Source organism: Neltuma alba, unplaced genomic scaffold, assembly GCF_004799145.2.
Source record: "Neltuma alba isolate B1F8T4 unplaced genomic scaffold, ASM479914v2 tig00006019_pilon, whole genome shotgun sequence".
Classification (NCBI taxonomy): domain Eukaryota; kingdom Viridiplantae; phylum Streptophyta; class Magnoliopsida; order Fabales; family Fabaceae; genus Neltuma; species Neltuma alba.
The window spans coordinates 120,267-180,748 of NW_021634320.1; the positions used below are offsets into that span (position 1 = coordinate 120,267).

Below are 60,482 nucleotides of genomic sequence, written 5' to 3' on the forward strand. Positions count from 1 at the left end.
TTCAAATTAATTTTTATATTAAGGATGAAAATATATATAAGAAAGAATATATATAGAAAGAATGAGAGGGTGGGGGCCCCGCCCCTGCTCCCATTTTTACGATAAGTAATGTTGTTGCTACAGCTACGGGGATGTTCTGGCAGAACAAATGCGGAAAATGATTAAATATTTTTAACGTAAGAAACGTATTAAATTATTAATAATAAAGAGTGGATTCACTCTCGTTATTGCGTTGGATAATATTTTCAAAATCTGTGTCAGCTCCAGTGATTCCTGCTTCATTTAGGCGGCTAAAGGTTAATACTTTTCCATTAAATAAACCAATTTGTTTTTTCCACAATAAAAAAACTATTTTGTGTTTATATAAATATAAATAAAAAAAGGTAAGCGCGGGAGCATGATATCACCGAAAACAGAAGCCAATAAACACACACAAATGAGAGGCGTAAAAAAGATGTGAGTGATTATCTCGTCCCATCAAATAAACGGGGCACTCGCTCGCTCACCACTCACCACTCACCACTCACCACTCACCACTCACTCACAACCCACCACTCACACACGCAAACTCACATACGAAGTGGGAGGACAATCCAAACAGTTGGCGGCAATCGGCGGCGATGGCGGGGCAATCTCGGAAGTGGATGATTCTGGTGGCCACAATATGGATTCAGGCGTTCACCGGTACGAATTTCGATTTCTCGGAGTACTCTTCGTTGCTGAAGTCCGTTCTCGGCATCTCTCAGGTTCAATTGAATTACCTCGCCACCGCGAACGACATGGGGAAATTGTTCGGATGGTCGTCGGGATTGGCTCTCGCCCATCTGCCGCTGTGGATTGTGATGTTCATTGCGGCGTTCATGGGCTTAGTCGGTTACGGCCTCCAATGGCTTCTCATCAAGAACATCATCGCTCTGCCTTATTTTGTGGTACCGCTCTCTTTCTCCCCATCCTTTTCTGGTCCGCTATCTGATTTGCTTTTGCTTCAATTCGCTTTCGTTGCTTGAGTTATCGCTAAGTAATTTTAAGGGGTTTAAATTCCATAAATTGTTTAAAATCACTTAGTTAAAAATATTTGCGTTTGCCGACTTGCAGCTCTTAATTGCATCTCTTAATATTTCATCCATCACAATAGTAGGCATTTGGACTTCAGTTCACTCTCACTTTCAATTCAACGGTAGCCGCTGATTTGCTAAATGATATTCCTTCCGGTTTTAAGTATAAGATACATTTTGTAACGTAAATTGCATATAAAATGGGTAGAGTACTTCCTATATTCAATAAGAAAAATTAGTTGAATTAATTATTTATAATAAAAGAATATCATATTCTAAACTGTTTTTATTAATCATATATATTTGAATTACAAATTAAATATAATTTTATAACATATACAGCTGTTATAAAAAATAATTTTAAAAAAATAAATAAATATTAAAGGTAAATTAGATTAAAGTCTTAATTGCAAGTCAAAGTAACTCAAGTACAGAAAGTAGAAGCTGCAAAGTTTTTCTTTCATCGTTCCCTCTCCTTTTATTTTATTTTATGTTTTTTAAGGTTTGGGTGGGCGGTCTGGACAAAACTGATTTTTTTTTTTTGGGTCAAAATGCACAAAACTGATTTGCTCTTTCATTTATCAAATGAAAATTATTATATGTGTTTTTTGGCATGTTCATAATGTTAGTATTTATAACAAATTTGATAAAATAGCAAATACTTCCTCCATTTAAAAATGGTGGGATTTTGTCGTTGAAGTGAGCAGAAAAGCTTCTTAAACATTCTAAAAGAATTTGTGCTATTCTTTAAAGTCTTAAAGCTGAATAATGAATTTTTATGTATTTAAAAGCTTTTAAAATTATTAAATTTTAAATCAGAATTTGTTACCATATTTTAACAAGTCTTGACAATGATTTATAAATATTAACATATTTTTGCAAGAACACCAATTTAAGCTTTTATAATTTTTATGGTCTTTTTTGTTATTTTCTCAACTTTTTTTTATTTTGTCAACAAATTTGATAAATAAAAAAATTTATTTGTATATGAACAAACTAATACTATCTTCAATCCTAATTATAGAATCTTATTCTATAAATAAGATCTTATAATTAAAACAGAGGAAGTATTAACTTATTTGTTTTTGTTATTTTATGGCATTCCTTCGTGGCGAAGATACCCATGAGGTGCCAAGGATACCTATTGCTGTTAGGAATGACTAGACAACAATTCAACATCGGGGGTTCGATCGTATCGAAAGTGGGAACTATTTTCTTTTGATCTTGACATATCAGTGGACCGCGCATCAGGCTAAGAAAGGAAGAATTATAATTAAGTTTCAATAATAAAAAAATAATTATCAATAAGCTCAGAAACTGAGTGACTTGTCATTTTACAGTGTTTAAGTTGTTATTAAAACTTTTAAATAATTATATTTCTATTTTAGGACTTAATTGCAATTTTTTTCTAAAAACTTTAAATTTATTATTCATTTTTAAATTAGTATAATTAAATATAAGTCATATGAATTGGTGAGTTAAATTATAATTAAATGTCATTTTCTGTTCCTTTTTCTTTGTGCTGAGTATAAGTAATAATAGAAAAATGGTTATGGTTGCTAAATAAGCACTAACTTTTTCCCTCTCTTCTAAATTTCAACCTAACAATGAGCTTTATTTGCGTTTTCTGGCTGTCTAGAACTCTACTTAATTTTAAGTGATATTTATTTTAGCTTTCTTTATTAGTTAATTTCATTAGTGGTCCAGTATATTCTCCGGACGTCCGTTCTCCGCGTTTCTATTTCTTTTAATTTGAGATTCTTTAAAAATTAAAAAAAAATGCACAACAGTACCAAGAAAAGAGTTGGGGAGGATGACAGAAAAATGTCTATTAAATTTTAAAATGATAAATAGGTGTTTTTAACAGATTTTGATTTATTAAAATAAATCGTTACAAGAGTAGTCAATATTACTTATTTGTCTTTTTAAAATTCAATAGGTATTTTTCTATCATTATGTCAAAGAGTTGTTTTTTCATGACAAGTAATTTATAAATAATAGGGAAAATTAATGTTTTGGTCGTTATAGTTTTGACATGTTTGTAATTCAATCGTTATATTTTGACTTGATACAATTCAACCCTTCTAACTTTGACACGGTTGTAACTTAGTGCCTGAAATTTGACTCATTTTCACTCAATCTTTATGCTTTTAACTCTTTTATAATTTAGTTTTTTTATTAAATATATAATTTTATTTTTCAAAAACACAATAACTAAATTATCTATATAATAAAAAAGATTAAATTATACTCCTCTTGTTCTAAATATAAGATATTTTTTGACAGTATAATTTATACTATAAAAGGAATTTTATATTTGAGACCTGGAGAGTAAAATAGTCAAAAATATAGGAAACAATTTGTAGTGAGTCAAATTTCAAAAACTAAATTATAACCAAATCAAAACTATAGAAATTAAGTTTTACCAAATAAAAATATAAAATATAACAACCGAGTTATAAACGAGTAAGAATTACGGGGACTAAAAGATCATATTGATTTTCTGGATACTGACGGTTGAAAGACTGTAAAACTGATACGACGACGCGTAGGATACTAGCATATCACGTGATGCGTACAAACTGAAAAGTTGATTGACGCGGAAGAGGAATCTGCAGTTATTCTTGAATTTCAAAACTCTTCAACACTTGAGCGAGAGTAAAATGCCTTTTGTAATGTTTGAACGCCAAAGAGAAGCAGGGAGAAACTGTTCAAAGAGAGCTCAAAGTAGCTTTGCCTCCGATGCTCTCCGCACTTCCAAAATTCCATTTACACTTTCGGCTGATGTAATCTTCCTTTTGCAAAGTTTGAACACCAACTAAGTGGAAGCTATTCGAAGACCGTTGAAAATAGCTTTCCCCATAGCGCTCTCTCCTAAAGGTGGCATGCTATCTCAACCTGCAACTCTGAAAATGAAAGCCCACGAAAAACGGAATTCCATATGATGGATAAAAAAACTACCTTAATTGTTCACTTCTCTAAGGTGGGACTATCTGAATGTATTGCTACTGTAATCCGTATCTTTGAGAACACTTTCTATACCAGAATTATATACTTCTTGTACAGATGAGTGTTAGAGTCATTGTTACAGATTTGTTATGTTTCTTGTAAGTTCATATAGTACAAGAAACTAATAATCATTCGTTATAATGGATGTGTCAATAGATTTTATCACATGCAGTACTCATTTCCCTGCTTTCAACTGCCCGTTGCACCATCTGGTTGGATAAGAAGTATGCCTAAATTTGATAATTTTTGTCTATCACTAGAACATTAGATGTACTTCAGAAAGTTTTGGCTGTAACTCTCACTTTGATGCCTCTTACTGTCTGTTCTATTGAATCATATTGAATAATGACCCTCAACCATTTATGGATGGAGAGGCTTTACTTGGAAAATCATATAGCCACTTTAATTTCTGGCAACTATAATTTCTGATGCTGTCTTCAAATTATGGGACTAATAATCCCTTGTTCAGATATGAAACAATTTATTTTTCTGGAACTGCAAGGTTACGTTTTGTACATGGCCTTTCATTACAGTGATAGAAGCTTTCAATTTGTTTTGTGGGATCAGGTCTTTCTTCTCTGCTTGTTGGCTGGCTGTAGCATCTGTTGGTTCAACACAGTATGCTTTGTTCTGTGCATCAGGAATTTCCCAGTCAATAGAACCCTTGCATTGTCACTAACAGTGAGCTTCAATGGCGTAAGTGCAGCACTATACACCCTTGCTGCCAATTCAGTAAACCCGTCTTCAGATTCAGTATATCTCCTTCTGAATGCTCTCGTTCCCCTTCTCACTTCCATAGCAGCACTTGTCCCAATCCTTCGCCAGCCTGCTTTAAACCCTCTTCCTCCTGATGCAGTTCATAAGGATTCGTTGATATTCCTAATACTAAATGTCTTGGCCATATTCACTGGCCTTTACCTCCTTATCTTCGGTTCATCTACCTCTGATGAAGCAAAAGCTCGCTACTTCTTTGGTTTTGCAATTTTCCTCCTTGTCTTTCCATTATGCATTCCTGGTATTATATATGCTCGAGAGTGGTTTCATCGTACCGTTCATTCTAGCCTTCGGATGGAAGGCTCACACTTCATTCTAGTGCATGTAGACGATCTTGAGCTTCACAAGGAACTCCTTTCCCGCCAGAATAGTGCTATTAACAATGGAGATTCTCTCAGCTTGCTGAGTGACAACAATAATGGGTCTATGTATTCACATCGGAAGGCAAAAAATAGTGATCCCTGTTGTCAGCATTTGATTGAGAAAGATCAGTTGGTAATGCTAGGAGAAGAGCACCCAGCTTCAATGTTGGTTCGTAGGTTGGATTTTTGGCTCTACTATGTTGCTTACTTCTGTGGAGGCACAATCGGCCTGGTCTACAGCAATAATCTAGGACAAATTGCCCAATCCCTAGGCCTGAGTTCAAGTATTTCTTCCCTTGTCACGCTCTATTCTGCCTTCTCCTTCTTTGGCCGCTTGCTTTCAGCTGGACCAGACTACATTCGCAAGTATGTATTCATGTTCTCAACGCTCTCTAATTTCAGTGTGAGTGTGTATTAATTTCTGGGGGAGATGCAGATTCATCTTTCGTCCTTTATTGGCAAACACCTCTTCACGCCCATTTTATTGTCATGTGGCACGCCGCGTAGTTTAAAAGTAAAGATGCAGATTCATCTTTCGTCCTTTATTGGCAAACACCTCTTCACGCCCATTTTATTGTCATGTGGCACGCCGCGTAGTTTAAAAGTAAATAAGAGTCGTTAAGGTATTACGATTTCTTTTGCACAGGAATGAAATGCTCCGACCCTGAATTCCAAAATTCTCAAATGCTAAAGGATGAAAGTTCAGGGGGCATAATTTTCGGCTTTTTATATTGAACAGAGTGATGGCAAATGACCATAAATAGAAGCGATGTGTGCTTTTGGCTAACTACTGTAAAGGGTGATCATGATCTGCTGTATATTGCAGGAAATTCTACTTTGCAAGGACAGGATGGTTAGCCGTTGCTCTTATACCAACCCCAGTTGCTTTCTTCTTGCTAGCTTCGTCAGGAAGTTCTCTGGCGCTTCATGTAGGCACTGCTCTAATTGGGTGGAGCTCTGGGTTTATATTTGCTGCTGCTGTATCTATCACATCCGAGCTTTTTGGGCCTAACAGTGTCGGAGTTAATCACAACATTCTCATTACAAATATCCCGATCGGGTCCCTTCTCTATGGCTTGCTAGCCGCAGAATTTTATGATGCCAATGCCCAGACTTCAACGGTTGGATTAGGAAACTTAGCAGTGTCTGATTCAGCAGTGTGCATGGGAAGGCAGTGCTACTTTTGGACATTTATTACTTGGGCATGCTTATCAGTCCTAGGTGTAGCTTCTAGTATCCTGTTATTCCTAAGGACTAAACCTGCTTATGAAAATTTTGAGAGGCACCGGGTCTCAACCCAAACGGTAATATCCTGATCTCTGGCGGGCCCTGTAGAAAAATGAAAGATCATGGAGGTGACTTGTATACCCATGATTTTTGAAGCATAGACTCAAGCAAGCAGGGATGAGCCTTGATCAATGATCAATATGCAATTTAGCATTATATTGTAGACAAGGAATCTAGTTAGGGTATTCCAAAAAGGATGATGGTTGAGTTAAACCTCCTCACCGCGTCTTCAAAAAGTGGGAAAAAGATACATTAGAAAGCGTAACTGAGATAGGAATTGAAGTTTTGAACGTGTGAAGCTTGAGGAAAGCATCAACGAAGTAGGTTTAAATCTGGAGGTTCAATCAATCTCCACCTATGATTCATGGGGTTGGATCTTGATCAAAAGGTGTAAACTTTGCATTGTTAATTTCCGACGAGTAATATTATTTAGTTTATATTCGGCGATAAAATCAAAAGGTTCATAAAAGACGGGTATTGTCTTCTTTGAGCGGGGTTTAATGCTTTAGCCGGGTTTGCAGAAAGTTCAATCCAATTTGTAAGGTGCTTCGAGATATGCTTTGAGTAACTCTCAAAAACAAAGCCTGTAAGTTCCAAACTTCCTATGTCTAACTGTTGCTGACTTTGCTTGTTGAATGGGGTCGAGTAAAAAATATATACTCCCATATCTCATCTAATGATAGTTTTAAGTAAAATTTTATGTAAATTAGGAACAATTGTAAGCATATATTCACTGCCTTCCCGGATCCCACTCACTGTGTTAGAAACCATGCATGTAAAGTGCACAACACGCTCTCTTTTTACGGTGGGGATTGGAGAACACGTAGCACTCTCTAGCCTCACTGGCCATAGGATCAGTCAAAGGTACACGGCATCATTCCAAGCGGTGTCAATTATGCTCCACGTCATTCTCCAACTCTGGCTGCCACATCGTTTCTCCTTTTCCTTTTTCATATGTACTACTGAAGTAATACTTTTCTGGTCCCAGACATAATATTTCTTGTGTAGTGTAAACTACATTATAAAAAGAATTTTATATTTAGGATTGGAGGAGTAGTTTTTTTTATTCGTTTTTGAAATAATAGTTTGAACACTTTGTTTTTTTAACTTTGATTACCCTCCACTTTTTTCTGGGAAAAGACGGAGGGTGATGAGAGTTTGTCCCGTTTCACTTGTTTTATTTGTTGTTTTTGTAATGAGTATAGTTTTAATTTTAAAAAAGTGTTAAATAACAAACATTTAATTTTACTAGAATTAGTTTACATATTAAACTGATAAAATGGATTCGGAAATTCTTAAATCACAGGGATTTATTAAAAATTTATATAAAATATATTAATTAATATATTAGTGTGTTTTTCAAAATATAAAATATAATGTCATGTGATCGCAGATATGCATGTTGGGCACTGCGCATAGGCCAACCCAAAGCCGATGAGGATTAGGTTTTTTTTTTTTTAAACCTCTTGGGCATTCGAGGCACTGCTTGGATAGATAGTTACTTAACTTTGATCTCTTGTTCACAAGGGGCCCAAAAAAGGCCTTAAATATGAGCTTTGTGTGCATTTTTGAGTTTTTGACTTGCGAGCCTAGAATGGATAGCTCCCAATTTTATTACTGAATCATCGTTTGAAAGAGCGTGTGTGTTTTGCCAGAATCGCCGTTTATGCTTTGAATTAGAGGATTAAGAGACAAATTCAACGTAGCTTCCCTATAAATAAATATACAGGTCAGTTGGCGGCAAAAAAATAATAAAGATACAAGTCAATGAAAAAATACCCATCCTTTCACACTGCAATCCAATAACACGAATAAAATGTAACCATTTACAAGTTGAAACTCGTGAAGAAAATTCAGAAGCTTCACATTCTAATTTTGAAAACAAAACGCGCACAATGGATTGAACTGAGAGGTATGAGAAGCAGGATATTACTTGGATGCTGCTTTTTCATTCTCATGATCATTATCATCAGTAAGAACAGTTTTGACAAGAGAATCATCAATCCTTGCGGATTCTTGCTTCACCCATGAAATTATCTTCTCTGCTTCTTTGCTCGCCCTATCTTCGTCCTTCTTCGCCTTCTTCAGCCTCTTTTCTTGCTCTTCAACACTGAAAGTACTCATATCAGACAGCATCTCTTCCTTCTTCCCCCAGTCTCTCTGCTGATTTGAGGAACTCTGAATTCCGCTCATGCTTTTGCTCCTTTGGTCACTGCTCTTCTTCACGCTGAAGCAAAAGCAACATCCTCCTTTGAACTCTGTCTCCATCACTTTATCGGTTTACTGCTGCAATTTTGGGTTCGGGATGATCCTGTTAATCAGTTTGGTCTTATCTTCAGGCAAAGTTATGAAGAATTTGTTTGACTTATGGTTGCTGAGGTGGTGGGTGGGACCCCTTTACAGCCAACGAATTTGCTGGTTTTTTGAGTTGTTGGGAGAATTGCGTCAAGGCTTATGTGGAGATGCCATGGCTATTTGTTGGAGCGGCGGCTTTGAATTTTGAAGTTTCACCCATTGCTCTCGGAGACTTTAGCTGATCATCACAGCAATATGTCGGCAAAAAAAAAATAATAATAATAAATAAATAAAGTGATTTCTTTTTTAATAATAATTAATAAATAAAGCGATTTCTTTTTTTTCCCCAGAATAAATAAAGCGATTTCGCTAATAATGATGATTTTTATCATTAATAAAAATCAATTACACTCTCGTGCGTGCTAACGGCTTGTAATAATGCCTATTTTTACTAGAATTTCAATATTATTGCGAATATCATTCTCCACAAGACTCATATAACTTTTTTAAAAAAATTAATATATTCTGTTAGATAAATGGCAGGGCTGATTGCCTAATTAGCTATTTTTAAATGTCTAAATGAAAATCGTCACATTATAAGTTGGGGTTTGGCCAGTAAATAGCCAAGCCAAGCAAAGCATTTAAGATTTTCTTTCTTTCTTTTGGGGGAAAAAAAGCATTCCAGAATCTTGAAAAACCAGCTGGAACTGGAAGGTTTCCTGTCACCATCGTGGATGGATCCCACAAGTCGAAAAAGGTGCTCAAAGCATGAGCTAGCCGTTAAGCGTTTCGTCCCACGCATTCCAACACGCCCCTATTCCCATTAGCTTTAAAAAGACTGATACTCCCACAGTTCGCGACTCACAGTCTCACACTCACACGCCGACTCATTCCTTTCCTCTCGCAGTTCGCAGAAATGGTTGGATTTCCAGACGTCTACGATACGGACGACGAGTCGGCCATCGATGAAATCATCTCTCAAGCCCAAGACGCCTGCGTTTTGGAGCAAGTTTCCGCCATCAACTGCGCTTCCCTCACCGATTCCGTCCTCCCCACCGACCTTGAATCCCGGTTCCGCAAACTCAAATCGTTTCCGGTGACTAAATCAAAGCAGCTTTCGAAGACCTCTTCGGCGAAGGGAAAAGAAGGATCAAGTTCTTTATCTAATGAGCAAACTCCTCAGTTTTCACCCTCCAAGGAGGGTAAGATGGGTTTGGACAGCAAGCCACGGTCTGGGTGCATGTCGGATCATTCGGATATTTCGAAGGACGAGAAAGTGGAATTCTCCCCGTTTAAAGGGAATTCCAGCAGGAAAGAGGAGGTGTTAGCGAAATCTAAACACGGTTCTGTTTCTTCTCCTTCTAATTCTTCAAATTCTTCGGAGGAAAGTTCAATGTCTTCGCTGTTCAAACAAAAACTGGGTTCGAAACAAAAATCAAAAGGTGGGTCGCAGTCTGCTCCTCGGAGCTTTTCAAATTCGCTGATGGATCGTTCACCATCTCCTCCTCGAAAGGCTGGTTGTTTCTGGTGCTCTCCGAAGAAGGATTCTAAGAAGAAAAGCAAGGAAAATTGGGATTCGATGAATATTTTAGGATGGGACAAAGACAGTGATTTTTTGTCAGATATAGGCAGTTTCTCCAGTAAGAACCAGCAGAAAATGCTGAAGAAGGCTATTAAGGAAGAACAGAAGATAAACCGCGAGGCTGAGAAAATCGTCCGGTGGGCTAAGCAGGCATCTGCAAGGATGAGCGCTCCGGCCATCGAGGATGATCTAAGTGATGATTAGGGTACAGGTAAGTATACCTTGGGTCCTTCGTGTTCTTTCTTCCGATCAGTTTACTCTTCATGAAAAATAGAGTTGTTATACTGGCTAGTTATTCTACATTTGCATGCATATATTACCTATCAAATTTATACAATGGGGGCTGATGCTTGTCTTGTTGAGATTCTTCAGGCGTTTTGGGGATAGTATTTTGAAATGGTGATCATAATGTTTTCATTATACTTAAACAGGGGAGGGTGTATCATCGCAATGTTTTACTGTATATTGCAGATTCCCATAAGTATAAGCAGTTTTATATCCTAAACTGTAACTTTGATAATCTTTCCATTTTGTTTTGCTCGATTTGGTGGGTATTTTGGTGTTTCATCTAATGTAAATTGGGTTGAGCTAATCAACCTTCGCATAAGTTTTGCGGTGGAAATTGAAAATGCTGTCTAGAGAGTTCCATTGAACGTTGGCCCGTGGCATTATTATTTGGTGAAATTCTTGCATTCACTGTGTTCTGACCAATCAAGATAAGATAGCTCATGTACTTTTAATCCTTCAATTTATTTACATAATTGTAAGGGAAAATCGGAAAAAAAAAACCACCGAAATAGAAAAATTATATACAACAACAAATAGGTGAGATTGTTGTCAAAACTTATTGTTATGAGTTTTTATTTGTAATTTTTTTTATTTTGGTGGTTTTTATTAGGATTTGCCCTAATTATTATAAATTATTTCAATTAGTGATCTTTTGTCAAAAAGTGCATTTCCTCTTCTTTCTCTGTCTCTCCTCGCTTACCCCCCCCCCTTTTTTTCTCGAATGCACCTCTGTCAGGCTATACCAGGCCCAATCAAGCTAGGATATAGGCTCCTGAACCTATTTTTATCTCTAGGTAGACTGGTCTTCAACCCCAGAGATCAAATCTGATTTACTGAGCTGTTGGCAATTGCTTAAAGCATTTTTTAAAATTATTTTTCTGTAAATAGAAGTAAATTTTTCTGTATATTTACTTTATATATTATAAAATTATTTTTAAAACTATAATTTTATTTTCATTCAAACACTTTTTTGGTTTACCATGGAGTTTATCCTAGACCAGAGCAAGGGCAACACGGTGTAGCCTGGAATGATTTCAAATCATACCTGAGCTCAGGCTGAACTGGTCTTTGTGGAGCCCTATTCAAAATGACTTAGGATATGAGTTTCAGTGAAAAATGGATTTGGAGGATGGGATCATGGGGACGATTTGTAGCAAGGTTTGTTAGAGCACGCAAGAGAGTCTAACCTTTTTACTCCAAAACAGTGTTTAAAGCCAAACAATCCCGTAAAAAAAAAAAAAGGCGAAAAAAGTTGCACTCTGAAAGATGACGGCAAGGTTAGATCTTATAATCCAAAACTCCATTTGATGTCTCCTTCCTTGTTCAGATTTGTTAAATCTCTATTTTAACTCGTCAGGAGATGAGTTATTCAAGGGGTGAAAAAAGGACAGAGATATAAAGGAAAGAATAAAAAATTAATAAAAAGATTTTAAAGGATGATAAAAGATATTTGGTTATTAATTAGACAATATGCCAATATTTTGATTTATTGTTAGTTTGTTATTTGCATTTAATTTTAGAATTTTAAGATGTTCTCTCTTTAATTCTTTAGATTTGAGTTGAAGCTATAGCCCTCTATATTTTATTTTGTAAACGTCTTTTGAGTATTGAGCTTCTTCCTAAGCTTTCTCTTTTTCCTGTCTGTTTATATAGTCCCCCCCCCCCCCCCCGGTCTTCCTTTTCTTTAGTCTGTCTCTATTTCTCTTTTCCCTTTCTATTCTCCCTCCTCTCTCTTTCACCTTCTTGGTCTTGGTCTTACATTAGGAAGTCTCTTAACCAGTCACAAAGTGTAGTCATCACACAGAAATGGAAAGCACTCCAGGTAAGGGAGATCGGTCAGTCAAAGAAACGGGAAATTATCAACAAGATTCCATGCGTGCTGCATAATGTTTGAAGAATTGGCATGGCCAACCAAAGATTCCAGGTTTCCTCTTATTTTTTATGGTGAAAAAATGACATTAGCAACCAAAGAGCACAGTGGATTTAAACAAAAGAAAAAAAGAGCACGCACTGGATTTGAATTGATATGTAATATACTCTTTTGCTCCTTAATATAAGAAATAATTAAAGAGTTCTATAATTTATGTTTATTAAAATTGACGTTTTACATATCCTCCAATTGTCAATAAAATGAAATATTTAGTCCTTAATTTTTTTTCCAGTTATTGATTTAGTATGTATTTTCAAATTTGATTAATAACAGTTTTTACATACTTATGGACTCAAATTTAAAATCTAAGTTCAAAACTTTACGTTTAAATAATTATAACTCTCTTCGTTAGCACTAGCATCTATTGACTATTAACTTATGCCTTTTGCCCCAAAAAACAACTAAGGGGGTGTTTTTTTTTTAATCGAAATAAATTTTTTCATATATTTATTTTGTGTATCATAAAAGTATTTTTAAAACTATGATTTTAATTCCATCCAAACACTTACTAAAGTTTAGGGCATTAATTTCCATACTACTATCATTTAAACTTGGTTGGTAGTGTTTTTTCTTCTTTTTTTTTTTTACTTAAAATTTGCGCACTAGTACTTTAGTTAAATCCAAATAACTAAATAATTACGGATCGTCTTATGTATCTTTTCTTTTTCTTTTTGTTTTACCAACCCTTACCCATCCTTTCGCAGCAACTGAAACATGAAATCTCATCCAATGTATCATCTGGATTGATTTATTAGATATTAATAGTACTTTAATGCTCCAAAGTACATGACAAAAATTAATTGAATATGGTGATCGATCATTAAAAGAAAATGACCCATCAACCTCAATGTCATTAACAACAATTAATTTCATTTGTTTTTTTTTTAATTCTTTGACTCAGCATTTGTTATTTATCTTCAGTTATAGAAGAACACGAAATTCGTTTGGGACGATTGAGAGCATGAAATTCTTATTAAGATGGCACATGGATCAATTAGTAACTGTGAACTGGCACTTCTTTTTCTTATTGCCGTTTTTAATTTCCAGCGGTAAATTGGCACTATATATCTTCTAAATTTCAAATACTTGAAATATTACGGTTATATTATGCGAGCAACTTTTCAGATCCTGGTCGATCACTATTCATTCCACCAAATATTCCCTTTTAAAGACTTAACAATTGGTTCTCAGAAGCGAAGCAATCTATGCAATTATGGTATTAATTAAAATAGTAACGTAAAGATCGTGAATCTGCACTTCATAAAAATCGCAAAAGAAGCAAAGACTATGAGTCACCAAATTACCATCAACATCCGTAACGTTTCTTTTGAAACGAAAGATTAAGCAATTTCACGCTTGAGCTTCCAAATTTTTTAACTCACATTCACACCTTAATAAAAGCCAACAAAAACTTCATTTCCATAAGTTCACAGACACATCAACACTTTTTTTTTATTGTCTACCTCCTTCAACAATGGCCTTCACCACCAAAATCTCTTTCACCATCATCATCCTTCACCTCCTTATTCTCTATCCTTTGAATTCTACTGGTTTCACAATTAATCTCATACCTCGTGACTCTCCTTCATCTCCGTTCTATAATCCCTCAAAGACTCATTTCAATCGCTTGCACGATGCTTTTGAACGCTCGTTTAAGCGTATCCACCATTTCAAGTCCATACTTTCACCACCAGAAAGCAAAATCGAGACACAGATTTTGCCAGGTGGTGGAGAATTTGTCATGAACATATCCATTGGAACGCCACCTTTTGAGGTTCTTGGAATAGCAGACACGGGCAGTGACCTGACATGGACACAGTGTTTGCCATGCACCCAATGTTTCAAACAAGACATTCCTCTCTTTGATCCTCACAAGTCCTCCACTTTCAAAAGACTAACATGCCGATCCAGATCTTGTCAAGCCCTAGATAGGCCCCCTCAATGTGTTGGAGAACACAACACCTGTGTGTATAGTTATTCTTATGGAGATGGGTCCCACACTACCGGGGATCTATCCTCTGAAACATTCACGCTTGGCATCGACAAAAACAAAGTTTCACTTAAAAACATGGTCTTCGGGTGTGGACATGTTAATGCTGGCACATTTGATGCGTCTCAGTCTGGTCTTATAGGTCTAGGAGGTGGAACACTCTCGTTTGTTTCTCAGTTAGATGAGTCTGTGGGCAAGAAATTCTCGTACTGCTTAGTTCCTTCGACTTCGACGACCTCAACCACCGGAAACACTGTCTCCGGCAAAATAAGCTTCGGGGACGACGCTGTGGTTTCTGGTTCAGGTACAGCAACGACCCCAATGGTAACAAGAGATCCAAGCACTTTCTACTACCTGACATTGGAAGCCATTAGTGTAGGAAACGAGAGAATTCCATATAAGGGTTCGACAGCTCTGGTTCCTGAAAATACCATTATTATCGATTCAGGGACAACCTTAACCTTTCTTCCTACTGAGTTTTATGATGATATAGAGAAGGCTGTGGTGAGAGCTGTGAACGAGACAGTGACGAATGATCCAAACAATGTTTTCGGGCTTTGTTATAATGCACCTGCTGGGGAGAATCATCTTAGGTTTCCTGTTCTAACGGCGCATTTTAGTGGAGGCGATGTGAAGTTGCAGCCATTGAATACGTTTGTTCAGGTGGATGAAGATCTGATATGCTTTACGATAGTTGGAACCCCAGATGTTGCTATATATGGAAACTTGGCTCAGATTAATTTCTTGGTAGGCTATGACCTTGAGGCCCGGACGGTGTCGTTTTCTCCAACGGATTGCACACAACAGTAATTGCTTAGCTATAGTTTGTGTGGATGTTAGTTTGCTAAATAAAAGGTTTGGTCGTTTGTGTTTAATTTCTATCTTTTTGTTTCTTCTTGTTTTTTTTCCCCCTTTTGTGACAATTAATGCGTTCTCTGTGTTTATCTTTGTTTTCGACTTTGCCGTGCCTTTCCTTTTTCTGTCAGAATAAAATCGTTTTGTATTCTCTTACATCACAAAATTAAGCTATTCGATCATATTAAATGATTGTCACCAAGTGAACTTAATTTATCTTTAATTTACATTATGTAGTTTTCCTACTTTAAAATTAGGGGCTAAGTACATTAATTATCTCAACCTCCATTCTAATAACTTTCTTTCTATCCCAACACAAACGCACTACTCTGCCTTTAAAAATTATCCTCAATTACATGAGTCTAACCTATTTGTATACGTGTGTAATTCTATGTCCGTTGGCAAACCAAAAAAAAAATCGTGTATATATAAATATACACACACACACACAGTACTGGAAACGCCTTTGAAGGTATATGTGAATTCGATTCAGGAATTAGTTGAGTTATAAATTGTACGTTTTCCATCCGTGTTATACATCATAAGCAAGATTTGTTGATCACACGTTTTTTCCAAAGCAATGATTACGCACGGACCATCCTTTGGTGTGTGCTACGTGCTGTAGATTTGATTCTAATTAATGACTTATTTATAAAATTTATAAAAACTTCTTTATCCAATGTGATAAATCACATTGATGAATTTAATTTCAATTATTTGGATTTGAAATGTATTTGAATGAAATTGCTGGCATTTTTTATATTTATATTATTTAATTAAACACTTTTAATAACTATTCATTGATAAAAATAAATTATTACGAGTTTACAATTCAAGTTTGCCACATGAATTTATATCTCTATTATTAGTTTGTTTGGACTCGTAAGTTTGACAACATTTGTCATCAAAACATCCATTGATATTATAAATATATATAAATTAAATATCCATTATTTTTATCTTTTAAAAGATATATATTCGAACAAAATATAACATTTACCATGCATGCTTTTATTCAATACAAAAAAAAAATCAGAAAAAGATGTACGTCAACATCTAGTCAATGATTTATTGGATGCTTATACATGGTACTTACCATATTCAAACATGGTTATCAAAGTATAAATATTGATACAAAAGAAACATATCTGGACAAAATTATTGAATATGTAAGATCTCATGTAATCAGTAATCACCAAGGAAGAGATAAAGTCAAATTACTTTATAGAGAGATCCTAAATTCATTTATTAATATGGATTCATTGATTCGCACACGCCTGTAACTTTCATATACAATGAATCAAATTTAATAAAATTACAGAACAATCCGATTTTCTATATATTCTGCAACTGCGACACTCTTTCTTCACCTCCCTTCAACAATATGGCTTTCACAATCGTCCTTCATCTCCTTCTTGTTCTCTTTCCTTTGAAATATACTGCTAACGATAATGTTGGAATCACAGTTGATCTCATACCTCGTAATTCTCCTTTATCTCCTTTCTACAATGCCTCGGTGACACATTTCGATCGCTTGCACGATGCCTTCGAACGCTCATTAAAGCGTGTCAATAATTTCAAGCGAGTACTGGAAAATCGTGCAAGATCGAGCAAATTCCAAACCCAGATTATACCAAGTGAAGGTGAGGGAGAATTCCTAATGAACATATCAATAGGAACTCCACCGTTCCAGGTTCTCGGGATCGTTGACACTGGTAGTGATCTTACTTGGACACAGTGCTTGCCATGCAGAGAATGTTTCAAACAGAAACTACCTTTCTTTAATCCTAAACATTCCTCATCGTACCAGACAGTTTCGTGCGAATCTAGTGCCTGTAACCACTTGTACCTATCAACATGTAGTGGCGACCGGAAAACCTGCGAGTTTGGCTACTCATACGGAGATGGCTCTGAAACTTCTGGAGTTCTTTCCTCTGATACGTTCACGATGGGCATCAAAAACCCAGTTTCTCTTCGGAATATCTCCTTTGGGTGTGCACATGACACTACTGGGAAATTTGATGAGTCCATGTCTGGTCTTGTGGGGCTAGGAGGTGGGAAAATCTCGTTTATTTCTCAGATCGGGGAGTCTGTGGGCAGAAGATTCTCGTACTGTAATCCACGAGTTGAAGCATCCTCAACCTCCTCGAAAGTTGTCTCCGGCATTATGAGCTTTGGGAAAGATGCTGTCGTGTCTGGTTCTGGTGTAGTAACGACTCCTATTATATCAAAAGAACTCGACACTTTCTACTACCTTACACTGAAAGGTATCAGTGTAGGAAACAAGAGAGTCTCATATAAAGGTTCAAAAGTTACAGAAAATGAGAATGAAGGTAATATTATTATCGATTCAGGAACAACGTTGACTTTTCTGCCGGCTGGGTTTTTTGATGATTTGGTAAAGGCTTTGGAAGAAGCAATCGATGGTGAGAAGGTGGATGACCCAGGCAATGTTTTGAGACTTTGTTATAAATCTACAGTCGACAACCTTAATATCCCAATTCTGACAGCTCATTTTGAAGGTGGCGATGTTGAGTTACAGCCCTTTAATACGTTTGTTCAGGTGGCTGATGGTGTGGTTTGCTTGTCCATGCTAGAGGGAGATACTCCAGTATATGGGAACTTGGCTCAGAGAAACTTTTTGATTGGATATGACCTTGAGGCTAGTAAGGTTTCCCTTGTATCAAGAGATTGCTCTAAACATTAATTACATCATATATACGTTGTTGGGATTTATGTTAACATTAATTACATCATATATATGTTGTTGGGATTTATGTTAATATGAGTAAGTTGGTAAGAGATACCGGCTTCCTCCATTAATCTTGAAATGAATTACAGAGACCAAAATTATCAAACTCACGAATTTAAACAAACTTGTGATAATGATATAAACTCAGATCGTAAACTCGTGAGAGTTTATTTTTATTAATAAACTAACATTAAAAGTATATAATTAAATAATTAATATATATAAAAAATAAGAACAATTTCATTTAAATATATTTTAAATTTAAATAATTAAAATTATATCCATCGATGTTCATAATTTATCACATTCAACAAAAAAATTTCTATAAAATTCATATATAAAGTTATTAAATATAATCAAATCCAAAAATTTAGCATGAGTTTAAGAGTGAGTTGACATGATTTTGTAAAATAAAAATGTAAAAATAATAAACTCGGTAAATAAACTCGTAAGTTTAACCGAGTTTACAGTTATTATGAGTTTAAGAGTGAGTCAACACGATTTTATTAGCTGAAAATGTAAAAACGTTAAACTCGAAGAGTTAACTCACGAGTTTGACAACAATGATGGAGACCAAGGAATACGATTAAAATTATTCAAAATTTTTAAATACTCCCTCAGATCTTCTGTGTAAGAAAAAGTTTTTGGATAGTCATCATCCTATTTATAAAATATACTTAAAAAGTATCCGAAGTTTTAAACAATTTATTTTCAAAATTTTATCCTCATTTACTCTCTTGATACACACTCTCTCTCACTTCTTCCTAGTACTCATCTTCTCTCCTGCTCATTCACACTTTTCCCGGAGATAAGTGCATTTTTTAAATATATTTATTGCATTTGATCAATTTTAATCAGCTTTTTAATTTATGTAATTCAATTATATGTATCTAATCTTATATATAGAATCCGAGATAATATTACAAATTTAAAATTCTTTTCAGCAATGTCCATATTAAATGTTTGACACGGTCGCTAATTAATGACATTAACTTAACTATTTCATATATTTATTAGTAGGAATATAATGAAAATAATACAATAAATGCGCAAGACTTATTGACTTTATTTGTCATTGTGCGGACTGAATCATTAATTGTGTTTTATCGCTGAAGTTGGTCATTACAATTGGTTGGAAGAGCCAGCTCACGGGCTTTCTGATTTGTTATATTGGAACTGTTTGGGCTCCTCATGGGCTTTAGTGTAGTTTCTTTGTTCCCTGGATTTGGGCTTAGACCCAGTTTTATAAAATGAAATATTACCAACAACACTTAATAGAAGAGTTAGATAATTAATTTAACGATACTCCTCCGGTCCTTAATATAAGGCTCATTTAACTAATTTGATTAGATTAAGGAAGTTAGGTAAATTAGTTAATTATAAGAAAAGTGACACATTTTTCCTAAAACATCATAATCATCTTTTTTAATACCCCTCTCTCTCTTCTACTTGGTTATAGCTGAGAGAATATCCATAGGGGTAATTTAGAGAAAATTGATAAATATGAGAAATGAGTCTTATATTTAGGACCAAAATCAAATCAAGAATTAGGTCCTATATTAAGGACCGGAGGAGTATTAGTTATGTTAGTTATTTATTACAAATATATGTTGATCTCCCTAGTATCCTCTTCAATTGGATTATTATAATATCCCTTGGTGGGTAATAGGGATATTTTGAGAAAATATGAGAAACAAAATGGATCAAGATATTATATTTAGGACCAAATCTAATTTACAACTTACTCTTATATTAAAGATTAAAGATAATATTTTTATAACACGAAACCTTACAATTCATAGCTTTGTGTGTGCGTGTGTCTGGTTACAGGTCTAATATTTTTTGAATCTCCAACATAAGAAAAAATTCAATGCAAACAGTGTATATATGGCCAAAATGAAGAGGGATATCTACGTCATTACTCATTGCCGACTCGGGAAATTGGTTCGAGTTTAACGCCTTGGTATTTTACAAAGAAATAGGAAATTTAAATTCAATGTACTCTTCATAAATTGGAAATACATTGCCCCCAGTGTGCACTATTATTTGTTTACTGGGTGCATATATATGTGTAATATACTAATATTCTACTTATGACATTCACGCGGACCTTTATATAGTTTTATCAGAATATGGAGTCAAATATAAATAACAAAGCAACTGAATAAAAGAAATGTACATGAATGAATGATTATTGAATGAGATATTATCCCATATTCATCATATTTAATAACACGGTAAAAAATGCACAACTTAATATTATTGGTAAAAAAATAATTTTATTAATTCCTCACATTAGCTCGTGGGGCCATCGAGATTTTTTTGGCATAAATTTCCTCTCTTTTTTCATAGCATCATTTTTTTTAACATATCTATACAGAGTTTGTTATACAAAAAAAAGGATTAATTATTTGCTGTGGTCGTATGATGAGATGGTTAGATTTATTAATATAAATTAGTTTAATTTCGGGTAATAATTTTCTATTAAGTAAATTATGTTGTTATGAAAGAAAACATATTTTTATTACATTTTCAAAGTGAAATGATATTCTGTATAATTTTTATATCTATACAAATATAAAATCGACTATTATAAAGCTGGCAAAAAAATCTACTATTATAAAAAAATATTGAATTCATTGTATCGTTTATCATTAAAAAAAAATATGAGGCCACCGCATACATAGTTACGTTGAAATAAACTTGTTTTCTGAGAAGCGAGTTAAAATAAACTTAACAAAATTAAAGAATGAAACCAAATGCTCTTGCAACTTCTTTAACATTGCACCTTGTCAATTACACTTATAGTATTCTTTTATTAGAAGTTTCTAAAATTCAAATATTAATGTGTAACAACAAATATTCCGTTACCTATAACTTAGCTTCCTTTCTGTCAATAAATTCTGCACCCGCAAACACTCTTTGGATGTGTACGTCTTCCTTCAAACATGGCATCCTCTAGCTATCAATGAATGAGAGATATTATCCCATGAATCGTTTCTTTAAAAGAGTTGATTCAAAAAAGGCACAAGTTCATATCACCGGGGTAACAAATAATTTCGTTCATTATATTAACCTTTGCACCTCCATATGTACTTGATTTCATTTTAAGGCCCTGCAATTTCCGTCTATAAATTCTGCAACAAAGTCTTTATCTCCATCATCCTCATTTCCTTCAACCATGGCGTTATTCACAAAGAAATCCCAACCTCTTTTGTCTGCTTTCTCCTTCACCTTCATTTTCCTCCTCCTTGTTCTCCATCCTCTGGAATCTACTGGGGTCACAGTTGATCTCATACCCCGTGATGCCTCAAAGACCTATTTCGATCGCTTGCATGATGCTCTTGAACGATCCTCAAAACGTTTGAATCATTTCAAGTCAGTACTTTCGAACCTCGGAGGAAGCAAAATCCAGACCCAGATCGTATCTGGTGGTGGATCCTACCTCATGGACGCATCCATAGGAACCCCACCAGCTAGGTTTCGGGGAATTGCAGATACAGGTAGTGACCTTGTTTGGACACAGTGCTTACCTTGTACACAATGTTACAAACAAGACCTTCCCATCTTTGATCCTAGGAAATCCTCAACGTACAAGAAAGTTTCATGCAAATCTAGTTCTTGTACGGCCCTTGAAGAAGCCTCATCATGCAGTGAAGATGGATCAACATGTGGATATAGCTACGCTTATGGAGATGGCTCACAAACTTCGGGAGATCTTTCCACTGAAACAGTGACGATAGGCAGCAATAAGTCAGGGTCGTCTTTCAAGAACATCGCGTTCGGATGTGCACATGACAGTTCTGGGACATTCGATTCGTCTTCGTCTGGTCTTGTCGGGCTCGGAGGAGGAGCACTCTCGCTTGTTTCTCAGTTGGACGAGAAGAAATTCTCGTATTGTTTAGTTCCCATCTTCTCGAACTCGTCGGGTAAAATAAGCTTCGGTCGTGATGCTGTCGTGTCTGGTTCTGGCGCAGTGAAGACTCCTCTGATATCAAAAGGCTTCTACTTTCTTACGTTGGAAAGTATCAGTGTGGGAGACGAGAGAATTACATACAAAGGTTCAACAATTATAGCTCCTGATGCAAACGATGATACTGAAGGGAACATTATTATCGATTCAGGGACAACCTTAACTTATCTGCCGGCTGAGATGTACAGTGAAGTGTCGTCGGCGGTGGAGAAAGCCATCGGCGGTAAGAAGATGGATCGGAGCGATTTGGGTTTGAGTCCATGTTATTCTTCTAGTGATGACCTTAATATTCCAGATCTTACAGTACATTTCAAAGGTGGTGATGTGAAGTTGGGTCCTTTGAGTTCATTTGTCCGAGTAGATGAAGATGCAGTCTGTTTCACATTCTCTGATGCTGGGAGGAACGCTCCTGTTCCTATATATGGGAACTTGGCCCAGATGAATTTCCTGGTGGCATATGACCTTGACGCCGGTACGGTGTCGTTTTCACCAAAAGACTGCACAAAATCCTAGTTTGTGTGGAATATTGGATCTATGTGAAATAATCAGGGATTATATGTAATTTCGCTGAATAATATGAGCTTTTTAAGTTTCGTTTAACTAGTTGAATTTTATTTGTTGGCAAAAAAAAAAAACTAGTTGAATTTTATTAGAAAAATGACCGAAAAAGCATCGTTGAAATTTAAAATGACAAAATAAACATACGAATATATAAAATGACCAAATGGGCATAAAGTATCAATTTGGAATCTTGACAATTCGGTTGAAAGACTAAAATGCCCCTGACACATATTTGGAGCCAATTTCATTACTCTAGTAGTGATAATGACAGCATTTGTAATGTGAATTACAATTTTCGTAATGAGAGTTATCATCTCGCTATTATTATTTACAACTCGTTTCTTTCAAACACAAATAACATGTATTTGGAACCAATTTCACTACCCTAGTAATGATAATGACAACATTTATAATGTGAATTACGATTTTTTTAATAAGAGTTACTATCTTGTTATTGCTATTTGCAACTCGTTTATTTCAAACCCAAGTAACATATATCTGGAGCCAATTTCACTATTCCGATAATGATAATGACAACATTTTATAATGTGAATTACAACTTTCATTATGAGAGTTACAATTTCGCTATTGCTATTTACAACTTGTTTCTTTCAAATCCAAGTAACATGTATTTAGAGCCAATTTCACTACTTCGGTAATAATAATGACAATATTTGTAATATGAATTGCAACTTTTGTATTGAGAGTAACCACTTATTCATGTCTTCAAAGAGGTTCAGAAGCATTTTAGTCTTTCTATCGAATTGTTAAAATTCCAAATTGATACCTTATATCTATTTGGTCATTTCATATATCCGCGTGCCTATTTTGTCATTTCAAATTTCAATAGTCATTTTCTAATTATTTTCCCAATTTTATTTAACTCAAAATTTGAAATGAGACGCAGGCTTGTAAGGTTGACAGGCCTTGCAGTAATATTTAACGTCTCGAGCTAGAGCTAATTATGATATTTACTAACAACCTAAAATAATGGCTCATACCAGCTAACTTATATAATTCATCATAATTTGTATAAATAATTCATCATAACTTGTATAAATAAATTTATATAAATTAAATTAAAAATAAAATTCTGATCGCATAAATTAAAATTCCGAAACATTAGGCATTTTATGTTTAAATGTCTGAGAGAATGAGAGCGTTCGAAGGGCGTCCGTCTATGGCTGCTTTGGTTCCAACACGGTTCCCGCTATCTGTTGGTTCACCGCTTCGCTTTTATCGTTTGCGGAAACCTGAACCTCCCTTCCTTCTCATCTCCTGCTCCGTGAAGACGCTATTTCGGTTTAGTGGTACAATTGTATTCTCCGGTTGCCGGAATGTGATCCCTCTTTCGCCGGCCGCTACTGGTGACGATGAGTATCAAGCGTGTTCAAGAAAGCCTCTCAACTTACCTCAGATTTTCGCGCGCCTCGTGGTCTCTGTGGCGCTTGGTATTGGCTTTGGATTTTGCATTGGCATTCATGTAAGTTCGGCTTCTGCGACCACTCTTCCCGCCTCTTCATCGCTTCAAGATAAGCAGACAACGGAAGGTATCAAACGACTGACCATATGTATTAACTGATGTCTTCTTCTTCTTGTTAATTGATATTGCGTTTCTAGCTTTATTTCGAGCTTCATATTTATGCGTAAGAGTTCTCTTTAGTGGTACTGATAACTAATAAATTTATTTTCATACTTTTCTTGAGCTTAATCCTTATTCACTTCACTTGTCAGCTAAGATGCGCGCATAGATCGGGATCAATAATGTTATCAATAGATTGAAGGGCACCGAGAGAACCGACGCTATAATATGTACTTTAAAGATCCTAAAGAGAGAATATTGGTCCTTTAATAGTTTCATAAACTCTCTGAAGCTTCGGATGCGTATTCACTATTTGATTGATTTCTTCGAAGATAGGTGGAATTTAAATCCGAAAGAATATTGGATAAACTATGGTTCTTCAATACCTTATTTTTAGATTTGCATTGAAGCTTCTCGGGCGACCATGCTCATTGTCTTCCATTCACAATGAAGAGGAACAAAATGAATACAGAAAGAGCTCAAGGCTTGGTTTGTGTTCATACCTACCTTCATCCTTTATCATAGAAGAGCAAAATGTATATGTTAGCGGAGATTACTAAAAAGCAATTTGATAGGGCTGGAGGTCTTAAAGTATCAAATTTGTCTCTAGATGTATATGATTTGGAAAAAAAAGCATATAGAGAATTCTAGTACTATAGATGGAGATGAGGATTGGTTGAAACTCTCTTATTAGTTTGTTTATCATTTCTGCTTTACTTTGATATGTCTTTTTGATATGCAGTTTACATTGAACACTCCGTGGTTACTGATATCTTAAAGTTGTTGCTTCTTGCATTTTGTGGCACACTCAATATGTGTACCCTGTCAGTTCTAGCTTGTCAGTTAAGGATTGGTCCTGCATTTTGTTCACTGTACTGATTTTTGTTTGTGGATCGCATGCCATTGCTGTTAAGAAATAAACTCTGAAAGACTTGGCCGTTGACATGATTCATGGTTTTATGGTTGTAGATGAAAATGAAGGAAGAAAACACGATAATGACACAGAAAATGTTTTAGACAAGGATTTAGAAGCAGCTTTTAATGCTTGGAAATCTAAAACATATGCATTGACTGTGCCTCTCAAAATTGTTGCTCTACGTGGTTCTGTGCCTCCATCATGGATCAAGGTGTGTGATATATTGCTTAACTTTCTTCTTTATTTTAATTCTCTAACTTTGCTTATTAAATTTCTCACTTCTGCTCTCTCTCTTTTCTGTTTTCTTTCTCAGCACTTGTGAGGTTCTCGCTTGAAATTTGCCTAAAATCCTACTGCTATTGTCTTTGTTTATCCAGTTTACGTCACCGATTCTTTTATTTTTCCATTTCATATTTGAGTTAAATTTGCAATAATTTCTTCTTTCATAGCTTCTCATGCTGATGTTTCTTTACTTTTAGGACTTCATAAAATCTCAAGGGAGAAGGTTAAAATTTAATGTGAAGTATAATACAAGTCTTGAGAGTATTTTCTCAGATCTGTCAATTCCCTTCACTAAAGGAAATATTGGGCCTGCATCTGCTTTGGCGGCAGATATTGTTAGTATTGGGGACTCCTGGCTTAAATTTGCCATCAACAAAGCTATAATTGAGCCAATACGTGATGTTGAAGACCAGGATTGGTTTAAAGGCCTAGATGAGAGATGGAAGGTAATCGTTTATTTTGTATCTCTTCCTAAAAATTGTGTCTTGTCAGAAGTCTTTTCTGGATTCTTAGTTCATATGCAAAATTAGTTGGCTCACCTTTTAGTCCTGTATCTGTAATGAAGAATTGTTCTTCTGAATGTAGTTTCCTTTACATTTGATGAGTCCGCCTTGACTGCTAGGCATGTAGGAATATTTGAGATCTGAGTAGAGGAAAACAAAGGGATAATTAATACTGGGTAGTTCTGTGTATGGGTGCACTTGTTAGTGAGACATATTTGTACGCACTTGCATCCTTTGCAAGATCATAAGATGATGACCAACCACATAAATCTGATGGATTCTCACATTGGAGGAGCCATGTATGGTCCACGGGGCAAGAGGTCTGGTTTTAAGGTTGAGTACATCCTGCTTACTAAAGTCTTCATCAAATTCATCAAGATGGTGTCTTTTAAGAATTTTCATCAAACAAAAACAGGTTGGCGCAACCGACATAGGATAATGGGAAGGAGGGAACCGAAATGCATGCAGGGAGAGGGGAGAGGGACATTATGTTAGTCAAATAAAAACTATGCAAAGTAAAAATTGCTGTTAATAATGTTTGACAATGAAATGTGTCCCTTATAATATGGCTTCATGGGGAAAAAGGGTTATGAAATGACAAAAGAACACGAGATGATGGCTTCTGCTTAATGGTACCTTGCCAAACCTGTTATTATAATGTGTTAGTATAATTTTTGGTGGGGCAGTTATCCTAGTCAGCATAGGCCATTTATTTTAGCATAATGTTATTACTTATCCTGTTGGAATATCTTTTTATAGCATAATGCATTCACTGAATAAGTTCCAGGTATACCTGCGCAGGAATAGGGAGGGAGAAATAGATCCCAACGGTGACGTATGGGCTGCTCCATATCGATTGGGCTGCATGGTTATAGCCTACAAGAAAAACAAATTTCAAAAGTATAATTTGGCTCCTATGGAGGTAATTTTTGTTTTTTTTTGTTTTGGTTGGAACCAATGTTATTTTTTATACATCTTTTGTGAAAGTATATAATCTGTAAACGCAGGATTGGGCAGATTTGTGGCGGCCAGAGCTTGCGGGAAGGATCTCAATGGTTGATTCCCCCAGAGAGGTCGTTGGTGCAGTTTTGAAGTATATGGGAGCCTCATACAATACCAACAACATTAATTTGCAAGTTGATGGTGGGAGAGATGCTGTTGAGCACAATTTAGCCTTGCTTGCAAAGCAGGTACTGATATGAAGGCAATCTCTTAACTGCTGTTGTTGCTTTTGCTATGTGCAGGATAGAATGAAACCAATGCTTCTAAGATATGAAAATTACTTACTAAGAAAAGAATATCTCTCTCCTTTTTCTCTTTGTCCAAATTACATATTTCAACATCACGATCCAGTTGGCTTTGTTTAGGTTCGACTGTTTGACGGTGTCCACTATTTGAAAGCTTTTGGAGTTGGAGATGTGTGGGTAACTGTTGGATGGAGTAGCGACATCATTCCTGTTGCCAAGCGCATGTCTAATGTTACAGTAGTTGTTCCAAAATCTGGAGCTAGCTTATGGGCAGATCTTTGGGTATGGTACTTATATTTTGCTGCCTTGTGTCCTGTTTGGTAATGTAAGAGGAAAAGGGTTCCTTCCGCAGTTTGCATTGTCTTATTTCTAGTTTATGATTCCAATATTGAATTCATAGATTATTTCTTATTCCTTCTTAGTAGACATTTTTCTCACCCATCGTCTTATTCCTTTTGCAGGCAATTCCAGCTGCCTCTAGGATTCAAACAAACCGGATTGGTGGCCGAATCCGGGGCCCATCCCCACTAATCCATCAGTGGATCGAGTTCTGTCTGCAAGGTGCAAGAGCACTGCCCTTTAAACAAGAGGTTGTTCCGGGGACCTCTCCCAATGCTCTTCATGTTCCCTCAGCCAAGGCTCCCACGGAGCTCTCAAAGGGTAAGCCAAGACTAGATACCAATCTCATTGCTGGAGCCCCACCACCTGAAATACTAGATCGGTGCGAATTTCTTGAGCCATTGTCTGATTCAACGATATCAGATTACGGCTGGTTGCTCGCAGCCATCCAAGAACCTAAACGTGGATTGTTACATAAAGCGCGTGAGTATATTTCATTGATGATTAAATTTTCTGGAAAATCTGATCCAAAACTAGCTTGAAAATTCGTTTATTAGGATGTGGAATACTGATCAGGGATCCTGTCAGTTTGAAATATTATAGGTTTAATGTTAGAAGGAATAGAAGGAACTATAGAATTGCCACGATGTGGTTTAAGTGCCTCATTAGGCTTGACATGGATGAGCAGAACTGTTTGGACCTAGATGGGTACTTTAATGAGATGGAACATCAAAAGTCAGAAATTGGCTGATGAGATGGGAGAACCATGGCACTTGTATTTTTTCTTGCCTAATGTGAGACATAGTGTTATCAAATCTCTATTAATTGGCTCCCATGGAATATTGATATTGTGATGGCTATGCTTTTCTTGGCTTTTTGTCGGCCAGAATCTGCAATCTTATTTGACTGCAGGATACTAAACGTGAACAACTCTTTTATTGGGAATTCAAATATTAGTTTGTTATATTATGAGAAGTCAGTTCTTTCTATTAAACTCAGTCTCTATTAGTAAGAGATATACTAGCTCCGATCCTAATTATAAAAGTCAGTTGACTAATTTGAGGAGATTAAGGAAATAAGTTGAATTAGTTATTTGTCCTAAATAAGTTGTTTTTCCTAAAATATCTTTACTAATCAAATGTATTGATTAGAACTATTATTGTTAGAATAGCTACTTTGAGAAGAAAAAAAGTATAAATATAAGAGATAAAATGGATTGAATCTTATATTCAGGACTAAAATAAAAGTGAAACAGGATCTTATATTTGTACCGGAAACAGATCACAAAATCTACAATGAAATGTCAGAACCATCTCTAGCAGAGGAGGGCGTTTTCAATTCATGCAGATTAATATACACTTGCACTCTAGTGAATAAATGCAACCATTACAAATTACGTTACAAATTATAACCCAAAAAAAAAAAAAGAGGGGAGGAGGCCAGATTCAATAAATAACCAATTTTCAAATTAAATTCGCAAAGACACAGAAAGACACAACACATGGTAACAGGTCATGAACCCGAATTCCCAGTCTTGAAGAGGTTGTGGGGCAAGGGATCGATCATAAATCTGCTTTGAGAATCCTGAGCCCCTTTCACTCAGCATCACATTTCTGAGCAATGATACAAGCTATGACGGGCCTGGGCTCTATTCAGAGTTGGAGTCATAAAAGTCACTTGGGCATGGGGTCATCACCTCTGATTCAATCAATTGGACCACTCTGTGCATTGTGGGTCGATCCTCCGGACTCGAGCATACACACAGTATAGCTACAGAAAGCAACGCATCCAGGCTCTCTAGCTGCACTCCTTCACATTGCTGATCAACTATATCTCTTGCTCTGTTCTCCGTTATTAAATGATTTAACTGCCACAATTTATTTTAAAAAGAAAAAGGAAAAAAAAACCCAACATAAGATTTGATTTCAATCTCATAAGTGATCAAAGAAATCAAAGCTATGAATACTACAGGGTACAGAACTAGGAAAGAAATGAGAGCCCAACTTCGAAACATACAGAGTATGTACAAAGAGGGCTGCATAATCATTAACATCAGAGAGGAAAACCAAGTAGCAGAACAAAAGTGCTCAAAGGAAGAACAATAATTTGACTTGAGAGGAAAGCTGGAGTTCTCTGTAAAACACCAAGATGATTATCATGCAATCCTTGTTCATATTGCATATGATATGTGGATCTAATGTTGGCGGCAACCAGAAGGGTGTTGCGTACGTCCTAAATAATTTTTTTAATAAATCAATCAAATTTGCTCCAAAAATAACCTTCCTAAAACATCAAATTTAAATATCCGCATTCGAAATGCTACCTAAGATTTTGGGGCAGGACAATGTAGCTTCAATGCAATAAAAAGGGGGGGGGGGACTGTAATAAGCAGTATATTTTTAAAGAGGAAACTAGTATTTCTACTACAAGCAGCAGACGAAAAGCAAGTTCAACTTAAAGCTAATGTACGGGATGTATGGTATTACCCAACCAACAATATTGAGGCCCTTCTCAATGAAAGATGCATCTGTTGGTCGCTTTCCACTCAACACTTCAAGTACCAGGACACCGAAACTATAAACATCAGTCTTTTCAGTTGCTCTACCACTTAGCATATATTCTGCCATGGAGCAACAGTGCTTCATCAGACAGTGGAATTAGAAAGCAAAACCAAAACTCTAAAACCTTCAGCAAAATCCAAAAGGAGCCACCCCATCTTAGTGTCACAAATTTGTTAAATACGTAATATAGTTGTAAACACGTATAGATTGTCAGTATTAACACCCTTATGTCAAGAGCGAAAACTTTCAACTTCTAATCATAGCCTTCATTTTTGCCTGCGGATGACATGCACAAACGGTGCAAAAGTGAAGAGAAATGATATTATAATAATGTTAGCAAAAGTGAAGAGAGGAAAACGTAACAAACAGGGATTAGCGATTCTCTTAAAAGATAAAATCAGAATAGATGCTGAGGTCCTGCAAACATCATAATAACTCTTGACTCTTGACCAAAATCTAGTAACCCTTTTCACCCTAAATCTGCCTTCGCTGAACCACACCCCCCCCAAAAAAAAAAAAAAAAAAACACACACACACACACAAAAATTTCCCAGGGAAGACACGTGAGATATTCCTTGAGATTATTATGTAATCTACAATCTTTCTCATCATCCTTAAGTATGCAACACTATAGAACAAGAGATAAACAAAGTAAACATCCATGCACCGGAATCAACAAGAGAAATTCATTGATAGTTCAAATGCTCAATGCATTGCCCATGACTCATCCTGTGAATTATCTATCTGGCTAACAGTATATCCATTCTATATTGCTTACCTGGAGCTAGATAACCAAATGTTCCAGCAACAATGGTAGTGATGTGAGATTCCTCATCCTTCAGAAGTTTGGCGAGTCCAAAGTCAGAGACTCGAGCATCCAAGTTTCCATCAAGCAAAATATTGCTTGATTTTATGTCACGGTGTATGATCCTAGGCGAACAATCATGATGCAGGTAGGCAAGCCCTTTTGCAGCTCCCAAGATGATATTCAAGCGTGAATCCCAATCAAGTTGCTCAGATCTTTCTGTTTAATGCATCATAAAGTATCATTATCCCCCAACATTTTTATCCACTAACCAGTGAAGATGCTTATTCCAAAATGAGATTTGCATGTGGGAAAACAGTTACAACTGAGACCTCTATCTCAAGGTGCACTAAGTAATAAAACCATGAATTGTATTAAGGCAATTTGTTGAAAAGCCTATAAAATGCTATTATGTTGAAAAGATCCACCCACATTTTAGCTGGCCTGGAATATTTATCAATATCATAGTCAAACATGCTATTATATTCTTGAGATTACTAAGAATTCCAAACAGATCCCAAAAAAATTACCACATACTAGAATTGATAACCAAATATTAACCTTTAATAGTGCACAGAATATCCCACATTATAGCAGCAGCATGCATCAATGTTCTGATGAAAAGAATAGTGATAATTTAAATACGCATCTTACCATGAAGAGCTTCATCAAGACTACCACCAGGTAGGTAATCATATATTAACAACTTTGATGTAGGTGAATTGCAATAGCCTCTTAGGTTCACAAGATATCTGTGTTTTATGCTTCCAAGAATTTCAAGCTCTCTCTCAAAAAATCGATCAAAGCCCTCATTTAACTTTACAATCCTTTTCAAAGCAAATACATTCCCATCATCCATTGCAACCCTGTAAACTGTTCCAAATCCTCCACAACCAATTATGTGTTCCTCATTTAAACTCTCTAGTTTTTTAATAATATCTTTTGAAGAATATGGGAGATCTCCATGAAACATCACAATTGATGCCCCTGCAAGATTTAAAGAGAGATCAAATTTAGAGTACTTATGATTTCAGAAAGATAAGATAGCTCAAAAGGGCCAAGTAGCTAGCATGAAGCTTAGGTAGTTACCTCCGCAGACATCCATTGCTAGACTTTCTCTGTGATTTTTACCAAACTTCTTATAAAGAAAGCAACCCCAGAAGCACATCAGTGCCACTAAAAGTAGTGCACCCACAGTTGCTAGTGCACTAATAAGCAGCCGGCCAGAATCTTTCCTTTTTCCATTTTGATTTTGGTCTGTAGAAAGTAACATTATCAAAGTCAAAACAGTAAGAATGCGGTCCAGTTAAGCATACAAAACTGCTCCAAACAAAAATTGCATAAAAAAGAATATTTAGTCCATTCAGAGGGGCGCCTTTGTGAACACTACACAAATGTTATGGACCTGCTTGCTTGCAGTGTTTGGAATTAAAAATTGGAAAAAAGAAAAAGGATCCTGGGTAATTCTATATTGTAAAAGCACTCATTTCACTACATTTATGACACAAAACCAGATCGAGAAAGTATCCTCTTGGTTCATCTGAAGCTGCCCCATGACTTTCCCAATAAGTAAAAACTTGTAGTAGTGGCTCTAAAAATGATGCTTAATTACTTTTACACTACCCAGCAGCCAGGTACATTTCAGGTAAAATTATAGCGTCTATAGAGAATCAGGGTTTGTAGGATAAAATCAATTGCGTAGGAAGGAGTATGTTGGGAAAGGTTCTATGGATAAGTGCACTCACATGTATTTTGCCATTTAAAGTCTCTGGCTGAAATGCAATGCTAAAAACTTCTAGAAAAAAGAGGGTTAACGCATTCATATGCATGAAGTCAATGGGTGAAAATAGATGATTCATTTAAATGGTTTCAACTTTACCTGATGTCGGAGATTGAGGGTTGGAATTAGGTGAACCATCATTCTTACATGCTGTATTGATTTGCACTCCACACAAACCAAGATTTCCAAGAAAGCTGCATCAAAGCATATTTGTTACGCTATTGAGAAGTATAAATTTGCATCTTATAAGTTGGCTGCTACATTAGGACAGACAATCTAATATCACTAATCAACAGGGGAGGGAGGACAGTACTTACGATCTTTCAGTGAAGTTGGCAAGCACACCATCCAAAGGTATCGGTCCTACCAGAAAATTGAACGACACATTGCTAAAAAGTATCAAATATGAACACAGTAAGAAAGAGTCATTTTCCATTCAAATAATAGATTAACACAAGAATGAATAAAAAAGTGAAGATAAACAAGGCTACTTACAAATTTTTTAGGGTATATAATTTCCCAAGTGATGGAGGAATACTCCCACTAAGGGAGTTACTTGATATATCCCTGCAGAATAGGGAGACGTGTTGAATGAATGTGATCTGTTTTAAGACAGTAATGTAGAATTTGGATGAGAGGAACCAGAAACTACGTTAAACTATTGCACAGTCCCCTAACCCTCTTTACAAGCATGCCTGTCAGCCTTCCACACATGAAACACACCACAGCAGTTTGGCCCTGCCTCATTTATTCCTTTTCCCCCACCCAACCAGAGGTCACTTCTTCATCATGCAGCACCACAATATTTGCGATGCTTCATCCAGATAAATGCAAGTGATAATGAAACACAAAGGGAGCATATAACGGGAGAAACTCACAAATTTTGAAGTTGTGAAAGATTTCCGATTTCATTGGGGATCACTCCACTAAGGTAGTTACTATGCAAATATCTGCAAGAGGAAAAAATAAAAATTTCCCAACAAATCAATATTTTAGTAACACAAAACGCAATGAAGGATGATATCAATGGTTTCTTATAACTTTCTTCCTCTATCAATGATTCTCTAGTCCCAAGCAGATTGTACAAATTCATGCAAAATGCTGTGCAAAACAATAATGTAACAAATAGTAATACAACAGGCAAATACCATGCTTCAATTAATACCATAGAAGTGAGGTACGTGCTTGGGCACACTTAACAAAAATGCAATAGTAAATATATTTCCTGATCAATTTCCAAACGTAAGCATCAAGGTTAACAAGGAGAGGCTGCATCGTTGGATCGTTATTCCTAAAATCAGTCAGGACAAATGTACATAATTTTCCAATTTAAAAGGGAGAACAGAAGTTGTGGAAAAGATTGAGGAACCAAAGGTGGTACTTATTACTTACATCTCTTGCAATTCAGTGCAGTTTCCTAATTCTGAAGGAATAGTCCCATATAAGTTGTTGTTGTTAAGAGCACTATAATATAGATGAGTTATCTACATCAGATGCAGAAGACCAGCAAAAAATCAACAGAATCAAATAACTTCAAAAAGAAAAAGGCAGAATACATACAGAATCCTCAGATGCTCTAGCTTCCCAAGGTCAGCTGAAATAGACCCACTTAACTTAAAATGATCAAGAAACCTATATTATCAGCCATGAAAGCAAAGTGAGATATGAAAGGCCCGACAAACTTGTCAGCAAAGCTCCTGTCTCGTTTAAAATCCCAGTATTTCTTTTACCATAATATAGAGTTCAATTTCTCAAACCAACATGATATAATCTTATGAGACCAAAAATAGCATGATATAACCATTTCACTCTCCAGATAATCAATGTTACATTAATAATCATCGCTATACAAGAGGGGTGGAGATGATATATACTTTCAGTCCTAATCCAAACTGATTCTGTAACAATGCAAAATAGTTTAAAATAAGCCGACATAAAAAGTAAGCAAAAATGACGTGATCAATTTTTATAAAGACAAAATGTAAACAAAACAGAGAACATGAAAAAAAAAAATCATACAGATTTGTCACTCTCTTGGTTTTGGGATCACATTTTACTCCTTTCCATTTACACGGATCAGGATCCTCAGGCCTCCAAGGTAACAGGTCACTATTGGGGCTAGCTGCCGTCCTGAAGCTGAGAAGTGCCTCTCCTGCAAAGACAAAATGAAATTACTAAAACATTTATATAGGAAGAAGATATCTGAACAGAAAGCCAACTAAATCACAAATTCATCATGATCATAAAAAAATCCTACATGCTCAGATGAAAAGATATATAAATTATAAAATTAACATTATTTTCTTTTTTGTATATTGCATCAGAAAGCATGCAAATCTTTGTAACATAAAAACGTGGATTTGATCGCATGAGAATCAAAACTTACAGACAATACTGAATGACTAAATAGTAACAAATTTACGGGATCAAGAAGAAATGCATGATCATACCATCAGGACTAATTGCTTCATTCCGATTGATCACATGACATATCAGCAGAACATAAAGAAGCCATGGCCATTGCCATTTCATCAGACAAACGCCCATAGCAACAATGTTTAAGCATAATATAGCCACTAAGAGTCATCTGAGACAACCGTATGAAAAATGCCTGCTTCGAACATGTGTCTATCTAGTAAGTAGTTACATCAGCAGCTGCAGCAGAATCAAGCCACTGAATTCCACAGAATGCTACTAGCCTGAAATAACAACAGACAATAATGTTATAAGAAAATGATTTAATCAAAAATAAAGGGGAAAATCTTGCTTTGACACTTATACAGGTCAATAGTAGCAGGGTGGTTAAAATATTTTCAGCTAACAAAGCATAAGCACAAGCAAAGCAAGCTTTGTTTACTTTACGTCGGAGATCACATTATCTAAGCATGATTTTATGTGTAATCAGCATCAGTTATTGATTCCCTATATTTCAATACCATAACATTCAATCAGTGTTGGAGACAATTAGGCATGTTTGGCAATATTATCAAGATGAATTAAAGTTTAACAAATTCCAAGAACAAGGATAGAATGTCTACGTTTTTATCAAGTCTCACGAAGGATCTGGATAAAACCAGAGGAAGGACTCTTAAGGCCAAGCCTTACCAACCATGCCTTCTCTAAAATTCGAAGAGGAGAGAGCCAAAAGAAAAAATAATGGCTGATCGGACTTCTGCTTACACAGAAGAGTACGCTCATATGACTCGCGGTCAGACCACTAATTTTATTACACACGCAAGGAAAGGGGCCATGTAAATGCAGTGGATTACAAAATCATCTAACAGACGTGCAGCCTACATTTTCGTATTATATTTAGTAAAAATTATAAGTAATATTTCAAAATCTAAGCCGTCAAGAAAATGGCGCTTTGATGATGGCGAATAATGAGTAAAATGATAAAGCAAACCTAATATCCGCCTGGTAAAGCCCGAAAGAACCACTACTGAGAATTCAGCAAAAAATACAAAAGCATCTTAGACAAAGCTGTGCAAGCGAATTTCATGAACTACTTCTGAAGAAAACTGAAATTATTTGAAGAAGAAGAAGATGATGATGATGATGGAACGGATCCCGCACAGCTTCATCAGCATCATGAGCTAGCAATGCATCCTCTCATAAAAAATATGACAAAAAAGTTCAGCTTAATTAATCAATCTGATGCCAATTGTACCAATGCTGCGAAACATTGAGCGGGTAAATTTACTGAGTTGCACAGATGATTCAATTCTTTTACTTAAAAAATAAAAAATAAAAAAAAGAAGCAAAGAGAAAATAAACACTCACTTCGATTCGATCTAGGATGCAAAAGCGTGAGAGAAACGGAGATTGAGCTGTAAAGGAACTAGTACAAAACCTCCTCGCCCTCCGAACTGCTTGAGATTTGTTTGAGAATCTGCAGTGAATGTGAGTGCAAGTAGAAGAGTGTGCGTGAATTGATGCCTTTGCTTTGGAATTTAAGAGCATCCGTACAACCAATGAGAGCTGCATCGCTTGGCACGTGAGAACTGAGAACATACATGCGCCGCACGTGTGACCGACGCGCTCGTTCTACAAACCTGCCACGGCTTTGACGCCTGTACTTCATATCCATTACATTACAGGATTTTTGAAGAGTATCCTCCAAGATACTTCACGGCGCATTTTACAGTGAAATTATAAAAAACAAGAAAATGGGAGTAGGTGTCACTCTTGTTGTGAAAGCCACGTGCACAAAAGCTACGAAACTAGACTCACCATTTTAATTTTTAATTTTTCCTTAATTCTACATATTTAGAAGAATAACTTTGGTCTAATCTAAGAAAAATAAAAATGGAACGAACAATCTAACATCAATTTTAAAACAAAAAAGTAACTAAATTATCAAACTTCTTGCAATTTTGTGTAAAAGGAAAAAAGAATTAGTATCCAAGAGAAATAGTATTTTCATTTGAATTTAAATGCCAGAATGCAGAAAGAGCATATAGAAAAGATTATCAAAGCTCATATGATAAAAAAAAAGATCATATATTTATCAAAGTGATAGCAGTAATACCATTTGTTTCTCGAAATACATGTACTGTAACCAAGTTGTTAGTTAAAGAGGAGCGATACTTTCACTGAAATGCCAGAATATGCAGAAGAACAAAGATGCTGAATCATATTTCAAAGGGTAGATCTGGGAGTCACACAGGGCTTCACAGGATTCTTCATCACAATAGTGAAGGCTTGCTTCTCAGTCATATCAACTTCACACCCATCTTCCATCGTCCACTTAAAATCCCTCACTAAATTGGCCACAAAATACTCAACATGAAGCAGAGCCATGCTTATGGCAGGGCAGATCCTCTTTCCTGCGCCAAACGGCATCATTTTGATCTCTGAATATCCTTTTATATCAAACTCACAGTACTCTTTTTCTCCTAATTCACTTTGACCTTTCCTCAGGAACCTTTCAGGCTTGAACTCCATTGGATCTTCCCACACATTTGGGTCCCACCCTAATTCAGCCACCAGAAAATTCACAATCGCGTTTCTGGGTATGAAGTAACCTTCCATTTCAGTGTCTTGTGTTACTGCTCTGGGCAGTATAAAGTGTCCGGGTGGGTGTCTTCGTATCGTCTCTAAAACTGTAGCCTGCAGATATGGCATCTTCTTCAAGTGCTTCTCTTCGATTTCTTCTCCTGGTTCCACAACTTGATTTATTTCATTCAGCAGTTTCTCTTGTACGGTTTGATTCTTCACGAGATTCGCCATTGCCCATAACCACGTGGTGGCCGTCGTGTCTGTTCCAGCTAACATGAACTCGGAACACAAGCTCACTAGTTCTTCGTCTGTTAGCTTCCTTCCACTATCAGGCAGTTTCATATCGAAAAGAGTATCAATATAAGCAGTGAACCCTTGTTTTTCTTCCTCGTACTGTTCTTCACCCAACTTGCTTTTTGTTAATTCATGGCGAGATTTTATGATTGGGAGGAGGAAATTAACTTGATTTTCACGAATCTGCAGAAGCTCTTTCCATAGTTTTCTAAACACAATCTTGGACAGAAATGGAAGGAAATTCAGCACATTGAACCTAATGAAGTTGTGAAGCACGTTATGGAGAACTTTTTGAATCTCCCTAACAGTAAGCTCATCAAATTTTGATCCAAAACACATATGCGACAGCAAAGCAAACATGGAAAGCTCGATATGATCATAAATAGGTATAGCCTTATTATTACCCAATTCAATATCAGCCAGAATATTCTTCTTGAGTAGATCCAAAGCACCCTTACGACACTGAGAATATGAATGTAATCGAGAAGGATGTATGATCTGCATGAGGTTTTGACGCAGAAGCCGCCACGTAGGACCATATTGAGAAGTACTAACGCCATGTTGGTTAGGGAAGAAGACAGTGGTGGTTGGAAGAGCCCAAGGACGACCGGCGAAAACGGAGCCGTTTTTCACAAGAGCTCGGTGAGCTGTTTCGTGGGCTGTTATGAAAATGGCGGGAGTGGACCCCATGTAAATGGTGACGATGTTGCCATATTTGGAACGTAAGTATCGAAGCAAGGGTTCCATGTCGGCGAAGTTTTTAGAGGATTTTAGGAGCCAAAAGATGTTTCCTAGGATGGGTATGGCAGGGGGACTAGGTGGTAGCTTCTTATTGCGTGTGAAACTAAGGGCAAGAGCAAGAATGAAAGCATATAGAGAAATCGCAGTTACAACGCAGAACCAGAATCCCATAATGGAGGAAAAAGGTTAATGAGATCAAACTTCGTCTTGTTCTTGGGTTCTGGATTTACGTGCATGTTGATTGGCTTGGGGTTTAAATAGGGTAGTGGTAATGTTTCAGTCCAAAAAAAAAAAAAAAACCAATAGGGTAGTGGCAATGAAGAAGAATTGATGAATGAAACCGTAAGAGAAGTTGTGTGTTTTTATGGAAATTGAACGATTGCGTTTAGCTGTGTCACTTTTTGTAACATTATACTGCCTCTAATCATTAATGTAAGGCTGAGGGGTTATTTGGGTTAGTTTTTCAGAAATAATTTTGTAAAAATTAAGATAAATATGTGAGAAAAATGTTGCCTTAATTTACATTTAAGTGCTTTTGAGGCATCAAATACCCTTTCAATAGACTAATTTAAAAAGATTAAAAAAATTACTAGATTACTTAAAAGTATGTATACTATTGTTTTTTTCGAAACTAATTTGTCTCAATATAATAATACTTATAAATATTTTAAAATGATCATGTAACTTGTTATAATTAAATAATTTAATCATTTCCTTAATCTTTTCAAAATAACCGTTGAGTCTTATACTACGGATATATTTGTGCATAATTTTAATGTGATGTGAAGATTGAACTGAAGGATCTGATGTTAGAAAATTAATAAATTTATCATCATGGAATAGGTTCATTTGATCGTTACAATCAAATAAAAATGCTTAACATCGACAAAAGAATAAAGTTTTTGGCGTTAAATTAGTGCTAAATTAATTTTTGAAATAATCTATCCAGTCTAGTAAATCGTTAAAATCACTATTAAGTGAAACACCAAAATCATGATTTTTGTCATTTGCAACCTGAAACCAAACAAGCAATGGAAACGGTGAGTGATTTATTATCTTATAAGTTTTGAAACATTATAAGTCGTGAATATCCAAACCTTCACAACTTGAATGGGTGTTAGTAATGAGAAAGAATGATGAAACCGTTTAAAGGGTTTAAACTTTAAAGGGATTATGTGTTTGTGGCATAGTTTTACATTTAATTGTCACTTTTTGTAACGTTATATCTGTGCTTGGCTTGAATGCGATGTGAAGATTGAACTGAAATGCCTGATGGAACCAGCAAATTAATAAACTGATCATTATGGAGTAGGTTCATAGCAAATTAAATCACATATTTTTCAGTGATATTGACATTAATGATATTAATAATCAATGTAAAAGTCAATTTCAAAATCACATTTTTAAAAAAGTTTGGATAATGAGAATTTTTTTTTATCTATGATTTGAGATAAAAAATAATAGATATAAGATTTAGGAAAAATAGCAAAAAAAGACTTCTGAAATAGAAAAATTATAAATAAAGACCCATAATAACATTAACATAGGTTTTGATAACAATAATATAGGTTTTGAGAACAATTTTTTATAAATCAATCCCCATGTGTGATTTTTTTATTTTAATGGTTTTTTTTTGGTTATTTTAACTTTAATTTAAAAAGTAAAAACACAATTATCGAACATGGATCTTCACCTCGTCTCGAAAGTCAGGACAGCCTCGATGCAGAAACGCGCGGCCGTGCCAAAAAAGGTGGTTAAATTGCGCACTCGGCGTATCTTAAGTTCATAAGCTAGAGTGCGCCGGCATTCCGATTTGGCCCACTTTTTGTCAATTCCTTGGCTGACGACGATCGCGTTCGATCGCGCACACTGATAGCCAACGCCGAAGGACAGAGGAGAGACGCAGAGAGCGAGAAAGAGACGATCTAAGCGGGATGACACGGGGGAAGCAGAAGATCGAGGCACAGAGAAGAAACGCAGAGAGGAATCAGAAGCCAAAGGGGTCGCAGCTTGAGGCCCGAGCTGTAGGGCTTAAAGTCATCTGTCCTGTCTGCAAGGTTACTTTCCATCACCTGTTCCCACCCTCTTTCGTTGACTTGAACACGATCAAAATTAATTTGAAGATTATCTGTTCATAGATTTTGATCAAGTCGTGATATTGACGGCTTTTTTTTTTTCCCCCCTTTTTGGTTGGATATCGATCGTTCCGTATCACTCTTCTTGTCTGTCGTTGCTGGCTTTTGTCATTGGTCATCATTTGTCGTTGGATTTTTGTTTTTAACGTCGAATCAGTTGATCTGGCTAGTAGTTGAATTCTTCATTTTCCTCCTTCCTTCTCGATTTACCTTTCTGAAGGTTACAGATTCGTACTAGGAAGGGAACATTCGGTGAAAGACTTTTTATATGGGGAAGGGGAGGGTGGGGATTGCAAGGGTTAAATTATTTTTAAAATATTTGGAAAGGCTCAAGAAATGCCCTCGGATGACGGAGAATCCCCAAATCTAAATCCAATTTCCTCTCTTTTAATGTTTGTGGTCCTCTGATATAGAGAGAAGTATAAGAGTAAAGGTGGAATTTTTTGTGTTCTACATAATTTGAGGTTATTTTCTGGTTCTCTGTAGTTGTTTGGAATTATTGACTAACCTCAGCTTGCCATGTGTCATTGTATACGTGCAATGGAGTTTAAGCATCTAATGGGTATCGACCGAAAGGTCTATCCAAGTGTGCTATAGTACAGGAGTAATGGCATGGGTGCTGTTTGCAAAAGGGTCAAAGTTCCGGGGGTGGCATCTGGTTTCTTTCCATTCGCCTTCTTTACCGCACCTCTGCTTTCTTTCAAAATGATGCTGTTCTCTTCTTCCCGCCTCAAGTTTTATACAAAGCTTCGACCTCAGCAAATATGTTTATAGCTTTTCCAGTCACACCCCCCCCCCCCAAAAAAAAAATTCTTGATGTCTTCTATCTTGTTCACACAATTTCAGCCCTTTTTTTCTATTTTTTCCCCCGCAGCCCCTGAATTCCAAAATATTAACTCCCAGGCAGGTTGGGATGTTCTTCTCACAGAATAGGACACAAAGCTGTGACAAAAACTACTTTGATGCAGCGAAGGAGTTTCACCTTATCAAAGCAACTTGGTCACCAATCCGTCTCTCATCAAAACACATACCTTCTTCATGGTGGTTGTTGCCACCAGTGTAAATACCGGAAAATCCATGGTGGTTGCACAACTTTTCTTTCTTCATACTTACCAGTGTCAATAGAAGACATCTCCATTAATTTTGATTGGCAAATTTAGACAAAATGCATGCGAAAGGAGAGCGGGTTAAAAGTAATTCAGAAAATGGGGAATGAGGGGTTTGCTGGTGCAGAAAGGAAGGGGAAAGCTTTGCAAGCCACAAACCCGCACAAGCTATTGTGCAAATCATCCACAGCATAGTTTGAGGGGTGAGGGTGAGAAAGGAGAGAAACCGATTGCACATGGATGTTTGTGTATTTTTCCCTTTTAACAAGTATATCACTCATGCTTCTTATACTTGAGTTTATCGCTGCCTCAACCATTGTTAATTTTAATTTTAAATTGAGCTTGAACATCAATTTATAAAGGAGCTGTTCCCAAACCCTATTGTGCTTCTATCATTATATATGTAGGTTGGATAGAAAACCTCTTGGTTGCATTGGACTGAAAAAAAAAAAAAAAAATCATGTGTGTTCTGGTACTTGATAAATCTTCATTTTGCTATTCAGGCGGGAGTACTAGATGCTTAGTTTGAGATTTAAATGGCCATCAGCTGCCCCCCTAGCTCACCCTGGGGGCCCAATACGAGTTGCCAGAAGTCCACCACCACATGTTTCTTTAAGAAAGAATATATTGGAATCAGGAAATTAAAATAACTAATTTCAGAGTGGTTTAAGAATTGGATTCCATTTTTTGTAAATGTGATGCTTTATGAAGAGGAAATATATTAGACAGTAGAAGAGAAAGTAATGAGAATGCCTATTTTAAGAAAGATTTTAATCTGCATATATTGAGTTTCAGATGTTAATATGGCAATGTACAAGACAGGTATACAACTGTGGATCTTGGGGAACAGCATGCTGGATATGTTATTGTGCATTTGTATCTGGGTGTTTCTTACGCAGTTTTGTATATTCTCTTTTCAGGTCCAACTTGCGAATGAAAAGCAGCTTGGGGATCATTATGGCTCCAAACATCCGAAGGAAAAACCTCCTTCGGTGTCTAGCTAAGTTACATGTCTTTTGTCTTCGGAGCATTTCCTACGAAAGTTCGAATAACTACAAGTGCTTTCTAGGTGTGCTTCCCATGTTTATGTATAAGTCTGTGTCATTTAAGCTAAATTACAACTTGTTCTATATGATTTTGTCAGTACATACTGTTTGATGATCATCAAAGGTGAAGAGAACTGCTCCTATGCTCTGAATGCTGTCTGAATGGTGCCAGTGCAGACCCAAATTCTGAAGGTCTGCGACATTTCAGGAGGTAATTCTCCTTTCCGAAGCCTCCCCAAGATGGAGAGCTTCTTTCCTGGAGCCTTTTAAATTGACTGTTAGAAATATTGGTCCGACAAAAATTTTTTTGTTAAGCCAGGAATGGGGAATGTCCAATTGTTGTCTTGTGATAGTAATCCACAGATGATCAATAAATAGGATTGTCGATTTAGTTCTCTCCTTTCTTTTCACTTGTCTTGCTTTATCTTCATCCCTTTATTATTTTTCCCGCTTGCTTTGTGGTTGTGTTTGCAACATTGGATCTCGTCCTTGCTACTCTCACCTCGTTGTGATTGGGGAGTAAGATGGGTACGATATAATGGTCCGCGTTCCTTCACGGATTATGTTCACAACTCACAAATCCTCGAACTTTCTCCAGGTGCGCCCCTGTATGTTGCGAGCGAGCTGTGGATATGGATTGAAAACAGCTTCGAACCCCTTATTAAATAAAGTTTAAACAGAATCGTAGTCCCTGGACCCTGTTCCAAAAAACACAGTTGTAGTTTTTTTTTTTTTTGGAACGGGAAGTCGCTTGTAACCGGTATAAAGGGTGGGTTTTATTTCAAATAATAAAAATTGTGGCTCTACTTGAAATAAAAGAAAAGAAAAGGGGAATTAAGAAGCACGGGGCAATTGACGGAACCATTTCCCTGCATTGCCAACCCCTGATTTCTTTCTGAGTGTTCCCTTTCCATTTTTTTTTTTTTGGGGGGGGGGGGATCCCCGAGTTAAAATTATGCCCTGCATAGAATTGTGGAGAGATAATTAGTTTTGTGTATCTTAGATTTTTACTTTCAATTTAATCAAAGCAGGCTCCCCTGCCATTTCTCCCGCGTTTGAATCACGACGATATCATCTCCATATGTCATTTTGAGCCATATTCTATTCTGAGTTTGGCAATTCTTACAAGCACTTTAAAAAACTGTTTTAATGCAAGTTGAAATGTTTTTTTGTTAATTTTGTAAAATCATCAAAAAGCTAATCCGAACATTGCTCAAGTAATCTTCAATGTCCGGCTTGATACTAATTATTGTTAGGCTAAGGTGCTACAAGTATTGACATTTAACCCGTAAACTATACTCCCTTGGAAGAAATATTTGATCAAGGATCAAAAAGTTACTTAACATTTAAAATTAATAAAAGATAATATGTAAAAATTATATTTTTTTTAAAAAATATAGTTAAAATTGGTTAAACAGTTAATATAATAAATATATAAAAATTATATAATTTTTTTCAAAAATGCCTTTTTTTTTTCAAAAAATAAGGATGAGAGTATGAGGAAGAATTAAAAAAATAAAATAATAAATATATTGAGTATCAAAATAAGTAATTAATGTGATAAAATAGAACACTAGTCAAGAAAATTTAAGAAATTTTACAAATATTTCTCATAAATAAATAGCAACAAAATAGAAATGGCACTTGTTTCTTATAAAAACTAAAAAAGAAAAAAAGGGGGAGTAATGTATTCGCACTTTAAACTTCCATGTCAAAATGGATACTTGGAAAGAGAAATTGAAAGGAACAAAGTTTAGATGCATGAAGGAGGAAGCATACTTCTACAAAGTGTTCACGTGCCAGTAAGAAACTGCAAAATTTACGTATTCATTCATAAGTCAATTTTATCAAGAGAATTTGATGTTTTTAATTTGAAATACTACAAGTTGTATAAATTTAGTCGTACAAATTCACCGATTTTTTGGGCACCGGATTAAATTTATATTCAATAAAAAAGACCTGAAAAATTTCAGAACTCATCTGGCTTCCACGCGTCCAGAAAGCTAGATGTAACAGTTCAGGAAGTAACTGAACCGTAAATTTCAACTGCACATGAAAGCTAATGAGAATCTATCACTCCAAAATAATCTGTATAAAGGCTTAAACGATAAAATTTCCAACTACGAGTATGATATTCTTACATGAATCTCTTACAGAGGAAAGACATGTATTATGTACATTAACCCAAAAAAAAAAAAATTCATACAAAGTTCAACTAGAACCCATACCTTCTTCAGTTAGAGCAGCGTCCAGAACTTAATGACAATCAAATGTATTTGCAACCTGTCCATTAAAAGCCTCTTTCTACATCAAAGGAATTGTGCATATATTCCCATAAGAATCATATCATCTTCTTCCTCCATTAGCCCAATTCTCATCCACAAACTCTTCAATAACAAGCTAAATGATATTTGATTCATCAATACTTAAAATTAGAACCATATGAAATCAAATTTAAACAAAGAATAAATTAGCTATAAGGAATCTCAAACCAATTGCTTCGGCTAATTAGATTCATGGATGAGCTTGTTCAGAAGGGTCGTCAACAGTACATCTCTCCTTTCTGCTCGGCTCTCTTCTCTCATTCTTCTCTGTTCTTCTCTATCCCTCCATGCCTGCTCAATAATCAATCTCTCCCTCTCAAGCTTCTCCATTGACTGCCGCCATTCCTGCTCAAACAGCTGTCTTTCTTGAGCACGCCTTTCCATCATCTCCCTCCACTGCATCTCCATCCTCAGCTGTTGCTGGAAAAATTCCTTGAGCATATCCTGAATGCTATTGGCAGTATTACTGATAGCATCTGATGCAATGTTCGCCCTTGAAGACTTCTCCATTGCGACCTTGTCTGCTTTCCTTTTGCGAGAGTTGCTTCTTACAGGTCTTTCCTCTTCACTGTCATCTTCAACCTCATCATCATCTTCTGAGAATTCCTCAGAGGACCGATCTCCAAGTCTTTTCATCCCCTTCTTTGTCTGAGTTGAGCGGGCCTCAGATTCAAGAAGTAATCGCCGCATGCTCTGTGCTCTTTGAGCAAAGATGGCATGCAATTCTTCAAAAAAGGGGCATTGTCTCCCATGCTCGGGATCTGATGTCTCTTTCCCCTGCACAAACATTATTGTCATGTAATTTTTACAGGGCACGAAAGTAAAATATGCGCTTTGAGTTCTTCTCACAAGGAAAGCCATCATACATAAAACTAATTTTTCCCCTACATCTCCTTATATTATATGCACAACCAATAATATGAAGCCTTAGATAAAGAAATCTAGATATAACGAAATTAGAGATAACAACCTTTTATTATTACTCGTAGACGAATTTAGCAAATCCCAACTTCAATCACGACAATGAGGGATGAGTAACCCCAGCTACATTAGTCATAGCATTGCAAACACGTTCGCCTATGAATTAGAGTGAAAGAATGATATGAATTATGAATTCCCTAGAAAGCTTCAAATACATGCCATTAACTACTGAGTGCTCACTGCTCAGATCGGCCTTGCCCCAAAACTTCATGTGCCGATCCAATTATTTTCCAAGAAAACAGGCACCTATGGCTATCATTACTTTCGCAAAGGATAACGTTGAGTAAGTTTCTTTCAGGAAACCCCGCAATTAACTAAATGAAATCCAAAAAATCTCTAGATGCATGGAATCGCACGAAAACGCACACAAGCGAGTAAAGAGTGACACCTTATAACGATTAACGAGGTTTTTCCACTTGCATTTACACTGTTCAGGACTCCTCCTGAAGCCTCTCTCCCTCATCTTGGCACTGACAACCTCCCAGAGGGTCTTATTTCGCTTAGACGCAGTGAAGTCCCGTTCCAGCTCCGCACGGATCGCAATGAACTCCCTCGTCTCCTGCTGGCTCCACTGCGGCTGCGCTGGAACCCTGTCATCCCTCACCGGCGCAGCTGCCGTCGACGGTGACATCTCACCGGAAATTACCGACGACGTGGCGGGTTTAAGGAGGGACGGCGTCACGATGCCCAAGCGGGCCAAGGCCTCGCCTTCTCCTCCTCCGAACATCGTAAGGACGTCGTATGAATGTTGGAGAGAAGCTGGAATTAGGGTTTGTACTTGCAAGAAGCGTCGAGGCAGTATTTCGATTTGGTGATGCTTGAACCTAGAAAGTAGAAAAGGCTTCTTTCTGCGCCGCTTTTGGATTTTTCACTTTGCCGAGTTTTCTTTGTGGACAAGACAGGAATCGTTGACTATGCACTTTCTCTGAATTGACCTCTCAAACATGCCAACGCGTTTTCTCGTTTGTGGTTCGAGAAAGAATCGCTGTATACGTGGACCAAGTTGGAGCCTTTTTTCCCCCACTGCATTAAATTGGGTTATTCCCCAAAAGAAAAAAAAGATCTCAACCTCTGCCGCCAAATAGATTTTTTTTTTTTGAATTTTTTTAATAACAGATCAAAGTTGCCCCTTTTCAAAATCTGACAAATGAAGCCACAGTCCGGCAATAAATCAAAACATTAATTCTTTTTGGGTTAAGGTGCGCCCAACACCCCGAACTATTTATCCCAGGTGCGTCCAGTGACCTAAAATAATTTTGGGTGCATCCAGTGTCCTAAACTAATTAAAATGGTGCGTCCATATCCTAAGCTAACATAAATGTTATGTTTAACCGTTACTTTCCTGACTCAACTTAAAGTTGACCCAGATATTCTACATGGTAGACACATGGGCACCCGATGTGTATTATTCTTACTCAAAAGTCAATTTATTTAGAAGAAGATGAAGGAAATAAATTCAATTTTGAGTAAGTATAATACACATCAAATGTCCATGTGTCTACCATTTAGAATATCTGGGGTCAACTTTAAACTGAGTCAGGAAATTAACGGTTAAACATAACATTTCTGTTAGCCTGGGATATGGACGCACCATTTTAATTAGTTTAGGACACTGGATGCACCCAAAATTACTTTAGACCACTAGACGCACCTGGGTAAATAGTTCGGAGTGTTGGGCGCACCTTAACCCATTCTTTTTTAGTTCACCGCAATTTGATGATGTAGGGGGTGTTTGGGTGATAACCCAAACCATGGTTTGGCGACCCAAACCATGACTTGGGAAAAAATCACCCAAATACCTTTAAAAAAACCAAAACATGATTTTGAGAAAAGCAAAAATTTTTGCTTTTGGAAAAAAAAGAGAGAGTGTAAGAGCCTATAGGATATGTATCTTGTTGTTTTTTTTATAAACATATTTTTTATAAATATATTTAATCTTATATCTTATAAATATATATACATATTAATTATTTATTAATTATATTATCTTATGTATTATTAATTATGTTAATAAAAAATATATTATTAACAATTTTATTCCTTCAAATTAAAATATATCATAAAATATATTTTTTCTGTAATTATCATATTAAATTATGCCTTTTTTAGTAATTCGTACATGTAAAAAGTGCTTCTGGTAACAACTATCTAAACACTCTCACTTCTCAGAATCACTTTTTCACAAAATCTATTCTTCAAAAAATATTCTCCCCAAAATCTATTCTCCAGAAGTTATTCTCCAAACACTGGTTTGATTATATCCAAACACTGATTTGATTATATCCAAACACCCCCGTAATCTCTTGCATAACAGCATCTAGAAAATAAGATCCTTAACCATTTATATATACAACAAATTACTGTTATCAATTTGAGTTCAAACTGTCTTAACGCATGAGCCATCCTATTTCAAGCTCGAAACATTTGAGATTACTGAACATTGGAAAGGCGGAGTGCCTTCGGACTCAATGATTTTATATTTTATGTTAATTTGTTTTGATGATATTGATATATTATATTGATCTTATTTATTACAATTCCTTTTCGTTCCAAAGGTGCTCTCAAATTCACTGTGGCAGAGGTGTGATTCCCTCTGTTTTGTTAGTTATTTACTTATTTAATGTTGGAGAATTATTGCGCTTTAATTGTCCAGTTACGTATTCCAGAGTCAATGGTAGGTCAAAACTCAACTTGGTTATGACTTCGCAAGTCAAGGTCGAGACTGGAGCCGAGATGGGTTTGGTATTTCCTTTTGAATGAAGTGGTCGTCATCCATTTTTCTTCAGTCAGCAATAGACAAGATTGTTTGATTTCGTCGAGAAGAATAGTTTTACTGTACTGAGTTTCGCTGGTAGGTTCCATCTAGGCGATACTGAGATTTGCTAGTATGTTACATGGTTCTCCTGTGAGCTTTGAAATGCTTACCCATTTGTTCAGGCAGCATATTGGCTGGCGTGAACATGATTATCAATCTCTAGGGGCTCAAACAGTTAAGGGAGATCCCAAGTTTTTGTTCAATTCCTGATTCCAATCCCGCGCAAGCCCCTCCCTCGATTTCCCAATCCACCGTCTCGTCATCACTCATCGCCTTCCCCTTAATCTCTCAGAATCTTCGTGTTTCCGGTCATGGATTGAATCCTTTTGCACCATATTGTGTTGTTCTAGCTGATTCGTTGCCCGTAGATTTTATTGATGATCTCTCTGTGATTTCTTTCTCAAAGCATGTGATTAGGGGAGTATGCCATCGTCCTTGGTAGATCTTAGTTTTCAGAAACTCAATATTCTTTGGGTTTGGACGGTTCTGTCATCCTTATCAATTTACAAGCTTTAACATTGCTCGTTTAGATTACTGAATGATATGCCTCACTCCCCAGGAGGAACAGGTTTCGTTTTGAAGGAGCACAAGAAGTCGCTCGTTAAGACCTCGGGCAGCTACAGATACGGGGGTTGAACATCACGTGGGGGCTCGGAAAGGGATCTCAAAGTGGTGAGTTCAATTCCCAGGTCCTTAATGATGAAAAACATTTTTACATTTCGTTTGCATTCTTTTTAATTGTAGAGATGAACTCATTATACTAACCAAGCTCCCAATAAACATTAGTAAATAAAAAAACAGGGCAAACTTATGACTTATTTGAAGGTAAAATTATGCTAGGCACCAAGGGAAAGAGAGAAAACAAATTAAAAACAAAAAGGGATTTCGGGCCTTGTTGACTGCTTTCTTCATTTTCTGAAACTTAGAATCTTGTCTAGGTATCCAATATCCATCATCTCGTTTCTTGAATATTCATGTTAGTCTCAAATATATGGGAGCTTGAGAGATGACCTGGAGTTGGAGATCTTAAGTAGAGGCCTGTGAGGGCTAACAACTGGTTAGGCTCCAATATGAGCCAAGCGCCCAAACAAAAAAAAAAAAAATCATTGTTGGTGTTTACATTTCTGATTGTCATGCTCCAAGAAGCTGCTTACCTGAACTCCTGATGTTGCTGGGTTGAGTGGTGGGAGATAAATGGACTGACCTGTATAACACTATCCAATTTTTACTTGTGTTCAAGCCCCACTGAGGATCCCATTTTGGGGAGTTTTGCTTTCTGTCATTGAAGGAGTAGCAGACTCTGAAGAGCTGGACACTAAAAATTGCAAAACAACAATATAAACTAACTGGAAAATGGAAATTTTGCTTTCTTATAGCACCTTTATGTGGGAAACATCGTTCAGAATTAACTAATAGGATTATTTCTCACTGTTTGAAGTTTGAAATGCGATCTGTTTTGGTTCCCCTTTTCTCTTCTCAAGCGTTATCTGCCGATGGAAAAGAACTATTACTTGTGTTGATAAAATCTAGTAGAACAGGGATGGGAATTGATCTGGAGCAACACTTTCCTGAATATGTTAATTTGAAGTTGTACAGGAAGTGCTGAGTCTTCTTACAGCACCTCTATGAGGTAGGCATTCTTCAGAATTAACCAATAGGAACATCAAATCTTTTGCCCACTGTATGAAATGAAAATCTACTTCTGTTCCGCTTCCCTTCTGTGAAGCATTATCTTTAAGAATGCAAGTAGATTTATGTAGGTTGTCAAATTATATTACCAGCAGATTGGAAATTGATCGGGAGCAACACTGTTTTGATAGATGTGAATTGGCTGCATTTTGGGCTGGGTTTAGTAACATTCCTGTGGAACAGATAGAAACTGAGGTGCTAATTTTGCTTGGTTCCTGTGGTATTTATATGCAAATTTTTCACATTTTGGATTGTCAGCTGGTGTCAGCTCATATTGCTTTGTATTGGTCAGGATCTAAATGTAGTGCTGATAACGTTTGATATGTATGCTTGGCTGATAAGATATGACAATGATTATGTGCAAGCACGAGAGCCACTTGATTCCCTCAAGTGGAATTGAGACTGTCGTTTATTTATGTTTGAATGCTGGCTCTGATCTGTTATATTCCCTGTTCTCATGCATTCAGTAACTTGAAAGTTCAAAATGAGGTTTTCAAAATGTTGGTTCCATTTAGATATTGCCATCTGGATCAAATTGGCTTTTGTCTCGGGCAATTGCTAACACTCTTGCTGAACAGGTAAGAAAACTTCTCAATGAAGGAATGGGTGAAAATGTCGCTGCATTGGGCCCAAAATCAATAAATGTTCTATAGGGATTTTTGTCCATTCTTAATCTTGTTTCATTCCATCTATCAGGTGTGAACTAATTCAAGAGTGAAATAAACAAGCCACTTACATGTAATGTGTAAGTTTATGGATTGATTTGTCATCTGGGAAGGCAGTATTTCAATATGTCAAAAGCACATGGAGAGCTGTGGTGGGAACAGGGCTTGCCACCATCTTGACCATATAAGATTATTGATTAATTTGTCCCCTGTGTCCGGACTATTTATTGCTCCCCTGGCCATATATGGTTCCATGATACGAAGGAATCAAAAGTTTGTGGTAGAGGCTTGTTTGGTTCTGATCGATTTTTTTTTTCTCGGGGACAAAAAAATTAACTACAGTTTTGAAAAACTATGCAGGTACAAAAATCTTGTGTTCACCCTAAGACGACGAGTTTGATGTTTGAAGGCGACATTACTTTGCAATATCAACTCAAGAATTTGAAAGTGTACTCTCTTGGATCGTTAACCCAACATAGTAATGCCAAATTGTTATATCCATGCCTGTCTTGTGACGTTTCTACTTTTGACGAAACCCAAAGCGCAATTTAGACAAGACTTTTAACACACAGGCGTGTATATTCTGTTGTACTTGTCCATGGGGAAAGTTTATCCCGAAAAAGGGAAAAGTGGATTCTTAAGCTTTTCTTGTAAATTTTGTCACGTTTGATCAGAACTTGCGTGCATATCAACCACTGTTGATATTGCTTATCAGAAAAATGGAAACATGAAACTGTTGAACTTACATAGAAGTCATTCGGATCAGTTAAAAAACATCTTTGCTTTTTTATGAACAAAACTCTTTTTACTAGTACAAAATAAATTTTATTTTCCACAATTAATCCCAGTGACACTTAAAATAATCAGATAAAAAATCGAGATTTTAAATATTAAAAAACTGCTATTGTATATTTTGTCACTTTTCTCGAATCGTATCTTATATATTTACTTCCTACCCTTTAGGTGCTACAAACTTGAGAGAAGTGTCTGTACATATATAAGTTTTATTTCATTATATTATTTATAAATAAAAAATAATTAATCTATTTTTCATGCTTGAGCTCCACACACTAGATGTGAATACAAATGAATTGTTAGGAAATTTTTAAATTTTTATTAGTCCTTGAATCATATTAATGCTCAGTGGATTTCATCTTCTCAAGCGGTGGTGGAAAAAGTTGTCACTTGTGACTTACGATGAACTACAGCTAATCTGAAAACAAAGTGAGCATAAATTAACTAAAAATCTATGAAAGGTGTCAATTAATCAGATTTTTAATGCATTACAAGAGTTGACATTCCACCGAAAAAATGAAAATCAAATTCTCTATCATTTCGTCTCCTCCAGAATAAATCCAAGTTGAAACTTTTTAGACAAACACGGGCCAGTCAAGTGTCAACCACTTGCGCAGGCGGAGGCACGTGAATTTCCCCGTTTCAACCTCTCGTTGCCGGCATTGTTCATCACCACCGATTCATATTATATTATCTTCGTTCTCATTCAACCCATCCCTTTGGTCGCACTTCAATTATAATCATTTTCCCACTAAACGACAAATTTTCACTTTCAGCATCCAAGTCCAAGATAACTACCCCATAAAAAAATAATAATCTATTTATAAAGTACAATCAGCCAGGGAAAAAAAACAAGAAACAGAAAAGAAAAGTTAGGTTTCTATGAAAAAAAAATTAGAAAAAACCATTCCAGAAGGATCTATTTTTTTATTTTTAATTTAACATCCTCACGTTTTTTTAATTAAATTTTTAATTTTGTTCTATTAATATTATTAACCCATGTATAAAATTAAAAATGAGAACAAAGTTATAAGAGCTAAAATTATTAAAAAGATAAAATTAAATGATTTAATTAAGAAAACACATGATATCAAATTAAAAATTGAGGATTTTTTTCAAAAAATTAAAAAAAGAAAAAGAAAATCAATCTATGTCGGATGACTCCGGCGGTTCAGGAATCGGCATTCTGGGTAATATATGAACGGCAGCTGCTTCAAAACCTGCCGGCAAATCCACCTCCCAGAGTCGCGCCGGCGATGATACCACGTCCACCACTGATATCCCTACGCCGCCGGCGGAAACCACACAAATTCTTCCGCCTTGAGCGGCGAGTTGCTCCGCTCCTCTGAGCCTCTCGGATTGCATAACCTCTTCCCAAGCATCATTCTTCGCATTGTACTTGCTCAGAGCGCTCTTCGCTTCGTCCACCGCGTACATCACTTCCTCATCCATGGCGGCCACAGGCCCTCGCCATCCTGATAACATCCCCTCCGGCATGTCGTTCCACTCATCGTTCTCAACGTCGTACATAATTCCTTCCTTCGCCGCATTCCCTTTCACGTTTACCATACAGATCTTCCCTCTCCATCCCACCGCATCGATTGCGTCTCTGCTAAACCTTCCGTCCTTCAGACCCGTTTTCTTCTCCCAAACCTCGCCGGATTTCCCATTTAAATCCCATTTCTCAAGCGATCGAGCGACGTCGATGGAGAATTGCGTTCCGATTCCGCTAGCTACGTAGACCGAGCCGCGAGCGGTACCCAGGGCGCACCACCGGCGAGGGTTGGGGAGCAAGGGGCCGACGTTCCAGTCCCGGCGAAGGGGGTTGAAGATGAGAGGACGGGAGAGGGCAGGGTAGAGGTTGTGTGCCGTGGCAGCGAGGAGCACAAGATTGCCGGAGACGGCGATGGACTGGATTGGGAGGTTACGAGAGAGGAAGGAGGGGTGGCGGAGGAGGATGCGGAGGGGAGGATCCGGCCGAGGAGGAGGAAGGGAGCGCCAATGGGACGAGATGGGATCGAAGCTATAGAAGTGAATTGAATCGGAATAGGCTTTGCAAGTCAAAACGGCGTAGAGAGAGAGAAAAGGAGGGAAGGAAGAGGAGTATATAAGGCGACGCCATGAGTGGCAAACGGAGAAGAGGATGGAAGGGTGAATCAGAGAGAGACACAACTGGGCTATATGATCGGGAAGACCAGGTATCAGCGGCGGCGCGTGGTGCTCAAGAAGAATCTTTCGGCGTTTGGAGGGAGGGACCCAGAAAGAGTTAGTATTGGCAGCCATGGAAGTTGCCGGCTCTGTGCTGTGTTACAGAAATTTCGAAGGTCAAAGGAGGAAGAAACATTGATGTGCTTGGATATCTATATAAACAGCTTAACAAGAGGCCCGAGTTAGAAGCGCAATTTGTTTCAGACAGGACTTGCGTTAATTGAAAACGTAAAGTTACATTTTTTTACCTCAATTATTTAATTCATTCAATGGACATCTATTGCTACGTGCTCCTTTTCCAGCTACCGGTTCTTCGACATTAAATGTGGAGATCGTCGTCTACTAAAGTTTCACTTCAAAAAATTTGGCTGTATAAAGATATACTACTGATTGCATGACCTCAGCCATGGATAACATAATAAATTTTTAGAAAGACTTGTCATATTTGATAACTTAAAAAAAATAAATAAATAAAGAACTAAAAGAAGTTTAAAAATGTAATATTTCAAATCAGGCATCTAAGATTTCAAAATTCCAGAAGAGAAAGTGGTGCCTAATTTGATATTTCGCAAATATAATTAAATCATTAAAATGCTCTTATATTAAAAAGCTTATTAACGCTGGTAAAAAAAACTTATTAACGAATTGTAAACTGATATTTGATACTCCCTCAATCCTAAATATAAGACTCTTATACTAGTATGTATAACCGTCTTATATTTAGAACCGGAAGAGTAACTTCAAAGAGAAAAAATGATAAATAAAGGAGTTAAAAAAATGTGATATTTTAAATCAGACATCTAAGACTTTAAAATTATAGGAGAGAAAGCGGTGCCTAATTTAATATTTCGTAAATATAGTAAAATGGTTAAAATACTCTTATACTAAAAAATTTATTAATAAGTTGTAAACTGATAACGACAAATGCTGAACAACAAATGACAAGAAATATTCTAGTAATGACAGGTTATTTGTTAACAAATTATGAACTGATAATGACAGGTGTGGAACAACCAATAACAAGAATGTATTGGTAAAAACAGGGTTGATAGCTTTTCTTTTTTCAAATATAATATAAGAGCATTTTAGTCATTTAACTACATTTACAAAATATAAGATCGGACATAACTTTATTCTCTATCATTTCCAACTTTTATGTACTTAAATTGAGAAATGATAATTTTAGGGTTTTTTTTTTCAATTTTTTCTCTTGAAAAAATATAAATTTTATATTAAATTTTTATGCGAAAAATAATTTTATACACCCTCTTTAAAAGTTGTTGCTCTTAGAGTTTTGGTTTTCTTTTAAAAAGTAGGGAAGGATTTTTATCCGTCTTAAACTTTATAAACTTAAACTTGACTTATCCTAGTTCTTATAATCTTGATTCGATAAAAATTCAACCCAAACTACAATGTTTTAAAATGTTAAAACGGTTGTGTCACAACAAATTAGAGTTTATGAAATGAGTTCTAATTAAGTCAAAATATATATATACCAAATGATTAGTTTTATTTTTTAAAAAAAGTAATTTCCACCGTTGCTTCCAGTGTCTAATGGAATACTCTGTGCTAACTAGTGATTCATCTAAAAGAGATACAGATTTGAACAGAAACACTCTTCATTTACTTAGAAAAAAAGAACATTAATTAAGGATATTTTGGTAAAAAAATTAATGCAGCATATAAAACGAATGGGATTATATATATATATATATGAAATTAAAATAAAATATCGAAAAAGGTCTTGTACTTGGAATTAAAGGGGTATATGTATGGGCTTGTTTTGCCGCTATCATCTATCTCTGTCTTTGTCTCCAAGCTATAACTGATGGCGTCGTCGTCCAATATAACTGAAGAAACTAGCTTTGCTCCAAAATGCTTGCACGCTTGGAGTGCCACATGGCCCAGAGTTGAAAAGAGAGGACAATTATGATAAAGATGTGCCATTATAATGAAAGGTCGAAGAAAAAAGTTAATAAAAAGATTAATATTACTAATGTTCCAAAAAAGAAAAAAATAATAATAAAACGTATGGACTTATAAAAAGGTCCTCCAAAAGTTTATGATGGGATATTTTGGCCCCTCTACAAAAGAATGTGAAAAAATATAAATTCAATTTGTAAGTGGATTGTGGTGGGGTATAGTGTCCAAGCCTTCTTGATTTAACACACACACACACACACAGAAAGTGACCTAATTAAGTGCTGCACAACAAAGTGGATATTTGGCCAAACCAAAACAAAAAAGCGGATATAAATATAATTTAAAAACTGCAGGAAAAAGTTCAGCAAAAAAAAAGAAGTAAAAACTACGGGAAAAATGATGTATTACCTCTGGTCTTATTTATAAGATCTTATTTGTAGTTTACAAACGATGTTTTATAAATAAAACCGGAGGTAATAATGTATTCTACCCATGAATAGCACTGTGACTTAAGATATAAGACCTGTATTAAAGCTGAACTTTGGTTATATTTTAGCATAATATTTGTTTTTTAATTTCAGAATCAACAGTTCTTTGGCCAAAAAATGTTTTCAGAATTAGCAGTTCACATTAGATGATTTTATCATAAATACATCTTCTCGTGCCAAGTTATGGTTGAGACAAATTCAAAATTACTTAATCATCTCAAAATTAAACCATTAACATGGAAACAGAAACAAAATATTGCAAGCTGAGAAATTAGATGCAATATTTTGAAGAGTCTTCTGCTGACATGAAACAAGCCTCTCGAGGGATGAAACAGGAACCAAGTAAACGAAACAAGCACAAAACATTACTTATATATATAAGAATGATCCTAAGCGATCGAATACTACTTACTCTCTGATTGTTATTATAAGGTAGTTTCAGTTAATTAATACGAATTAAAAAATAATATTACTTTTCGTCTTAATTATAAGACTTCGTTTATAGTCTATAAATGAGACTCTATAATTAGGATCATAGGTAACAGTAAAGACATACTTTTAATGAGGTTTTGAGTTAGAGAGAGAAACACACTTTTGAACATGAATTGTAGAACTAAAATTATATTGAAGAAAAAAAATCCTTCTAAAATATAGCTTATAATAAAGAAAAGAGGAAGCAAATAGTACTGGTGGAGGTATATCTCTGCCAACAGGAGGAACATAGTTTCAATATATATATATATATATATATATATATATTAAAAGAGGATGTAAATAGTACTAGTGGAGGTATATCTTTGCCAAACATGGTATTTATCTATAAGTCATTTGTATGATAATTAACGATTTTTTTTTAATTTTATCCTTATTAGCTTGATAAATGTAGAGAAAAATAAGGTAAATAGTTGAGTAAAATATAAAACATATTTTTAATACTCTTTTTTTAGTAGGAACAACCGAACAAGTATGAAAAAAAAAATTAATTTAATACATTTTTTAATTTGTAAATTTAGATATAAGTAACTTATTAAAAAAAAAAAAAGAGCTGGAACACAAGCTTTGACGATAGTTCACCTCTTTAAGGGAAGGCTCTCGGGGTATGAGAAACCGGTGAAGTGGAATGTAAAAGAGAAGTATTCCCACGGATTTGGGAAGGGAGGGCACGTGGATTGACTAGGATACATCATATGCCCTCTGACATTTCCAAAAAGTTGGCGCCTTTCGGGCTTAATTAAATACCTAAAAAGTCGTTGGGAGTGGGGGCAATATAGCAGTGTCTTCAATTCTCATTGTAATTTCTAAATAATTAACTTATAAATAATAAATAAATAGTTAAAAATATAGTTTTATTTTGAAATATATATTTATAATAAATAAAAAAATTATGAAAGAGAATGTATGAAAAAATGTGATAAAAAGTACTCCTCCGGTCCTTATTATAAGACCCAATTTGACTTTTTATTTGGTCTTAATTATAAGACCCAATCCATTTTCTCTCTTATATTTATGCATTTTTTTCCAAGATAATCCTTCTAATAATGATAGTTTTAGCCAATATACTTAATTAGCAAGGATATTTTAGAATAACAACACTTATTTATTATAAATAACCAACTTAACTTACTTCCTTAATCTCCTCAAATAAGTCAATTGGGTCTTATAATTAGGACCGGAGGAGTATAACAAAAAAAGAGAATAAATAATTAAAATTAAAATTAAAATTTTTCTTAAAAGAGTGCATCAAATATTTTAAAAAATTTAAAATTTAGAAATAATCAAGTCCCACCCCACCCCAACGCTACCGCCATTAATGAGTGGTTCCTCACACTTGCCTCCCCACTACGCATTCCTCCCTATTCTCTTCTTATCAGGGCCGCCCAAAAAACAAAAAAAAAGAATATGACTTGTGAACATCCTAAAATCTTTTAAAAATTAAATATATGCCAATTCTGATTCTAAATACGGAGAATCTTATTTAAATTCAATTAAAGTAATGAAATTTAAAATCACATCTTCATTTTGAATAAATTTCTAATTAGGTCAAAAGGCCTAATTAAAAATTTATGAATATTATTAAAAAAACTAAAATACCCCTATATAATTAAAATACGAGCTATTAATTTTATAATTTTCTCACTTATGAATTCTTTTCTTAAAATATAAAAATAATAAATTATAATACTGTCTTCAATCCGAAATTTGTTAAAAAAAAATCGTTGTCTGAATAAGTTTTCTACTCTTAAAAGAAATTGTATGTGTGTGTATATTATTAAGTATGTGGAGGATGGATTAATATTAAAACTAAGTAGAGATTAAACCCATCCAAAATTAAAATCTATCAATGACCTACACTGTTACATTGATGATAGTGTTAGAGTAATTATTAATATAAATTAAGGATTGTGTTGTAATTTTCCATCGTCTACTAAAGATTTACTATTTTCAAATTTCAGAAAAATCCAACAAAATAATTTAGAAGAATCTGTGAAGAAGAAAAATATAAAAATAACAAGTCGTATTATAATTATAGAGATGTATTCTGGACTTTTACCAACATTTATAAATTTCTAATTAGCCCTTTAGCCTGGTTAAGGATTTATTCAAAGTGTAGGCCTAATTTTAAATTTTAGTATTTTAGTTAAATTTAAATGGGGTTCTTCTTTTTTAAATATAAGAGTTAGTGTGCGTATATATATTTAATTTTGTTATGAGCGCAAGATTTTAATCCAACATGTCTTTTAAATTTATAATTTTTCCCACTTTTTTTTTATTTACTGCATATATTAAGGGAATTCTTTTATCAAGAGAGTGATTTTTAATGCAAATGATGCAAAATGGGTGTTTAAAAAATGAGCACAAATTTATAAATAATCAATTTAGTTAATTTATTCAATTTTTATAAATTAATTATTTGACTCTTATATTTAGATGAAAGCAGTATATATTCGTGCATAATAACGATCTTAATGAGGCAAAAGAATGAATTTTTAGAATGGGGATCAATGGATTCAACTTGGCTTTCATATGACCGATAAAAAGAAAAAATGCGTAGCTAAGCGGGAACCACAGAATTGTCAATTATTTCTTATTTGTGAACTAATATTCACAAAGATATTTTAAAAGTTTTAAATTCTAAGGATTTTTAATCTTATTTAATCGATGAATTAATTTTTTTTAATCACAAATATTTTTTCACTAAAAATAATTCTATTTGAGGTATGTGGACACCAATATACTGTGTCAAAGGCTAGCATCAGCGCTCATCTATAACTGGGCAGGCAAAGTCCAAAACTAGCGCGTCGCTGTGGGGCTGAGTGAGTTTGAGCAGACGCCACCTGTTTGTTACGCTTAATTGACAATTTTGTGGTTTCTTTTAAACGCCCAAATAGCCCTCATTAAGGGTAAGGAGAATTCAGGTAACGATAAACTGATGATGCCATCCAGTTGAACAAATTTTCTCTATATATATGTCTTGGTTTGAAAAACCAAATTATATTAATCATAAATTTTGGATACAACTAAATAATTAAGCTGGTAACTATA

General features: G+C 35.7%; 12 protein-coding genes and 1 long non-coding RNA gene across 17 annotated transcripts; 8 read left to right on the forward strand and 5 right to left on the reverse strand.

Moving 5' to 3' along the window:
* The first annotated feature begins 543 nt into the window (after nucleotides 1–543).
* Nucleotides 544–6,956, forward strand: LOC114749351 (protein NUCLEAR FUSION DEFECTIVE 4). 2 transcript variants are annotated; one of them, XM_028937852.1, is made up of 3 exons: nucleotides 544–929; nucleotides 4,632–5,566; nucleotides 6,027–6,956. In XM_028937852.1, the coding sequence occupies exons 1-3, from the start codon at nucleotides 621–623 to the stop codon at nucleotides 6,514–6,516; spliced, it is 1,734 nt and encodes a 577-aa protein (XP_028793685.1). In that variant the 5' UTR covers nucleotides 544–620; the 3' UTR covers nucleotides 6,517–6,956. The 2 variants fall into 2 exon arrangements, with proteins under 2 accessions (XP_028793685.1, XP_028793686.1); XM_028937853.1 differs by lacking the exon at nucleotides 544–929 and adding an exon at nucleotides 3,693–4,038.
* Nucleotides 6,957–8,236: 1,280 nt separating this feature from the next.
* On the reverse strand, nucleotides 8,237–8,830 carry LOC114749354 (uncharacterized). The gene has a single exon (XM_028937856.1). The coding sequence runs from the start codon at nucleotides 8,753–8,755 to the stop codon at nucleotides 8,417–8,419; it is 339 nt and encodes a 112-aa protein (XP_028793689.1). The 5' UTR covers nucleotides 8,756–8,830; the 3' UTR covers nucleotides 8,237–8,416.
* Nucleotides 8,831–9,657: 827 nt separating this feature from the next.
* LOC114749352 (uncharacterized) lies at nucleotides 9,658–12,726 on the forward strand. Of its 2 annotated transcripts, none has more exons than XM_028937854.1 (2): nucleotides 9,658–10,575; nucleotides 12,417–12,726. In XM_028937854.1, the coding sequence occupies exon 1, from the start codon at nucleotides 9,699–9,701 to the stop codon at nucleotides 10,566–10,568; it is 870 nt and encodes a 289-aa protein (XP_028793687.1). In that variant the 5' UTR covers nucleotides 9,658–9,698; the 3' UTR covers nucleotides 10,569–10,575; nucleotides 12,417–12,726. The 2 variants fall into 2 exon arrangements, with proteins under 2 accessions (XP_028793687.1, XP_028793688.1); XM_028937855.1 differs by lacking the exon at nucleotides 12,417–12,726 and adding an exon at nucleotides 11,858–11,879.
* Nucleotides 12,727–14,056: 1,330 nt separating this feature from the next.
* Nucleotides 14,057–15,382, forward strand: LOC114749340 (aspartic proteinase CDR1-like). Its single transcript, XM_028937846.1, has one exon. The coding sequence runs from the start codon at nucleotides 14,057–14,059 to the stop codon at nucleotides 15,380–15,382; it is 1,326 nt and encodes a 441-aa protein (XP_028793679.1).
* A 1,429-nt stretch (nucleotides 15,383–16,811) lies between these two features.
* On the forward strand, nucleotides 16,812–18,134 carry LOC114749341 (aspartic proteinase CDR1-like). The gene has a single exon (XM_028937847.1). It carries the CDS (start codon nucleotides 16,812–16,814, stop codon nucleotides 18,132–18,134), a length of 1,323 nt encoding a protein of 440 aa, XP_028793680.1.
* Nucleotides 18,135–21,360: 3,226 nt separating this feature from the next.
* Nucleotides 21,361–22,665, forward strand: LOC114749343 (aspartic proteinase CDR1-like). The gene has a single exon (XM_028937848.1). It carries the CDS (start codon nucleotides 21,361–21,363, stop codon nucleotides 22,663–22,665), a length of 1,305 nt encoding a protein of 434 aa, XP_028793681.1.
* Nucleotides 22,666–23,880: 1,215 nt separating this feature from the next.
* Nucleotides 23,881–28,407, forward strand: LOC114749324 (uncharacterized). Its single transcript, XM_028937819.1, has 7 exons — nucleotides 23,881–24,263; nucleotides 25,265–25,422; nucleotides 25,691–25,939; nucleotides 26,784–26,918; nucleotides 27,004–27,186; nucleotides 27,364–27,525; nucleotides 27,705–28,407. The coding sequence occupies exons 1-7, from the start codon at nucleotides 23,894–23,896 to the stop codon at nucleotides 28,122–28,124; spliced, it is 1,677 nt and encodes a 558-aa protein (XP_028793652.1). The 5' UTR covers nucleotides 23,881–23,893; the 3' UTR covers nucleotides 28,125–28,407.
* Nucleotides 28,408–28,852: 445 nt separating this feature from the next.
* Nucleotides 28,853–36,713, reverse strand: LOC114749323 (LRR receptor-like serine/threonine-protein kinase FEI 1). The gene is made up of 14 exons (XM_028937818.1): nucleotides 36,512–36,713; nucleotides 35,179–35,427; nucleotides 34,748–34,880; nucleotides 34,289–34,360; nucleotides 34,121–34,192; nucleotides 33,607–33,678; nucleotides 33,224–33,295; nucleotides 33,046–33,117; nucleotides 32,828–32,922; nucleotides 32,038–32,205; nucleotides 31,603–31,935; nucleotides 30,922–31,167; nucleotides 30,069–30,202; nucleotides 28,853–29,449 (listed from the first exon to the last, which is right to left on the reverse strand). The coding sequence occupies exons 2-14, from the start codon at nucleotides 35,273–35,275 to the stop codon at nucleotides 29,231–29,233; spliced, it is 1,785 nt and encodes a 594-aa protein (XP_028793651.1). The 5' UTR covers nucleotides 35,276–35,427; nucleotides 36,512–36,713; the 3' UTR covers nucleotides 28,853–29,230.
* A 656-nt stretch (nucleotides 36,714–37,369) lies between these two features.
* On the reverse strand, nucleotides 37,370–38,935 carry LOC114749344 (cytochrome P450 89A2-like). The gene has a single exon (XM_028937849.1). The coding sequence runs from the start codon at nucleotides 38,933–38,935 to the stop codon at nucleotides 37,370–37,372; it is 1,566 nt and encodes a 521-aa protein (XP_028793682.1).
* A 1,548-nt stretch (nucleotides 38,936–40,483) lies between these two features.
* On the forward strand, nucleotides 40,484–43,455 carry LOC114749325 (uncharacterized). 2 transcript variants are annotated; one of them, XM_028937820.1, is made up of 2 exons: nucleotides 40,484–40,821; nucleotides 42,828–43,169. In XM_028937820.1, the coding sequence occupies exons 1-2, from the start codon at nucleotides 40,699–40,701 to the stop codon at nucleotides 43,161–43,163; spliced, it is 459 nt and encodes a 152-aa protein (XP_028793653.1). In that variant the 5' UTR covers nucleotides 40,484–40,698; the 3' UTR covers nucleotides 43,164–43,169. The 2 variants fall into 2 exon arrangements, 1 of the variants encoding a protein (XP_028793653.1); XR_003740544.1 differs by having other exon boundaries at nucleotides 40,707–40,821; nucleotides 42,509–43,455.
* A 1,651-nt stretch (nucleotides 43,456–45,106) lies between these two features.
* LOC114749359 (trihelix transcription factor GT-3b) lies at nucleotides 45,107–47,221 on the reverse strand. The gene is made up of 2 exons (XM_028937863.1): nucleotides 46,745–47,221; nucleotides 45,107–46,152 (listed from the first exon to the last, which is right to left on the reverse strand). Exons 1-2 carry the CDS (start codon nucleotides 47,081–47,083, stop codon nucleotides 45,556–45,558), a joined length of 936 nt encoding a protein of 311 aa, XP_028793696.1. The 5' UTR covers nucleotides 47,084–47,221; the 3' UTR covers nucleotides 45,107–45,555.
* A 1,745-nt stretch (nucleotides 47,222–48,966) lies between these two features.
* On the forward strand, nucleotides 48,967–52,174 carry LOC114749318 (uncharacterized). Of its 2 annotated transcripts, none has more exons than XR_003740542.1 (2): nucleotides 48,967–49,207; nucleotides 49,294–52,174. It is a non-coding gene; the product is annotated as an uncharacterized LOC114749318 (long non-coding RNA). The 2 variants fall into 2 exon arrangements; XR_003740543.1 differs by having other exon boundaries at nucleotides 49,731–52,174.
* Nucleotides 52,175–53,404: 1,230 nt separating this feature from the next.
* Nucleotides 53,405–54,718, reverse strand: LOC114749330 (F-box/kelch-repeat protein SKIP25). Its single transcript, XM_028937826.1, has one exon. The coding sequence runs from the start codon at nucleotides 54,601–54,603 to the stop codon at nucleotides 53,464–53,466; it is 1,140 nt and encodes a 379-aa protein (XP_028793659.1). The 5' UTR covers nucleotides 54,604–54,718; the 3' UTR covers nucleotides 53,405–53,463.
* Nucleotides 54,719–60,482: the final 5,764 nt, after the last annotated feature.

Excerpts from the sequence above, each read along its gene's own strand:
- LOC114749351 (XM_028937852.1), top strand. The coding sequence starts at position 621 with ATGGCGGGGCAATCTCGGAAGTGGATGATTCTGGTGGCCACAATATGG. Across the intron at positions 930-4,631 it reads TCGCTCTGCCTTATTTTGTG|GTCTTTCTTCTCTGCTTGTT; the intron begins GTACCGCTCTCT and ends TTGTGGGATCAG. Across the intron at positions 5,567-6,026 it reads GGACCAGACTACATTCGCAA|GAAATTCTACTTTGCAAGGA; the intron begins GTATGTATTCAT and ends TGTATATTGCAG.
- LOC114749354 (XM_028937856.1), bottom strand. The coding sequence starts at position 8,755 with ATGGAGACAGAGTTCAAAGGAGGATGTTGCTTTTGCTTCAGCGTGAAG.
- LOC114749352 (XM_028937854.1), top strand. The coding sequence starts at position 9,699 with ATGGTTGGATTTCCAGACGTCTACGATACGGACGACGAGTCGGCCATC.
- LOC114749340 (XM_028937846.1), top strand. The coding sequence starts at position 14,057 with ATGGCCTTCACCACCAAAATCTCTTTCACCATCATCATCCTTCACCTC.
- LOC114749341 (XM_028937847.1), top strand. The coding sequence starts at position 16,812 with ATGGCTTTCACAATCGTCCTTCATCTCCTTCTTGTTCTCTTTCCTTTG.
- LOC114749343 (XM_028937848.1), top strand. The coding sequence starts at position 21,361 with ATGGCGTTATTCACAAAGAAATCCCAACCTCTTTTGTCTGCTTTCTCC.
- LOC114749324 (XM_028937819.1), top strand. The coding sequence starts at position 23,894 with ATGGCTGCTTTGGTTCCAACACGGTTCCCGCTATCTGTTGGTTCACCG. Across the intron at positions 24,264-25,264 it reads AGATAAGCAGACAACGGAAG|ATGAAAATGAAGGAAGAAAA; the intron begins GTATCAAACGAC and ends TTATGGTTGTAG. Across the intron at positions 26,919-27,003 it reads ATAATTTGGCTCCTATGGAG|GATTGGGCAGATTTGTGGCG; the intron begins GTAATTTTTGTT and ends CTGTAAACGCAG.
- LOC114749323 (XM_028937818.1), bottom strand. The coding sequence starts at position 35,275 with ATGGGCGTTTGTCTGATGAAATGGCAATGGCCATGGCTTCTTTATGTT. Across the intron at positions 34,881-35,178 it reads TGAAGCAATTAGTCCTGATG|GAGAGGCACTTCTCAGCTTC; the intron begins GTATGATCATGC and ends TTGTCTTTGCAG. Across the intron at positions 33,118-33,223 it reads TTATATACCCTAAAAAATTT|CAATGTGTCGTTCAATTTTC; the intron begins GTAAGTAGCCTT and ends GATACTTTTTAG.
- LOC114749344 (XM_028937849.1), bottom strand. The coding sequence starts at position 38,935 with ATGGGATTCTGGTTCTGCGTTGTAACTGCGATTTCTCTATATGCTTTC.
- LOC114749325 (XM_028937820.1), top strand. The coding sequence starts at position 40,699 with ATGACACGGGGGAAGCAGAAGATCGAGGCACAGAGAAGAAACGCAGAG. Across the intron at positions 40,822-42,827 it reads TCATCTGTCCTGTCTGCAAG|GTATACAACTGTGGATCTTG; the intron begins GTTACTTTCCAT and ends TGTACAAGACAG.
- LOC114749359 (XM_028937863.1), bottom strand. The coding sequence starts at position 47,083 with ATGTTCGGAGGAGGAGAAGGCGAGGCCTTGGCCCGCTTGGGCATCGTG. Across the intron at positions 46,153-46,744 it reads ACCTCGTTAATCGTTATAAG|GGGAAAGAGACATCAGATCC; the intron begins GTGTCACTCTTT and ends ATGTTTGTGCAG.
- LOC114749330 (XM_028937826.1), bottom strand. The coding sequence starts at position 54,603 with ATGGCTGCCAATACTAACTCTTTCTGGGTCCCTCCCTCCAAACGCCGA.